A 57,501-nucleotide genomic window follows, 5' to 3' on the forward strand; every position below is an offset into this window, starting at 1 on the left:
TAATTGTTTTTAAGTTTTCTACTAGTTTTACAACAATCTATAAACATCCTCACTTTTGTTCTTAAGCATTGCATAGCATTCATAAGTTTCAGATATTCAAAAGCAATTCCGTGTTCGTTGGGAGACGACTTAGGGTTACTTTAGCCCTATCTACTTTCTTGAATACTACTAGGCAATACTGAAGTTGCCTTGAAAAGTAGTATTAATTTGATAGCTTCAATGACAGCTTATCACATACACACTTCATTTTAATTCTTTTCTAAAGTCTTATGCGATTTGTTTACATGAAAAGTAAGGCTTGAGAGTCCTTTGGGAAACAATACTTGAACTTACCCATTTATATTACTTGATAACGATCTGGTACACTTGCCAAGAGCTTAACAACTTCACATACTTCCACTTTCCCATTTCCCTTTTTTCTATTCTATAAACGTTCTTGTTCTACAAACATTCATGTTCTCCTTCACTCCTTCATATTTTTCTTCACTGTCGTTCAGTCGTGCGTTTGGCCGTTCACTCTTTCACTTGTTCGATGGTTGACGTTCTTCTCATGCACTCGTTATCATGTTGCAATTGTTGAAGCTTTCGCCGAGGTGGTTGGGTGAAGCTATTGTTCGTCATTGGGTGAAGCCCTCACTGTGGTTGGTTCTATAGTGCTTCACTGCTGGGTTTCCAACAACAACAAGGTAAGCCATTATGCTTGTTATTTTGTGAAAAGAATTACTCAATTTGGGGGTTAGGACAAACTTGGCAGTTTTGGTATAGAAAAGGTCTTAAATGATGCTTGGTGAAACTAATGCGTAATTTGAAATTGTTGCAATATTTGGTATAGATTTTGAGTTTAACGTAGATTTGATTAGGGAGATGCTAGAAAAATTTGGCAACGTTTGAAACAGGGCAATATACAGATCACAAATACATCTGAGATGGTTATCTCTCAAATTAACCAAAACTCTAACATACAATTTATCAGATGAAGCAGGATTACTAATTGTATTTAAACTCTCCTTTGTTATCATAATGGAAAACCTGAACTAGTAATATATTATTAAAAAGTTAAAAAAAATGTGTTCAATACATAACATGATTATAAGAAAAAGCACCATAGCTTAGATTCATTTCAACTATGGAAAAGTTTTACATATATAAATAAAAAAAAGTGCCTAGTTTGATCTCACTATGTCACAATAAAGTACTTCTTTGACTCTATCTTTTGATGGAGGGTCAAAACGGGGACCAGGTATATACTTGTTGATATCACTATAACATAGAAACAGGTCTCTGTTAGAAGAAATAATCAAATTTATTCAATAGTTAACGAAGGCTATAACTTAACGAAGGCTATAAAAAATGCATTACCATTAAATCCAGTTACCTGATGTTCTTGAAGAGTGAACTAGGAAAGTTTTCAACCACCAAAGAGTGGTTTTGTAGAAATATCAATTATGCAGAACACAATAATTTAGGGGTTTGTGATAACCTTTAAAAATTTGAAAGATTCAGTAAGTAATATCAAGTTCATTTTTTCAGCTTGAATTTAGGCTACTTGAACATTAATATCTTTGGTCTAACAATTAAAAACCACTTTGTAAAAATAAAGTGTTTAATTCTTGAATGGGGACCCTAAAATTACAGCAACTTTGTAATCTTTTTGGCATGGACAAGAATTTCTATAATTGGTTAACCAAAAAAGAAAAGATATTTTACTGGTAGTTGGTGTTAAATTGGTGATGCAAGTATAGGTAGGAATGATGATATCCTTATCAAGATAGGAGATAGGAGATAGTAATGAGAGAAAGGAAAAAATAAGCCACAATCTGCCAAACTTGAAAATGACTAAGAAACTAGATTCTGATCCCTTTCCTTCCACTACTCACTCAAAACATTAAGCTTTTTAACTCTTTACAAAGAAACAAATGTGACCACTCATACATGGAGGAGAAACAACAAACAATTAATATGCTATTGGAGAAAAGGAGTAGCAAGAAGGGGAAGAAGGGCAAGAAGGAGAAAATTGTATATACTTGCAAACTAAGATCTTAAGCCATTAATATTATAACTTGACTCAAACTATTCATTGTGTAGATATTTGATGACATGTCTCCAATGGAGCAACATGTCATAAAGGATGTTCGGGAGCAGTAGGCTACATTTTTTTTAACTATTTGTAAATGATTAGATGTTTCAATATTACATTTTGAGTTTAGGAACTATTTTATGTGTAACTATGTTAAGTAAGTATGTTAGGTAAATATATTTAGGAACTTTGTTAGGTAAATATTATATTTTAATCTATTAATAGAAACAATATTGATTATTTTACTTGTTATTGATTATTTAAACTATATTCTGGAATAGAATTTTATGCAGGTTTGAATATGGATAGTAGCACATGCTAATCTAATATTTCAAAAAAAGCGTCACTTTTTACACCGGTTCAAGTCACATCAGGTGTAAAACATTTTGTTTTTTCACACCGATTATAACAGCATCAGGTATAAAAGCGAGCTTCTTTTATAACTATTCTTGTTCAAGCAGGTATAAAAGTGATTATATAAAAGGGTTCTGGATTTGGCAGCGATGAGTTGTGCTCCTGTGAAGGATGGCATGAGAGGAAGATGATGGTGTCTGTGGAGGTTGCATTGTGGCATCTTTGTGGTGGCACAGTGGTCGGTCAGTTCGACATGGTGGCTTGGCTAGGTTTCTTCTAAGTGCAGTGGTGGTCGTCATTGATGGAGGAGAAGATGAAGGCAGCGGCGCGACGACGATTTGGACTGGTGCTTGCTCACGGAAGATTGGGTGGTGGCGTGAAGCTTTGTGATGCACGGTGAGCACGCCGGCGATGGTGGCTGGCAGCGGCTTGAAGGTTGACGGTGATGGCTTTATGGTGGCTGACGGCTAGGGTTTGGATTGGGAATTAGGGTTTCTGTTTGTTAGAGATGGTGATGACGTGGCAAGGCTCCTGATGTGACACTTTGTCATTGGGTGAATGGTGAATGCAAGGATCACTGACATGACAGCTTTCCAATGGTCAGATCTGTATGTGGAGGTTTTGGACACGTGGTAAAATCTGATGGAGTCTAGCTTAGGAGGGGTAAAAATAGGAAACTTAGGGGTGCAGGAAAAAGGATCTAGTGTTTGGGCTTGGTGTTCTTGGGCCTGTTCCAGAATTAGGAGTGTATATTGTAAAAACAAGGGTGCATTCAGCCCCTTTTATTCATTTTCCATAATTCTGGGCATTGAATTGCAACTTGGACCGATTAAGCTTATAATTCTAGCTGCACAAATAAACATTAGAATATCCAAGAATAATTTATGCGCTAAAACTCACCTTTTACGTCTCTTTAATTCCCAAATCCAACATTTCCAATCATCACAAATTCACTCAAAATCAACCATTTAATCACAATTATCCCATCAAAATTTTGAATTTTAAAGCATAAATGCGGGCATAAATATGCACTCATCAGCGAGCTTCTTTTATACCTGTTCTGGTTCAAGCAGGTATAAAAGTGATTATAAATATCAAACTTTTATACCTGTTGCAGACATAATCTATGTAAAAAGTTAAATTTTTTATACCGATTCTAGAACCGGTGTAAAAAAACGAAAACTTTCTATACCCCCTACTTTTATACCAACACGAAAACCAGTATAAAAAGCCATTTTTAAGCAGTATAAAAAAGCTTTTCTGACATAGTGTGTTGAGATTGTTGACAACACAATATCTATATCACTCTGATTTTTTATGATGACAATACATTGCTTAATAACACACATATGTTGTTGTTGTGTTACATGTTCTTATGTTGAATGTTTGATATATCTGTTGAACATGTTTATGTGTTGTATTGTTGTGTGAATGCATACATATTGAGCTTGTACTTGTTACATCATTTTTGGATATATTGCACATTTTTTAATGTACGAAAACTACAAGCACTTTTGTGAACTTATAACTGTGTGACAAAGCTGCAGTATAGTCGACTCCATCATAAAATGATTCGACTATACTAAAGTATTTGTACAGATTTTGAGAATCAGTGCTTTGTGAGATTTTGAGAAGAAAAGAATTTCAAATTGATCTTACTTGTCAAAGTCGACTGTGTGCGCCACACACTCGACTGCATTTGTTGTTTGCTTTGAAATTATGTTATGCTCTTGCACAATAATGGCTATATTTTCAAAAGTTAGTTGAGCATTGAATAGTTGGTCAATTGTATTAAATGAGTTTTTATTTTGGTTGACTGAATGCTACTAGTTTGACTGAACTGTTATAATTGTCATAACTCAGTCGACTGAATTAATAGCCTATTCGACTTAGAGAATGTCTGTTAAACAGAAATCTATAAATTAGCTGAACACGAAGTTGTTCAGAGACTTTTGATGATCTAACATTTTCATTTCTGTTTCAAATTGATATCTCTGGTTTTTAGAGCTCCAAGAATTCTCCAAGAAGACGGTGGTGATCTTTCTTGAAAGAGATTCAATGGGAGACTGACTGCACACACATTGCTTGATCACATTCTGCACATTGAAGGTGTTTCTAGTTTGATCAACATTCTGTTTGGCATCCGTGGAGTTGCTATATTGGACCTGTTGTGATTACAGGGGATAGACTCGTGGAGTCTGGTTCACTTTGAGGATTGTTCAAAGTGGCGATTGGAAGATCGCAGGAGAGGGGACATCTTGCTACAAATATTGCTGTGTTTACTACCTATATTTTGGTTAAGGGTTAGAGAGGAGATTTATATTTTTGATGTGGAGGTCTTCTATAAATTCCTTGTTGTAAAAACTACAACCATTATATTGCATTTGCTTTCTGGCTTGGAAGGACAATGGATGTAGGCATTGTTGGCCGAACCAGTATAAAAACCAGCGTTTGATTTTCTCTATCCCTGCACTTTTACTTACAGTCGACTTTACTATTTACACAATCAACTACGTTTTTTTGCTCCATACGAATTTTAATTACTTGCATTTCAAGAAAGTTTGAAAAGTATCATACTTTGTTTTCAAGATTGCGAAAAAGGCTTTGTTTTTTATAAACCACCAATTCACCCTCCCCCCGCCCCCCTCTTGGTGTAAAAAGAAGCGTACCTGTTTTCCGACATAGTGTAATGAGTTGTCTCATTGCTAGGAATTGTAGAGGTTTTAGTTTTTCTTTTAAGAGGTTTATAAACTCCCTAATTAAAAAGTTTCAAGCTTCTCACTTAACTTCATATCTTCCAAAAATTTTCTCCTTTTTGTCCCTTTTTCCTAAAACCTAAGCAGGAGTTGAACCCTTGCTCCCAACTTTCATCAAACCCTTGCTCCAAAATACATCTTCCTATTTCCCCCAATTTTCACTTCAGCTTTATTTAGTGCTTTCTCTCCACTCATAGCAACTCGCATTCTGTTCTGTGTGGTCACCGTCTAGGTTGAGCAAATTGTAGTCGTCGGCCAGGTTCACCAAAGTGTGGCCGCCAGGCCCGGTGCACAAGCCAGCTCGCGACCAGGTTTAATTCTTCAACCTAGTAGTTTTTTTTTAACCCTCTTCTGCCCCAACATCAATGATGTACTAGAAGGTTATTGTTTTGAATTTATAGACATTCCTTTTGATTTGAAATTGTTGTTGATAATTGTGTGGTGTGTGTGCTCTGTTCAATGAATGAAAGGGAAATGTTTAAAGAGTTTTTTTTAGTAGATGAATGAATCATTTTTGGGATTATTCTCTAACTAAATTTATATATAGTTTAAGGTTAATATACGTCTGAATTGGAAATTAACTATTGACGATTTGTTTGGTTGACCAGTGAAATTGTATTCATGTTATATGCAATGGGCAAATAAATATGTCCAGTTATATCAGATTAATAAATATGAACGTACATGTGCAGAAAAATCATCAGCATTCAGTTGTTCAATCATGTCATTTGTTGTATGTAAACACATCTAAATTGGGAAAAGGTGACGACAATTACTACAAAACAAAATGTTATTTAATGGAGCTTATTTTGTGGAGGTTATAAAAATCCTCCACAAAAGTATTATTTCAAATCATTATAATGAGTTGTTTGATTGCTAGTAATTGTAGAGGTTTTAGTTTTTCTTTTAAGAGGTTTATAAACTCCCTAATTAAAAAGTTTCAAGCTTCCCACTTAACTTCATATTTTCCAAAAATTTTCCCCCTTTTTCCCTTTTTCCTAAAACCTAAGTGGGAGTTTAACTTTTTCGCCAAACCCTTGCTCCCAACTTTCATCAGACCCTTGCTCCAAAATATCTCTTCCTGTTTCCCCCCAAATCTCAACCCCCAATTTTCAATTCAATTTCATCCAGTGCTTTCGTTCCATTCATAGCAACTTGCATTCTGCTTTGTGTGGTCGTCAGCTAGGTTGAGCAAAGTGTGGTCACCGACCAAGTTCAACAAAGTGTGGTCGAAAGCCAGGTGCGCAAGCCAGCTCACAGCCAGGTTTAATTCTTCAACCTAGTATTTTTTTAAACCTTCTTCTGCTCCGACATCAATGATGTACTAGAAGGTTCTAGCTTTGAACTTATATACATTCTTTTTTATTTGAAATTGTTGTTGATAATTGTGTTGTGTGTGCTCTGTTCAGTCAATGAAAGGGGAATGTTTAAAGAGTTTTTTCTAGTAGATGAACGAATAATTTTTGGGATTATTCTCTAACTAAATTTATATATAGTTTAGGGTTAACATACATCTGAATTGGAAATTAACTATTGATGATTTGTTTGGTTGGCCAGTGACTTTGTTTTCATGTTATATGCAATGGAAAAATAAATATGTTCAGTGCTATCAAATTAATATGTATGGACGTACCTGTGCAGAAACATAATCAGCATTTAGTTATTCAATCTTGTCCTTTGTTGTATGTATACACATCTAAATTAGGAAAAGTTGACGATAATCACTACAAAAAAAAATGTTATTTAATGGAGGTTATCTTGTGGAGGTTATAAAATTCCTTCACAAATAAAAATTATTTAAAATCATTATATTGAGTTGTCTTATTGCTAGTAATTGTAGAGGTTTTAGTTTTGCTTTTAAGAGACTTATAACCTCCCTAATATCAAGTTTCAAGCTTCCCACTTAACTTCATATTTTCCAAAAATTTTCTCCCTTTTTTCCTAAAACCTAAGTAGGAGTTTAACTTTTTCGCCAAACCTTTCCTCCCAACTTTCATCAGACCCTTGCTCCAAAATATCTCTTCCTATTTCCCCCCAAATCTCAACCCCTAATTTTCACTTCAGTTTCATCAAGTGCTTTCGTTCCATTCATAGAAACTCGCATTTTGTCATGTGTGGTTGTCGGCTAGGTTGAGCAAAGAGTGGTCGTCGGCCAAGTTCAGAAAAATGTGGTCGCTAGGCCAAGTGTGCAAGCCAGCTCGCGCCCTGGTTTAATTCTTCAACCTAGTATTTTTTTTAAACCTTCTTCTACTCCGACATCGATGATGTATTAGAAGGTTTTTGTTAGAAAACGGGTAGACTTCGTTTTAACACCAAGAGGGGTGTGAATTAGTGGATTTTCAAAATCAAAGTCTTTTCGCAATCTTTTACACAAAGTATAAAACTTTACACACTTTATTGAATTGCAAGTAATAGAAATTTGTGTGCAGCGGAAAATCAAAGTTGACTACGTGAATTATAAAGTCGACTGAATGTAAAGAGTAGGGATAGAGAATTCAAATGCAGGTTTTTATACTGGTTCAACCTCAATGCCTACATCTAGTGTCNTTCCAATACCAGGAAGCAAATGAACTATAATGGTCAAGGTTTTTACAACAAGGCTTTTATATAGACCTCCACGTCAAAAATATAAAACACCTCTCTAACCTTCTAACCAAAATATAGGCAAACAACACAACAAGACTTGCAACAAGATATCCCCTATCCTGCAATCTGCAACCCACTTTGAACAATCTTTAAAGTGTGCCAGACTTTACGAGTCCAACCCCTGTAGTCACAACAGGTCCAAAAAACACCACAAAATGCAAACACGAATCTTGATCAACCCAGAAAAACCTCAATTGTGCAGATTTTGATCAAGCAATAAGCGTAGTCTCAATCTCCTTCAGAAACTCTTCAAAGAAAGATCATCATCGTCTTCTTGATGAGTTCTTGGAGCTCTTAATCATAGACAAACAATCTGAAATAGAATATGAAAATGTTAGTTTTCCAAAAGTTCTCTGAATATGTTCAAGTCTCGTCTATTTATAGATTTCTATAAATTAGAAGCTCCTATAGTCGATTATGCTACTAATTCAGTCGACTGTCCTATGATAGTTATAACAGTTAAGTCAAATAGTAGCAGTCCAGTCAAACAAATTAATTCCTCATTCATTACAATTGACTTTCATTCAATGCTCAACTAACTTTTAAAAATATAGTCGTTACTATTCATGAGCATAACAGAATTCCAAATCAAACAACTAATACAGTCGAATGCGTGATGCACACACTCGACAACCACATATCTACCCAGATTGAAATTCTCTTCAGTGTAAAATCTCACATAGCACTGTATTTGAAAATCTGTACAAAGACTTTAGTTACAGTCGATTCAATTAATGATGAAGTCGACTTTAACTATCATCTGTGCCACATAATTTAAGTTCACAAAAGTGCATGTGGTTTTCTTCTTCCAAAACATGTGTAATGCAACCAGATATGATGTAACATATACAAGCTCAGTAAATGTGCATTCACATATCAAGATAAACACAAAAACATGTTCAAGATATCAATCAATAAGCAATAGAACATGTAACACATCAACAATACATGTGTTATTAAAAATGTGTTGTCATCATAAAAAACCAAAGTGATATAAATATTGTGTTGTCAACAATCTCAATAGTTCTTGCTTTGAATTTATAGACATTCCTTTTGATTTGAAATTGTTATTGATAATTGTGTGGGGTGTTCTCTGTTCAGTCAATGAAAGTGAAATGTTTAAAGAGTTTTTTTTAGTAGATGAATGAATAATTTTTGGGATTATTCTCTAACTAAATTTATATATAGTTTAGGGTTAATATACGTCTAAATTGGAAATTAACTATTGATGATTTGTTTGGTTGGCCAGTGACTTTGTTTTCATGTTATTTGCAATGGAAAAATAAATAAGTATGTTAAGTTCTATCAAATTAATAAGTATGAACTACCTGTGCAAAAACATAATCAGTATTTAGTTGTTCAATTTTGTCATTTATTGTATGTATACACATCTAAATTGGGAAAAGCTGACGACAATCACTACAAAAAAAATGTTATTTAATGGAGGTTATTTTGTAGAGGTTATAAAAATCCTCCATAAAGAAACATTATTTAAAATCATTATAATGAGTTTTCTGATTGCTAGTAATTTTAGAGGCTTTAGTTTTTCTTTTAAGAGGCTTATAACCTCCCTAATATCAAGTTTCAAGCATTCCACTTAAACATCATATTTTCCAAAAAATTTCCCCCTTTTTCCCTTTTTCCTAAAACCTAAGGGGGAGTTTAACTTTTTCGCCAAACCATTGCTCCCAACTTTCATCAAACCCTTGCTCCAAAATATCTCCTCCTATTTCCTCCCAAATCTCAACCCCCAATTTTCACTGTAGTTTCGTCCAGTGCTTTCATTCCATTCATAGCAACTTGCATTCTGTTTTGTATGGACGTCGACTAAGTTGAGCAAAGTGTGGTTGTCGGTCTGGTTCAGCAAAGTGTGGTAGCCAGGCCAGGTGCGCAAGCCAGCTCGTGGCCAGGTTTAATTCTTCAACCTAGTATTTTTCTGAACCCTCTTCTACCCCGATATCGATGGTGTACGACAAGGTTTTTGCTTTGAATTTATAGATATTCGTTTTTATTTGAAATTGTTGTTGATAATTGTGTGGTGTGTGCTCTGTTCGGTCAATGAAAGGGAAATGTTTAAAGAGTTCTTTTTAGTTGATGAATGGATCATTTTTGGGATTATTCTCTAACTAAAGTTATATATAGTTTAGGGTTAATATACGTCTCAATTGGAAATTAACTATTGATGATTTGTTTGATTGGCCAATGACTTTGTTTTCATTTTATATGCAATGGGAAAATAAATAAGTATGTTCAGTGCTATCAAATTAATAAGTATGAACATATATGTGTAGAAACATCATCAACATTCAGTTGTTCAATCTTGTCAGCCATTAAGTGTATAATGGTGATTTTAGTTTTGAACAGAGTTGTTGATTGCATTTATAAATGTAGATGTTTTCTTTCTTTTATGGTCCAACACGTCTTTCACCATCATAGACCTCATTTTCTGCTTTCATCACTTATCTTTTTTATTTCTTTATCCATCTACAATGCCATAGTGATTTCACCATTACTGGAGATAATGTGGTTTTAATCCTCATTGGCATTCCATTTGTTTTGATGCTTGTTATATAACTACAAAAAATGAAGCCTGCAATCTATTGCTTGAACTTTTGTTTTTTTTTCATCTATATTTTCAAGCTTCAATCATAAACCCCATTATAAAATATTGCATGTTTTCGTGTAAGAATTTCCACACTACACACCAACCAACGACTTTGAAGTTTCTTCTAAATTTCAGCCTTACATTCCACACTAATACTCTTCTCTTCTCTCCTCTTCATTCTTTTCAAATTCCCAGAACCAAATAATCCTTCCAATCTTCTTCCATTATATTAAGCCTTAACTATGTATTATTACCACAATCTTTTTCTTTGCTACTACTGTTTTATCTTCTAATCCAAAATTTAAGGCCTGAACACCTAAAAGTTGTGGAAATGGCCTGTCCATTAAGTATCCTTTCTGGATTTCTTTTGAACAAGAATAATTTTGTGGCTATCCCCACTTTGAGATTACTTGTATGGGTAAAAATCCAATTCTTAGTAGTCTTAGTTATGATTTTCTGGTGAAAGATATCTCTTATTCTAACTCCTCATTTACTATGGCCAACATTGTAGTTGATGAGGACAATTGTATTGTTCCCTTATCAAATAACAACATTGATCAAACTCCCTTTACCTACAGTTCAAAAAATTGGAATCTCTCTTTCTTTTATAACTGTACCAGAGAACCATTGTTTTTTATTGTATATTGATTTGTTATTTGAAAATTTTTTTGGTTTCACTTGGCTTATGATTCACTAATATAAATTGTTAGGATTCACTAATATAAATTGTTAGGCTTGAATGTTTGTGTTGTTGTACTGTGATATAATGTGGTATATTGTTCATTTAATCCAAGCCATATAATTTTATATTCCTATTAGGTGCTTTAAGTATGGTGGTGATTGTATTAGTTATTGCATGGGTATTGAAACTGGGTTATTGAAAAAATATAATGGAATAGTGAGGAAAAGTTGGTGTTTTAGTGCATATAAAATTAGTTCTCTTATAGGGTTTTAAAAAAAAATTATTGCTAGGCATGAATAAATCTTGGAGCAGTGGCATATTTATGTTGGTCAAAATGATTGAATCCATATTTTTTTTAAAGTCACATAGTTGGTCTTATTAAATTTTATACTTCAATAGTTTTATAGAGGTTAAGAAAATAAGAAACCTACTTAAAAATAGAAAACTAAATTATAATTAGTTATTAATTAGCCATAATACTTTGTTGTACAAATAAACAAACATTAGTCAAATGAATTCACTGTCAGAAAACTTATCCATTTGAAAAGCATCTAAAAAGCAAACACAAATTTGTGTCGTTGTCATTCCTGGGAAGGTTATCGATCCATCACCACTCCTCTCTTTCGACGGAATAACAGTCTCAAAGTGCGAGCTTCTGATTCCTCTCAACAGAGAAGCAATCCCTATTACTGCATCCGACGACGTGCGGGACATGTCCAGCAGCATGCGGCATGCGCATCGCAGCATCCTGCCACTATGAGTCTTATTCTTTTTTCAACTATGTTCCTTATTTTCTTTTTCTTCTTTTCCACTTCCACTATCAAATCGTGCGAGTTTACGATTCTACTTTCGAGTTTCAGAACATTGGATAGGATAGTCATAGAAGATACATATAGTAACTCTAAGTTGGACAATTAGTTTTGGGTGGGAGAACCTAGGGACATATTTAATAGAATTAGTATTTGTTGTCACTTGGAGAATTAGCAATAGGTAATCGTGAATGAACATTCATAGCCAGAATTTGAGATTCTACAGTTAGTGTAGAGATATACTTTTCTAGCTTTGATATTAATGTAAAAAGGTTTGTGGGATGTAACTGGCTTCTGTGAAGAACTAAAAATTTATCAAACAAAGGATGAATATCAAAAAGGTTATGATGCCACCTATAGGTAATAAAGATAAAGATAGGGGTTTCTAGATTGCCAAGACGCCTAACAGTCAGTAACACACTCTGTAATTACCAATAAAAACAATAATGAGATGAAAGCCAAGGACTTGGGGTGTGGCAGGGATTTTAAACCATTGATTTTCTACTGCAAGTGTTGGACTAGCAAAGGGAAATGAAACAGAGAAAAAGACTTTTGCACTGAATGTTCTTTGAATTGTATTAAACTATAAGTATATCTGTGCATTATATACAAAACAATGTAACAAATGTATAGTTGTATTAATAACAGATGTCAAAGTAAAAAACACTAACTTATGTATTTCTTAATACTCCCCCTAAGTCAGATGTTTAAGAGAAACAATTCCTATGCTTGCTTTCAACGTATCAAACCTATAAACCTTCAAAGGCTTGGTAAGCAAATATGCCAACTGCACTTCAGTTTTGTAGTAGGCCAGAGCAATTCTTCCCTTATCCATCATATCCCTTAAGAAGTGAAACTTAACCTCTATATGCTTACTCTTTCCATGACTAACAGGATTTTTGGCCAATTGATTGCTGAAACATTATCAATCTTCAATTGAATTGGCTTCTTCATAGGCACCTTCAACTCTTCCATCAACTCCTTAATCCAAACACCTTAACAAGTAGCAAAAATCTCAACTATATACTCAGCTTTATAGCTTGAGAGTGCCACCACCGGTTGTTTTTTAGAGCACCAAGAAATAGGAGCATCATTCAACATGAAGATATAGCCTGGGGTACTCTTTCTCTCAATTGGATCACCACCATAATCTGAATCCAAGTAACTTGTTATTTCTTTTGCAGCTTTCATCTTTCCAATTAGAAATAATAAACCACAGTCCATTATGCCTTTGATATACCGTAGCACTCTCTTTGCAACCATCATGTGTGTTTTCTTCAGTTTGCTCATAAACCTACTAATCACCCTACACTAAACGCAAGATCAGGTCTGCTATTGCACAAAAATAGTAGAAATCCAATGATCTTTCTGAATTATGTTTCATCTACATCTTCTTCAACCTCATCCTTCATTAGCTTCAAATTTGCTTCCATAGGGCTTCTTGCAGCATTGCATTCCAGCATATTGAACTGTTTCAGCAATTCACCTACATATTTCTTTTGATGTAGCATCAAACCATTAGATGTACGTGTGAACTCAATACCCAGAAAGTAGCTTAAAGTTCCCAAATCTGTCCTTTCAAATTCTGCTTTCATAACCTTCTTGAACTCATCTATGAATCCTAGATTAGAACCAGTGACAAGCAAGTCATCCACATATAGGCAGATGATGATCAGTTCCTTCACAAAATCTCCCTTCACATATACATCATGCTCAGCCACACATCTAATGAACTTTTGCTTGATTAAGTAAGAATCAATCTTCTTATTCCAAGCTCTTGGAGCTTGCTTAAGCCCATATAAGGCTTTATGCAGCCTATACACCTGATGTTCCTTCCCTTTCTCAATGAAGCCAGGAGGCTGTTGCACATAAACCTCTTCCTCCAATGGTCCATGAAGAAAAGTCGATTTAACATCCAGATGGTATAATGACCATTCCCTTGCACTAGCCATAGCAGTTACCAATATGATAGTTTGCATGCGAGCCACTGGTGCAAACACCTCAGAGTAGTCTAGGCCGTGCTATTGGAGAAAGCCCTTTTCCACAAGCCTTGCCTTGTGCTTAGAAATTATCCCATCTGGATTAAATTTCTTCTTAAAGATCCATTTCACACCTATGCTTTGTTTTCCAACTAGGAGGTCTACGAATCTCCAAGTTTTGTTCTTTTATATTGATTTGATTTCTTCCTCCATTACCCTACTCCAAACTGGTTGCTCCATTGCTTCAACTTCATTCAATGGTTCTGCTCCAGCCATTAAGGCTATGTGCACCAGATTTCCTCCCTCATTAATATGTGCATCTGAGTAGACTTCACAATCGAATAATCTCTGAGGAATCACCCTGTCCTTTGCTGCCTTTGCATCACTGTGAGTTGAGATGAGTTATTAAAATTTGCAGCTTCTTCCAATTTCTCTACAGAAGTAGGATAATCAGTGATACCATTCACCTTTGCCTTCCTCAAATTGGATTGCATCTCATTCCAGTTCCAGTTTTCATCCTCGAGCACAATTACATCCCTGCTCAACACCATCTTCTCCTTAATTGGATCATACAACTTGTAGGCACCAGTAGCATGATATCCAACAAATATCATTGCTTCACTCTTATCATGAAGTTTAGTGCGCTTCTAGTCTACTATATGGTTGTAAGCTAGTGAGTCATACACCTTGAAATAGCCAACTGCTGGCTTCACTCCAATCCAGACTTCTAGAGGAACCTTGCCCTCCAATCACTTTGTTGAACATCTGTTGAGAATGTGGACAAATGTGGATACAGCCTCTCCCCAAAATTTACGTGGCAAATTCTTCTCCTTTAAGAGACATTTGGCCATGTTTACAATAATACGGTTTCTCCTCTCTACCAAACCATTATGTTGCGGTGTGTAGGGTGTTGTGACTTCGTGCACTATTCCACATGCCTGATAGTGATTCTTAAAGTCTCCAAAAGTATATTCTCCCCCTCTATCCATTCGTAGGATCTTCAGTTTCTTCCCACTTTCCCTTTCAGCATAGGCCTTGAATTTTATGAAGGTATAAAGTGCATCACTCTTCATCTTGATCACATAAATCCATAGCATCCTGCTGAATTCATCGACAAATGTTATGAAGTACCTATTTCCAGCCAAAGAAGGTACCTAAAATGGTCCACAAATGTAAGAATGCACCACCTCCAAGCAGTCTTTGGCTCTCATTCTAATAAGAGACTTGAGTGGCTTCCTTGTTTGCTTTCTAGCCAAGCACGAATCATAAACACTTTCTGGAATAGTGGTTTTAAGCATTCCAAATACCATCTCCTTCTCACCAAGATGCTTCAGGTATTTGAAATTCAAGTGGCCAAACCTGAGGTGCCAAATCCAACTTTCATCTTCCTTCACAATAGTCATGCATTCCAAGTTTTATATTGCATCCATGTTAACTTGGAATGTTCTATTTCTAGAAATCTTGCACCTCAAGATCAAATCTTTGTTGCCATCATACAATTCCATCATGTCACGGTTTGACATCACAATCGTGAAACCTTTCTCCACCAACTAGCCAAACACTCAGCAAGTTACATTTCCTTTATGGAACAAGCAGCACATTGGTGATTCTGGCTTCTGAACCATATTTCCTCCTGATAATCACATCTTCAATTCCTTCTACCTTCAAGATACTATCATCTGCAACCTTCACCTTACTCTTCTTGGACTCATCAAGATTGACCAGCCATTCTTTGTGATAGGTCATGTGATTCGAGCATCCCGAATCTAAATACCACATCTTGTTTTGAGACTCAGAATTAGTTGCAGACATGGTTACCATTAAGGTGATGGGTCTGGAGTCTGAGTCTTCTTGAGCTAGATAAGCCTCCTTGATCTGGTGCTTCTTCTGCTTCCCTTTATTGGCATAACACTCATACGCATAGTGTCCAAATTTGTGGAAATTGTAACACTCTATGCTCTTCTTATCTTTCTTCTTCTGATACTTCTCCAGACTACCCTTTTCCTCCACTGCATCTGATTCATTATTTTGACCATTGATTGATCTATTGGGCTTCTAATTCCCCTTCTCACCTTTCCATTTCTTCTGCTATTTCTTTGCATCATTCTTGCCATGATGAACCTTCAGTGCTTGTTCATCAATCTTAATAGGATTTCTGTCAAACATCCTCATCTCATGCGCTTCCAGGGAGCTTTGCAATTCTTTTATTTTCATTTTTTCCAGCTCTCTTGACTCTTTTATCGCCACGACTATGTAATCAAATTTCTGAGGTAAAGACCTCATGATCTTTTCAATCACCATTAGATCCGTGACGATTTCTCCACACCCCTTCATTTGATTGGTAATGGCAACCACCTTATCAAAATACTCTCTGACTTTGTCACCCTTCAACATCTGCATCAACTCATACTGTCTTCTTAATGTTTGTAACTTGACCTTCTTGATTTTTTTCTCCTTCAGTATGGTATCTCACAAGAATGCTTCACGTTTCTCTCTTCATCTTTGCATGTTGGATCTTTTCGAAGTGCGCATCATCCACACATTGGTGGATTAGAAACAACGCTTTATTATCCTTCTTTCTTTCCCCAACCTTTCTTTCATCTACAACACCCATTGGCAGTTCTTGAAACTCCCCTTCGACCCCCTCATTCACGTCTTGGTATCTGAATAATACCCTCATCTGAGTACTCCATCTACTCTAATTTTTCTTCGTGAGAATTGGTAGATTAGCTTATGAGATGTCATTGCTAGCCATCCTAAACACCCACAATCTTCTACCAAGAAACATAGTCTTGATCCTTTTCACGCTTTAAATCGAAATATTTAACTCTAGAAACTTTTTATGAATTGTTGAGGAAGTATTGAGACTATACTTGTGTAGATTACCTTCACAAAAATATTTATTATTGAGATGTTAACTTTTATAGGTTACTCATTCATATTATTTAGGTTAAATGATTTCTTTACTACTATATAAATAAAAATGTGTCATATGTTAGGTTGTAATTTTTTTTATTTTTCTAATAAAAAAATTAATTTGTACAAATTTCTTTGTAAAGATTTATATACAAATAAAATTTTGTTTGAACTTGGAGAGAAACAAAATTGTTTAGTTTTTTAAAAAAATAGGACTAAATTAAGACAAAATAAGAATACAGGGACCAAATTGAGACAAGTTAAAAATATAGGGACTAAATTGAGACAAATCTAATGACACGTGGTATAGTGGCACGTGGCACTATCAGTGCCACCTCACATTGTCATTGCCACGTGGCTCAATGTCAACTTGACACGTGGCAATTTTTTTTTAAATAAATAAAAAAATTAAAAATAAAAATAAAAATAATTAAAAATATATTTAAAAATTTCAAAAAATTCACGAGCTGACACGTGTCACCCTTTCTAACGGTGTTAGTACGGAACTAACGACAGTGACCTAATTGCTTCAATTTTTCAAAAGTAGGGACCCAATTGAGAAAAAGAAAAAATGAGGGACCTAATTGAAAAAAATCACCGAAAATAGGGACTATGAGAATGATTAAACCTATAATTTAAGGATTTTTAAACTTGAGTTTAGTATAAATGTGTGAGAATCCAGTAAATTCGATTAGTAAATTTATAAAAATTTACTTTTTTATAAAAACAAAATATAAGTTCATATAAATATTTTTCATATAAATATATTATTTGAAATACATAAGTATTATAAAAATATTATTTATAAAAATATTATAAAATATAAATAAAAATATCACAGTGTTTATGACTATTTTTCTAATCCTTTAATAATGAAATCATCATTTAAGAAATTCAATTAGTTTTCACTAAAAAAATTGGCAGGAATTAGGATTTAAAAAAAGGTTAAATAGATTCATTGGTCCCAATTTTTGCTGGTTTTCTTCAATTAGGTTCCCGTTTTTTAAAAATGATCAATTTAGTCCCTTAAATTAAAAACTTTAACCAATCAAGGACATTCCGTTAACTTTGGTTAATGGCGTTAAAAATGATCTATGCTGGCAACAGTAGCTGTAATGCTACATAGAGGTGGCACTGAAACACTGCATGAAGTGGTTATTATTTTTTTTATTAAGGACTAAAATTAAAAAAGCATGTGGGTTGAGTTTAAGTAAGGGTAAAATGGGGAAAGTACGTTAAGTTTAAGTTTAAAAAAACATGTGCGTTAAGTTTAAGTTTAAGTAAAAGAAGCACGTGGTTTCATTGAAGGTAAAGGTAAAGGAATTAGGGAAATTGGGAAAAGGGTGCTGAGCTGAAACTGAAGCTGATAAAGGGTGGTGGGTCTTCTTCGAAGGGTGTTGGTCCATAACATTTTTGCGAAATCAAGGTTGGGTCTGGTGGGGATCAAGTTTATTGTCGTTTTTCTTCGAAGAGGATGTCAAAGGAGTACTCTTGTTGTTCGTCGACATGCAGAAGGAACAAAACCCCTATTTGCCATTGTGGACAGAGATCTGTGATGAGAACTGCGAACACTATGAAGAATCGAGGCAAGCATTTTTGGGGATGCTCCAAGTATAAGGTATGTTGTATTCAACCTATACGTTCCATTTATGGTATTGTTTCTGAGATTAGGGCAACTTCTTCAAATGTGTTTGCAGAAAGGTGTTGAAGATGCTGGTTGCAACTTCTTCAAATGGTGCACAGATGTTGGAACTGAGGACAGTGGTCGTTACATGAAGAACGAAGGGAAGAAAGAAACTTTGGTCATCAGTGAAGAATTGGAGAGTACTAGGAAAATGATAGTTAAGATACATAAATCAGTGTTGTTTCTTGAAAACTGTATGAAGGGGTTGGTTTGTTTTTTATGTGTCATAGAGATTATTTTAGTTTCAATGTTAGTGAGAATGGGATGATTCGTTGTAATCTGATATGTTTGAATGTAATTTGAATGATGTTGATGAGTGAATGAAATGAGAATGAGATGTTTTTTTTTTAATCTGAATCTAAATCTGTAATATGTATTATGTTGTTGATCCTTATAAGTAGTACAAAATAAGTCAATTTTTGAACACTTTAAACAGCCACTTTGATGAACCACTTTGAACATAGCACTTTCAGTCAATGTTTGAAGACTTTAAACAACCACTTTTAGTATAAATATGTGACATCAATCAGTATATATATAAGTTGAGACTGCAAGTCATATTTTCCCTGCTAGACTGCAAGTCATATTTCTTTGCTAGACTGCAAGTCATATTTTCCCTGCATTTAACAGCCATGCTTCACCAGGTAGAACAAATTTTTCAACATGATCATCACAGCAAAATATCTTATTCTCACCTCTAAATTATTGATACTACCAGGTCGAAAACTATTAAAATTTTCAAATTTTCAAATTAAACTATTAAAATTGGATTATTTTCTAAAAACTAAATACCCTCCCTCAAGAGTATGTTGCAGAATTTGGTTTGGGTTATTTTAGGCATATTTATCTCTCCCAGAGGGTATGTACTGCTTCATTTGTTGGCCTTATAGCAATGATGACAGATCATTATAGTGTACTGGTAAGAATTATTTTAAAATTTTGACTAAATTTTACTAATATTTTACATTGGTTTTCATGATTTTGTAACGTTCTGGTGGTTGGTGTTATGCAAAATTTCCATCTCACTACAAACCTTTTTCATAACTTGTGTGATGAGAAGAAACTGTATTATTTCACGTGTAGTCTTTGTTCAAATTGTTTTAAGCACTGTTTCTTTTTCAATGAGATTTTTTCATTCACTTCTCCGATGATAGGTACATTATGATTGGAATTTTAGTAATCTTCAGTGTCACTTGACTTGGTTATAATTGAAATCCAAGGTCTCTCTTTTCTGTCAATATAAGTACATGCACGTACTTGTGCAGAACATATATCTAGCTATATACATATGCACGTATGATATATGAACTGACTGTTATTCTACCAAAAGTGTTAGTATATACAATAACCAGTATCTTTGATTGTGTCAAAATCCAGTCAGTTGAGTCGTTAACCATGAAAAATGATGCAATGACCAACAATGCAACTCCAAAGGAGAATGAATATGCTGTCACAGTTAGATAACCAAATAAGCTAATTTGGTTTAAGTGGTTATGGCACTCATTTTTCCCAACCCTTTAGCAGCAACAAAATGGTTCACAGCAGATGAATATGGCAATAATATTAAAGATGGCAGAAAGCCAGCAAAATCAGAGGTTCATCCTCTATTACAATAGATTAGTATTGAATACAAAAAGTGCAGAATAGCAAAATCAGAGGTTCATCCTCTATCACAACAGCAAATATTAAAGTGCAGAATACAAAAATAAGGTGGTTCATCCTCTATTACAAAAATAAAGAAATTGGATTTCTGTGCTTGATCCTCATTTCTTGATGGCATGATTGGTTCATTTGGTGGGTTACTTTGTTGTGTTTGGTCAGTGACAATTGATTATTGGGTTGATTTCTTGCAAGACTTCCTATTGTGACCCATTTCTCTACAAATTCCACATCTTTTACATTGACCATCATTCCTCATTCTTGTTTCATCCCTGACCAACTCCCATTCTTCCAACCTGCGTTTCTTCTTTGGTCTGCCTGGCAAAACTCTCTTTTTTGGAGGGAATACATCATTGTATGGTGTAACCTGCCACATGTTTTTTCCATTTATCGGATAGACAATTGAAGAGTATGTCTTTTCATATGTGGCCTTCCTAAACCAACCAAGTATGAAGTCCTCTACATCTAAGTTGAGAAACTTCATAGCAGCCAACGTATGGCAACATGGAATGCCTAAGACAGCCCATTTCCTGCAACTACATTCATGTTTGTCTAGATCAACCACAAGCTTCTCCCCAACTTGAGAGGCATGACGGACTTCAAATAACTTCTCTGCTGACCAGCTGCTAAAGAACAACCACTTTTCAGTATTGACAATTTAAAAGTGAAGTTACATGATGCTCATTTTGAACCATACCTTGAATCCAGAACTTAGTTAACTAGGACTCCTTATTAAGTCTAGTCTTGATTTTAGGACAAACGACCCCACTCAATGATTGACATTTTGCTCTATTAGTTGCCCATCTTTTCATGATGTAAATCTGGATGTCCTCCATCATGCTTATTATTGGCTTGGACCTTGTATGCAACATAACACTGTTGAATGCCTCTGACATGTTGTTTACTAATGTATCACATGTACATGTGGTTGTAAACCTTGATCTCGACCAGTGTCTACATGGTAACAAGTTAGGAAAAATAATTATCAGTTTATGAAATATTAGAAGTATGGCAAGCATTGAAACACAACATAAATTGGAATACAAACCTGGGAGGTATTTTAATCAGATATTTAAAAGCTTCAATGTTCATCTCTTTGATATTTGTCATTTCTTTTTCCCATGTTTGGGGAGTGGTTGTTGTAGCTGCCTTCCACATCAACCTCTTGAGTTGTTTTCTTGGGAATTGTTTTCTGAAATTGGCGTATAGGTGTCTAATGCAAAATTGCTGATCAACTCCTGGAAGCACTTCTTGAAAAGCTTTCAATAGGCCCTGTTATTTCAATAACAAAGTAAAAAGGTGTCTAACACAAAATAATTTAATATGCATTGTTAGAGGTCTTAATTTAATTACCTTTTGTTGATCTGANTGTTATTTCAATAACAAAGTAAAAAGGTGTCTAACACAAAATAATTTAATATGCATTGTTAGAGGTCTTAATTTAATTACCTTTTGTTGATCTGACATGAATGTACATGATGCACATATTGTCGCCCCACCAAGATCTTCAACCAGAAGTTCTCTAAACCATTTCCAAGTGGCCTTGTTCTCCACTTCCACAATGGCATATGAAATAGGTAGCATTTGGTCGTTTGCGTCCCTTCCAACAGCAGTCAACATTTCCCCACCATATTTACCTTTCAAAAATGCACCATCCAGCCCTATAATAGGCCTGCAAAACACAAAACTATCCTTGCAGGCTTTCAGACAAACATAAAACCTCCTGAATATAGGTCCTTGCAGGGTTTCATTTGGTTCAACTTTAACCTCAACTATGGATCCAGGATTACGAGTTAGGATCTCATTTGCATAATCGTAGATCCTTTTATATTGCTCTTTGAAAGACCCATCAACATGGTCTAAAGCAATGGCTTTAGCCCTATAAGCCATGGATTGAGATAAACCTACATTCCACTTTCTATTTATCTTGTGAACAATGTCCACTCCCTTAACTCTGGGATTTTCTCTAACAGTTTTCTCCAACCTCTTACTCAGCCATTTTGAATTAAGTAATTTGACCTTGTGCTCTCTACTACAAGTGTGGTTGTCAACAATAGTCCTTAATTGCCATGTTTTTATTGCATCCATATAACCACAATATGCCAACCAGGGGCACTTTCCTTTAGATCCCATACATTTTGCCCTAACTCTTTTCTTATCATTTTTTACGTATCTTATATTTCTACCATTTTATATTGCATAGGTTTTTATGGCATCCAACAAATCTTCCTTTTGAGCAAAATACATCCCCAAATCCCACTTGTAATCAACCATCGATTTAGGCATAGTAAATGTCACAAACTTTCCATAACTCTCTTCATCATCTTCTGCATCACTTTCTGCTCCACTAACGAGCTCTTCAGATTCCCATTCTTCATCAGACAAGCCTCTGTTATCATCAGAGTTTATGCCATCATCCACATCACTATCAGAAAAGTCAGTGACTGATTCTCCACCATATTCGACATCAATTTCTATATCACCAAAGCAATTTCCATCTCCTAGATCCTCTTGTATTTCACAGTCAACCAAGTCTTCCATATAGTCATCATTAACATGAACATTGCCATCACCATTGCCATCCTCACCACTAGAACTACAACTACGGACAGTAGCAGTATCTCCTTCACACTAGGTTTCAATTTGACCTTCAACAACCCCATCATCCTGACATCTTTCTTCTTCAACAGGTACAGTATCTTGACCATGACCTTGCTGCTCACACTCAGCATCACCTTGTTGTTCACACTCAGCATCACCATCACCTTGCTGCTCACACTCATCATCACCACCTTCCTTTTCACACTCAACATCACCTTGTTCAGCTCTTTGACCACCACCTTCCCTTTCACACTCGCCATCACCTTGTTCAGCTCTTTGACCACTACCTTCCTTTTCACACTCACCATCAACTTCTTCTTCACACTCACCACCACCTTTCTTTTCACACTCACCCTTACCACTATCAGGCATCACATTTTCAGCTTCTACTTCACCTATATCATGAGAAGCATTTTCTAACAAGTATATGATCTCAGGTTGGGAGACTAGGTGAACAACAAATAAATGCACTTGACCATTGAGCCTAGCTAAATTTATCATATGCATGGCTCCTCTATCATCAGTCAAAAGCTCTAACCTATTCTCTAATACAGAACCACCCCCTACACAATACCATAACTCCTTAAAGCCATCATATCCAAGTCCTTTTACCACACTAACAATAAGGAAATAACTCCAAACGTCTGGGTCAAAAGAGAAAGTTGTACTTTCTCCCTCGTACTTAAGTGACCCATTCTTCATAAACTTCCCTCTGTGGTGAAAAACAACATCAAATTTTTCCTCCATTTTCAACACAATAACAATATTTAACCTATAAAATAAGATCCTAAAGTTATTTCAAATTATAAAACATTTTATCCTATATAAATATCCTATATAACTAAACCATATAATGGGTATGACTTATATTCACAAAACCTTCAACAAAACATGCAAAAACACTTCACTTAGACAAAATTAAAACCACATCACATGATGGACCACATTGCAAGACCACTTTAACAGTATATGCATAAAAAAATAGTCGGACAGAACTACAAATATGGGGGACCACATCACTAAATCAAACATGGGGGACCAATATCAAAAGTAACAATACAATTGTACATGCCACATTATCCAAAAAACACGATATACTAACCTCAACACGTGCTTGAAGTGCAACCAAATTCTCCACACCTTTCCATGACAAAACCACCGATAGATGATGATTATCTCCCGAAACGTGCCTTTTTGTCAGCCTAATCTATGATATAAAGCACCGCTCACCGCTCACCGTTGTTCCCCAATTCCCGACCACCATGAACCCTATTTCCCCAATTTCGCAGAACTCCAATTTCCCCAAACCTATATTCTTTTAATCACCTCAGATCAATTTTGCCACTTTATCCATTTTACCCTTACTTAAAGTTTAAATTAATAACCACGTGATTTTAAAATTAGTACGTGTTTTTTAAATTTCCCAATTCGCACGTGTTTTTAAAATTTTAATCCTTAAAAAATTAAAATAGTAGCCACGTCATAAACACATTCTTGCCAGACCATTTTTAACGCCATTAACCAAATTTAATGGAATGTCCTTGATTGGTTAAAGTTTTTAATTTAAGGGACTAAATTGATCATTTTTCAAAAAGGGGACCTAATTGAAGAAAACCAGCAAAAATTGGGACCAATGAATCTATTTAACCTTAAAAAAACACAAAAAAAATATAATTTCTATAATAAACCATAAGAATTTAATTTTTTAATAAATCTTTGGTTAAAACCACTTAGGCGTCCCTGTTTTCGTAAGGTCTTCCCATTTTGGTCCCCTTCTTATAAAACTTCCCAATTGGGTCCTTAAAAGTGCCAATTTCGTTGAAATTAACTCCTGCCGTTAAAATTAAGTAACAGTGTTAAATCTGGGCAGAGTTGGATGGAGGACGTGTCAAAACTTAAACATCAGAGGAAACGCGGCAGAAAACTGAGTGGTACGTGGCTATTAATCCATTCATTAAAAACGTTAATTAGATCTATAATTGGTAAAGCATTTGAAGAATGAAATTGTGAGTTTAAGTTCTGAAGTAGGAGACCCAGCTCGACATTTTTAGGGTTCATCGGTGTTGAAGAGGGAAGTTCTACAGTTCAAGACGTAACCATGTCCTTGGGTCATTCCTATTGCTCTTCAACTTGCAATGCATGCGGAAGAAAGCATTTCCGTTCTACTTCGAGCTCTCAAGGAGATGGAGGTTGGAACAAGAAAGATGCATCGATGATCTGCCATTGTGGAGAGAAGAGTGTGTTGAGGACAGCAAAAACGACGAAGAATCGAGGGAAATTGTTCTGGGGTTGCCCTAGGTATAAGATGGGGAGTAAAAATGGAGGATGCAACTTCTTCAAGTGGTTTACTGATTGGGGAGTTGAAGAAAGTGTTAGTTGTGAGGTGTTGGAAGCAAATGATGAAAGGTTGGTGAAGACTTTTGAAAACCAAGGTGTTAAGCAGAGCTTTGATGTGCAGAAAGTTGTTATGGGTCTTCAAAGTTGGATGAAATATTTGGTTGTGGTTGTTAGTGTTGTCTTTNACCAAGGTGTTAAGCAGAGCTTTGATGTGCAGAAAGTTGTTATGGGTCTTCAAAGTTGGATGAAATATTTGGTTGTGGTTGTTAGTGTTGTCTTTATAATGAACATGATTATAATTGCAATGCTCATGGGAAGGGTTTGATAATGTATATAGATGTAGGTTTTGGTCAGTACAATGTACTTAGTTGGTTTGTTTTGGTATTAGTTGCAGGATTTGGTCATGTTATTGTACTTAGTTGGTCTGAAGATGTACTGCTTAAGATGTAGGTTTTGGGTAATGTTAATGTTTTGTGCACTGAAGATGTACTGCTTCATATGTTTGATGTAGTGCTTGATATGTTTAATGAAAATGATATTTTGGAAAACATCATTTACCAAAGTTGTTTACTGGCACCTGATTAAAGAAGTAACATCAACTGATATATATCAATCTGAATACAGAAGTAAAATAGGCAAGGGAATTTAACAACTGAAACAGAGATTTTGATATAAATAACAAAAGGTAATCTTTCATTGTTCATATAGCCAGCACTGTAAACATCAAAGTTACATATGGTACCACTAAAACATCAGAGTTTTTTAAACATAAAAATCTGGTAAACATCAAAATCTGGCCTATTACATATTCTACCATCAAAATCTGGCCTATTACAAAATATGTTAAACATCAAGTTGTTTGTGTATCTGGTCCATCTGGTTGACCTTGAGGCAATGTGTTGGGTTCTCCCTCTTGCTGCCCTTGGCTTTGTTTTGGGCAATTTCTTTTGTTGTGTCCCACTTCCCTACAGATGGTACATCTCTTGAGTAAGCCCCCTTTAGGCATTTTGGTAGAAATTTTCTTCAACTCCCATTGCTTTAATCTCCTTTTCTTCTTAGGACGACCAGGCAGCTGTCTTTTTGGTGGAGGCAAGACATCTGGACATTGAGTGACCTCCCATAGATGTTTTCCATTAATGGGGTATATAATGGAGGAATACATCTCTTCATAGGTTGACTTTTTAAACCATACAGGTAGATAGTCCTCCGTAATTAGGTTTAGAAACTTCATTGCTGTCAATGCATGCACACATGGAATTCCACTGATGCTCCACTTCCTGCAGGAACATGTATATTTATCTATATCCACCACAAAGTTGTCCCCACTTTGGAACACATGTCTGATCTCAAAAAGTTTGTGTGCAGACCAACTGTCAACATAAACAACCATTAATTATATGATATCTGGGTAAACATAAACAAGTATATTCCAATGTAATAGTTTTGGATACCTGGGAACCCAGTTCTTTGTTTGTAGTGCCTCCTTCTGTAATCTACTTAGAATTTTAGGACAATTTGCTGATTTAAAAGAGGTCACCCTTGACCTATTAGCTGCCCATCTCTTCATCATGTACAATCTGATGTCCTCCAACAGTGTAATAATTGGTTTGGTCCTTGTATTTACCAGAACACTATTAAAAGCTTCTGACATGTTATTTACCAAGGTATCACTTTGAGTCGTGGTTGTGAACCTTGATCTTGACCAAAACCTTCAAGGAAAACAATATTTAACTTAGGTAATATGAAAACAAGTGTTGTGTTAGATAATTTGATAAGTAGTATTAAGTAAGAATGACAAACCTTGGAGGAATGGACATCAGATGTTTAAAAGCATCTTCATTAACCTCTTTCATATGTCTCATCTCAGTCTCCCACTATTGTGGATGGGTTGTTGTAGCTGCCCTCCACATGAGCCTTTTCAAGTTTTTTCCAGGGAATTTTTTCCTGAAGTTGGCATATAAATGTCTTACACAAAATCTTTGTGTAATTCCAGGAATAACATCTTCTACAGCATATCTTAAACCCTATCATTCATATGATTCATTAGATGAAGAAGTTATTTGTGTAAGAGAAAAGACAAGAACTAAAAAGGAAACAACCTTTTGTTGATCTGACATGATAGTTAGTCCAGAGCACACATCTGGACCACCTAAGTCTGCAATCAATAGCTCTAGAAACCATGTCCACGTGTCCTTGTTTTCAACTTCAACAATTGCATACGCCAATGGCAACATTTGGTCATTTGCATCTCGTGCCACAACAGTTAATAGCTCACCATGATGTCTGCCTTTCAAGAAGGCTCCATCAAGACCAATGATTGGCCTGCATGAAAGAAAGCTATTTTTGCATGCTTTAAGGTATGCGTAAAACCTCTGGAATATTACTTTCCCATCATTCCCATCATAAGGCTCAACTTTTACTTTGATTGTAGACCCAGGGTTTCTTGCTAATAACTCATTTGCATAATCAAATATTCTTGTATATTGCTCAGTGAAGGAACCTACCACTTCATCTGATGCATATGTTTTGGCCCTATAAGCCATATTCTTAGATATGGCTATATTCCATTTCCTAGAAATTTTGTCTCTAATGTCAACTCCCTTGACATTAAGATTCTCTCTCACTATTTTTTCTAGTTTTCTACTCAGTCATTTGGCATTGAAAAGTTGAACCTTGTGTTCCCTACTACATGTATGACTGTCAACCATAGTCCTCAGTTGCCATGAATTAACTGCACCCATGAAACCAAAATATGCCACCCATGGGCATTCTCCTTTTGAACCCAAGCATCTAACCCTTATTCGTTTTTTATCATTCTTGACAAGTTTCAAATTTTTCCCATTCTCCATTGCATAACTTTTGATGGCATCAAGGATGTCTTCTTTATTCATAAAGTAAGTTCCCACTTCCCAGTTAAAATCAACCATATTTTTTGGTTGAGTAAATGTGGCAAAGTTCCCATACCCTTCGTGTTCACTGTCTTCATCACTATTGTGAGGAGAAATTAATTCCTCAGATTGCCAATCATCATTGAACCAACTGGAATCATCAATATCGTCTTCATCCATATCAGAATCAGAACCAGGTAGAAAAGGTTCAACCTCAACCTCCAAATCACTACACCTTTCACTTACATCATACTGGCCTATTACATTTATGTCTACTAATCCATCCTCATTATCCATCTCACCATCACTTTCTTGTGTTGAACTCCAATCACCAACTTCTACATCATCCATCTCACCATCCTTTTCAGCCTCAACTTCAACTTCACCTGCTTCTGCCCTATCAACTTCAATACTAGGAGTCTGAAGTTCAACTTCAGCTGCCTCTGTCCTCTGAACATCATTTTCATTTTCCTCACCAACAATTTCCTCACCCTCTATCCTCTCTTGCAGCAAAACATTTATACCCTCACCAACAACTTCCTCACCCTGGCCGACAACAACTTCTATCCTCTCACCATCAACAGGTACCCCCTCATCCAACTCTTCACCCTCACCACCCTTTTCTATACCCTCAGCAAATGGTGCAACTTCCTCACCTCCTACATCAACGTTATACTCAATCATGTGAATGACTTNAGCCTCAGACACATTGTGCACTACATACAAATGAACTCGTCCATTTAAGTGAGCTAAGGTGACCATTTGCATGNCANCAACGTCATNAGTCAATGCTTGTAGCCTATCATCTAAGACAGGACCACAACCAACAGAATACCATAACTCTTTAAAACCATCGTACCCTAGACTTTTGACTACACTCACTACCACAAAATAACTCCATACGTCAGGATCAAAACAAAGTGTCTCAATTTCCCCTTCATACTTTAAGCAGCCCTCATTCACAAACTTTCCCTCATGGTGAATAACTACTTGTATGTGGTCCATCACTCACAACACCGTAAACAAAATTCTACACCTACCAAAAGAAAATAAAAGGACAAAACACACCACTTATTAAAGTGATACTGACAAAAGAAACTTAAGTATAACTATTGGGGGACATGGGGGACCACAACCGCAAAAAGAATACACCACATTTTCAGACAACTCACACCCTACATTAAAAAAGGCATCCCCACATAACAACGTAAACAATCACAATCCAATATAAAATTCATAGCTAAATAAGGTATTGTTTCATCAGATTTAAGACAAACCTTCCAAAATTCGAGACAAACCAGTTGACGGACACGTAGAACCAAGTCGCGATTGAAGTCAAAATAGGGAATGGCCAAGCTCCAAAGACCGAATCAAGTCTGGATCGTCTCCACTGACGATTGGTAATGAACTTTCGATGATACCTCTCAGATTCCTCTCACAATTTTAAAGAAATTTAATCCCAATTGCTTTTCGATTTACCAGAACCCTAATTCCCTTTTTTAATTAAGTAACCCTAATCCCTTTTTTAATTTCAATTTATCAATTAATCACGCCACGTATCACTCAGTTTTCTGCCACGTTTTTAATGGTTGACACGTCTTCCATCCAACTCTGCCCAGATTTAACAACGTTACTCAATTTTAACGGCAGGAGTTAATTTCAACGAAATTGACACTTTTAAAGATCTAATTGGGAAGTTTCATAAGAACGGGACCAAAATGGAAAGACTTTACAAAAACAGGAACGCCTAAGTGGTTTTAACCTAAATCTTTAACATACTAAAATGAAAAATTTAATAAAACAATATAAATTTTAATTTCAATAAAAATCATTTAGATAAAAATAATAACATAAGTATATTTTGTTTATGAAATTAAACAATAAAAAATTCAATTTCTAATAAAATCATACAGGGTCAAGGGTTGTAATTTTAGAATGAGAACTTCACCCATCATCACTTACGGCTCGAAGAAGGCCAGACCAGAAGCTGTGACGGCGGCGAGGGCGGCGGCGAGGGCGGCGGCGAGTGCAACAATGATTGCAAACTAGGCGAACGGCGACGGGGACGAAACGCGATCACCCACGGCGAGCGAACGAGCGATGACCACGATCGGCAAGCGGACCAAACGCGATCACGAACGGCAACCACGAACGGCAACCACGAACGACGATCGGACAGAGCGAAGCATAGTGGTAGAGTGAAACAAAACAAAAATGAAGAACACTAATCAGGTTATTAAACCCTACACAAAACGACTCCTCCTTTCTACGTTTCTGCCTTTTTTCGAACTCTAAATCGCTGTGAAATCGCGATTCTGAACGATTCCACCGAGTCCATGTACGATTATACTGAGTTCAGTCCAAAAACGAGTTTGGTTCCGAGTTAGCTCGGAAACCATAACTGGGAACGTAAACTCGGACGAGTTAACGAGTTTATTCGCGAGTTTGAGAACCATTGGCGACACTACTTCTTGGTTGTTATATTGAGTAGCTTAAAAATCTTTTGAAAGAGTTGGAGTCCGAATGTTTGATGCCACATCTTCCACTGGTATGTCTTATTGGTATGTCTTATGCATATATGGCCTGCTTGCTTTTACATTTCCATTCAGTTACTTATGTATGGAATAGTTTGTTTACTTGTCTTGGTGGAACTTTGGGTGGGTTGTACCACTTTTTAAATGTTTCTATGACTTCATTTTATGATTTTGTTAAGGATAAGGAAGCTAAAATCATCGACTGAAAGTTTTACACTTCTTTGGTGAATATGGTTTGAGATTTCCTAGGGTACCTATTTACCCTTTTGATCTATTTGTTGGACAGGATGATTTTATTTATGCCTATTGGTGGTATTTTATTTTTGCATCTATAAAAATTTATGAGCATATCAAATTGGTGGTACACTCATGAAGTTTTATGGAGGCATCTTCATCTCCAATATGGTATTTGTTGTTATTTCAGTTTCTAAACTAGATTTTCAGGATGGAGGATTTGTCATACTTCCTACCAATTCTTTGTTTTTCTTCTCTCTAATAATACTCCTTAGTTTTGAAAGAATAAACACTTGTCATGGATTGTATATTTGTTTCCATGTCTACTTCAATTGTTTTACCTTCTGTAAACGCTACAAATTCTAGTAATCAGTCTGTACCTGTTACTAATAGATATGTCCATGGCAAAGTTGACTAAAGATTCCTAAAAGTTTTGTGCTAATACTCTTTGTTCTTCTTTCAATCATACTGGCAGTCAACGTTACTCCCATAAGCTTTCTCATTGACCATGCTTACTTTCATGCAGGAAGTTCTAAAGGTCACAATTTCCATTAGCAGTCTCCATGTTGGGTTGAAAACAGAACAAGTTCTATTTGAGTAGTAAAAAACAGCATTGTTCGGTTTCTGCATTAAATACAACATCTATATTTCTCTTACCATTTTGCATTCCCAACTTCAATCATGGGAAAAGAGAAACTAAGCTTCAAAGAAGTCCATCATTCTCATAGCCCCAAAACAACTCTCTGGTGGTTCTTTCTTGTAGCTACCTGCATTAAAGTTCTACTTTTCCCATCCTACCGTAGTACAGATTTTGAGGTGCATCGCAACTGGCTGGCTTTGACCCACTCTCTCCCTCTTTCCCAGTGGTACTTTGATGAGACAAGTCCATGGACCCTTGATTACCCACCATTCTTTGCCTATTTTGAACGCTTTCTATCTATTTTTGCTCACCTCATCGATCCCCAAATTGTGCACCTTCAGGAGGGCCTGAATTATAGCTCAAACAAGGTGGTTTATTTCCAAAGAGTTACTGCAATACTTTCTGATTTGTCTCTTCTTTACGGGGTTTACAGACTTACTCGAAATTTGGATTCAAAAAAGCAGAAGTTGGTCTGGTCATTGATTATTTGGTCACCAGTGCTTTTTATAGTGGACCATGTGCATTTTCAGTACAATGGATTTCTCATTGGGATTTTGTTGATATCACTTTCATATTTGGAGGAAGGAAGGGATTTGTTAGGTGGGTGTATCTTTGCTGTTCTCTTGTGCTTTAAACATTTATTTGCAGTGGCAGCACCAGTCTATTTTATTTATTTGTTGAGACACTATGTTTGGGGTGGAATGATAAGAGGCTTCAGTCGACTTTTGATTATGGGAGGAGTGGTTACAGCAGTGTTTGCATCTGCTTTTGGACCATTTTTCTACCTTGGGCAGGTAAATATAACGTTTATATATTGAAATTATATATTGTCATGCTGTTTACCATATGTTTAACTAATTTGAAATTGATTACTATTTGTTCAACAAGTTTAAGAATTTATGTGTTTGTTAATTTTTCAGAAATATGGAATGGTAAATTGATATTTTTTTTTTTGCTTTCAACTTATTAAATGGAGCAAAAATTGGATGCTTGGTATATCCATGAAAATTATATTTAAAGGATAGCTTTTTGTTTTTATGTATATATTTAGGTTTTGGTGTGATGCATACCTTCCAACTCAGATGTAGAGTTTTGATCAGGTTGTACAAAGAGCATTTATTTATTTATTTTTCATTTTTATAATCTTTTCATGCTACCAATTATGCGACTCTATATCAATAGAATAGTCCAATTACGGATGTCCAACTTTGCATGTCCAAGTGGGTGGGAACAAGTTTAGTTGCCTTCTGTTAAATTCTTGTATTACTTCATTTTCCTGTGTAAAAGTGAGAATGTTTCATTTGCACCCTTTGCATTTTGATGTACTTATCGTTTGTCCAAATTATAAATTGTAGATAGAACAAGTCATTCGGCGATTGTTTCCATTTGGCAGGGGGCTTTGCCATGCATACTGGGCCCCAAATTTTTGGGTATTCTATATTATGTCAGATAAAGGGCTTGCTTTCATATTAAGAAAACTTGGGTTCAATATCCAGATGCCAGCAGCTTCATTCACTGCTGGTCTTGTAGGGGATTCCTCACCATTTTCTGTACTACCTCAGGTAAGACTCGCGAGTTTTTAATTCTTTGAATAAGCTTGTTTGCTATTAGATAAAAAGAAAACAACAACAAAGAACATATAGGGATTTTATGACCTTGGTTAAGCTGATCACATGCTTATATGGCTATACCAAAACAAATTATTGAAATGCCTTATTTCCTGTATGCATTTCATTAGTACAAAGGGAGGGAGGATAATGTCTTATCATTTCTTTAAACCTGTGTAATCATGCAATGTGACCTAACCACTGATAAATTAGAAATTCACTTTGAAACTTTGTTGGACATCTCACATCAACTATAGATATAACCATATTATAACGAGTGACTGCAAACCTGATTCTGTAAACCAGTTCTATAGGGTTGACTAGGTCTAAATCCACTTTTTAAGATGGTGTTAGAGCCTATCCTGATGAAGTGTGTTGGGATATCGTGTCACCCGACTCATGATTATTTATTCCCATGCTTGATATGTTTTGGGTTAAGTGAGGCTTAAATTCACTTTCTGAGAATCTTGTTGAAAATACATTATAGATTCACTGCTTGGTCCTTATCCATTATCTAAGAATAAAAATATAGAATTTGAATAGATTGTTCATAAGGAAAATTGGCAACCACAAGTTGATAACCTAAAATCAGCACCTGTTTGGCATCAGGAAATGATATCTGTGAAAATTTATAATTGACGAGATAATGCATAATATTAGCTTTACATTTGAGTCCTTCTAGTTTAGCTAATTCAATTTCGCAGGCTCTGTTGTTCAATTGAATCTGCAACTTAGCCTGGTAATTGGTCATTTGAAATTATGATATAACTTTATACTGCTTTACTTATTATTCAAAAATTTCGTCAAAACATTCATTTTTTCTATTTGTTATAATGCAGATCAAACCATATGTGACCTTTATAATGGTTCTTCTTGCCTTATCTCCTTGCCTTTTCAAGGCTTGGAAGAATCCACAGCCACAGATGATTAGTAGATGGATAGCCTATGCTTATACCTGTGGTTTTCTTTTCGGATGGCACGTGCATGAGAAGGCATCTCTCCATTTTGTAATTCCACTTGCCATTGTTGCACCTCAAACTCCGGAGGATGCAAGGCATTACTTTTTGCTGTCAATAGGTATGCCTTTAATGCTCATTTGTTTGTTCACCTGCATCCAATGTTTTTATTTTTTTTCTTTTCTTCTTTTTTTAGATGATAGGAGAAATTGGAAATGAAATATAAGTACAATGAAATAAAATTTATGAAAAGTTTGCGCATGGTGTGGTATCACATGTACGATTTATATAACTAGTGGAAAGCACAAGTGATGCTTGTGTTCCATTGAAGACAATACTACTAATTGTTTTCACAATAGTTGGGCAATAATAATCTTGCAAATATTGCCGTTTTCTATTCTATTGGCATAGGTTTCTGTCAGTAATGCTCCATCTATTGTTATCTGTGCCCTAAGCATGTATAGATTTGTCAGATTCTAGATTGAAATATCATGTTCCTCCTTCTAATTAATCAAAAGAAAAAAGAAAAAGGAAAACATTTTTAGAATCAGAAAATGAAACTAAGAACCTTCAAAATTCGAATAAATAAGAACATAGTCATATTAACTCGTTGCTAGAGAATTGGTTCTATTATGTCCCCTATCGTCACTGAATCTCGTACAAATTACCATCCAAAACTCTGGTATCTGCCTGCTGAAGACAGCAATGTTTGTATGAAACAGTGATTTGTTGCAGGTTGTAGACCTGTATAGGGTCTGGATAGGATCGTTTGATTGGGAGAGAATGGGAGTGAGCTCAGAGGGATATGCAAACTTTGATGTGTTTGGATGGGGAAACATGAGGGATGAATGCAAAATGTTATGGGCCCCACAGCAGCATCTTTCCTCTCCATGTTGATGTGAATTGAAAATGGGATGAAATCGTGCAAAGCAAGCCAAGTGAGAAAAGAAAACCCCAAATAAGAGAGACTGGACAGCAGTTCAGACTGGGGCTGCGTACTTTGTCAAGAGGTTCTTGCCTGTGAACAGATATTGTGTCATAGGACTCATAAATTGTTACAGGACATGTTAAAGTAAATGATAAAATAAAAATATCTTTAACTATTACCACATATTTCTTGTTTTAATTTTTCCATATAACCAAACAACAGAACATAAATATTATTTCGTTTCTTCGTTAATTTCATCAATCCAAATAACACAAATTTCCTCTTAATGTTCTCTTCTATTTTCTTCCTTAATCTCAACCCCTATCTTAACAAAGTCGTGGTAGTTTGAATTTAAACCTTTGGAGGATTTCAGGAATTTCTTAACTTAGCTTTCAGTATAAACTTGAAGGCTGAAAATAATTGGAAAATTTCATTTCAAATCAGTTTAATTCTCTTCCAACTGATCCTAGATCTCAAATTGTAGTCAGACTGTGTCTCTATTTAGCTGGGATAGGGTCTACTTGGATAACTTATCAGTAATACTTCTAAGAAAAGAAAAGAGGGAAAAAGAAAATAACTTCTCCATAAGCTAGTTTATAAAAGTTGTCTCATCAGTCTCTTCAAAATCAAATTTTTAATTTATGCACAAATTAATTTTAGCTTATGGAGAAAGTTTATTTTATTTTTTTCTTCTTATTTTGTTCTTTAAGTGCTTGTGGAAACAGCTTGCTTATCCAAACAGGTTCATACTGTCATATCATCTCTTGGACTGATAGTTTACTAACTGTTATGTAGACCCTCCCAAGGTTTATTCAACAGTGGGTGCCAAAAGACCAAGCCTCTAGGGTAGACTTCGTTCTTACACTGGATGAGAACCAGAACCCTGACTTTCTGTGAGCTGAGCCATTTGATAGTTTTCTGCTTTAAGTTCTACTCTATTTCTAGAAATGCACATTTGTGAACATGTTGGGCTAGGTATGTGATAGGTTTAGTGGCCAGGTTTATGTGAGAAGAAATAGAGGAGGCAGGTAGTTATAACTTCCTAGTAGGTAGTTATAACCTCCTGCAGTTGTGTTGTGTAATTATCTTTTATATTTTGTTTCTTTAAGATGATGGTAGGCAGTTTTTAGTTGGTTGTAAAAGGGAAATTATGGAGAGACCGGTCCTCTCGAAAGACTTGGAATATTGAATGTTGAAGTTCTTTTGTTTTTATCACTTGGGTATAACTGTTGTTGATAGGATATGAAGAATTTATGAAAGGAAGAAAAAAGGGAATAAAGAGGGGGAGAGGCGTTAGGCAGTTATAACTGTAATCATAGCTTGGGCAGGAAATAAAGCTCCTATAAAAGAGCTGATGTATTTGAGTAATAGGCACCTTTGAATTGTATACGTGTATAGACAGGATTATTCCTATCTTGTGGAGAGAGAACTTGGCTCTCTTGGTTGTTGGCTGTGTAGTTATAAAAAAATATACATTTCATACTCTTTTCTATTTGTTTAGTGTGTGATAGTGTGAATTAGATAGGTTTCCAATTCAGAAACCTATCAATTTGGTCCGACCTGCCAGATCGGTGAGAGACAGGAGTCAGATGGAGGGAAAATTAAATGCACTAGAAGGAAGAATGGAGGGAAGGATGAATGTGTTGGAGGGTTGAATGGAGGCTATGGAAATGATAGTGGATGGATTGAAGGTGGAGACGATGGGATTACAACAAGAAATTAGAAAATTCATGCAAATGTTTGGCAAATGAGAGCGAAACAAAGAAAGCCATCAGGAGGGGAGTCAAGATTCGGTGAACGGAAACATAGGAGGACAAAGAGAAGGCGACGACGAAGAATTAGGTTTCGATATGAGTGGCGCACAACCGAACTAGGTGAAGAGGATTGAGTTACCAACCTTAGAAGGTGTCGATGGGTTTCTCACGTGGAAAAATGTTTCGAGATTCAGAATGTGATGGAGAGGGAGAAACTCCTGTTGGAGTAAGTCTGCATGGAAGGCAGCGCAAGTTATTGGTTCCGCTTTTGGAAGGAAAAAACTCAAGTGCTGATATGGGAAGGATCGAGGGAAGCTTTGATAAGAAGATTTGGAGGTCGTGACAGAGGAATAGTGTTTGAGAGGTTAGTGGCGGTCAAGCAGAAAAGCACCATCAAGGAGTATATTCAAGAGTTTGAAATGTTAGTGGCGCAAACGAAAAGTGTGACGGAGGACCAGATTCATCCACATAATCCAAGGGAGTTGTTAACAGCGATGGAGGTTGCGCGAGATGTGGAGGAGGCGAGTCGAGGCGCTGGAATGTATAGGGGTAGTTCTTACAAGTTAGACCTTCCTGCTCACTCCAGAATCCATCCAGTCTTCCATGTGTCTCTCCTCAAGCGGGCAGTCCAACCAAAAACTCCTATTCAGGCCCTCCCATCTGCACTAACGGAGGAATTAATCCTTGATGTTTCTCCCCAAACTCTTTTGGATACCCGATTCAATGAGGATGGTGACTTGGAGGTTTTAGTCCAGTGGCAGCATCTCCCTTCTTTTGAAAATAGTTCGGAAGCAACAGCTACCATCAGCAAGGAGTTTCCTGCTTTTCACCTTGAGAACAAGGTGAAACTTCATGGAAGGGAGTATTGATAGGTTTAGTGGCCAAGTTTATGTGAAAAAAAATGGAGGTAGGTAGCTATAACTTCCTAGTAGGTAGTTATAACTTCCTGTAGTTGTGTTGTGTAATTATCTTTTATATCTTGTTTGTTAGATGATGGTAGGCAGTTTTTAGTTGGTTGTAAAAGAGAAATTATGGAGACCCGTCGGAAGACCTGGAACATTGTATGTATAAGTTCTTCTGTTTTTATCACTTGGGTATAACAGTTGTGGTTTCTAATTAAGTTCTTCTGATGTAATATACTTTTACATCTATTTAGTGAATTTTGGATACTTATCAGTATGCACCATGAAGTTGTCTATAGCAACTATTCTTGTTATGTTCAATTTCAAACTGTCACAAAAATCTTCGTACATCCTATGAAAGATCCTAATTCTTGGCCTTGTTTCTGTGTGTTCTTATTTGTTAATTCTTAACCTTCTACTATTTGAGCAGCCTCTATTCGTATAGCTAGTTACTGCTGTCAGTTTGGTTGGTTTAGTTATGATAGTTTGGGTGTGTCCAGTGTTACAAGGTTGTGTTCACCCTCTCCTCTTATCTGCTTATATAAAGAATGCAGGATTCTTTCTTTGCAAATAATAGTAATAATAGTTCAGAATCGGTTTCTCTCTGTTTCTTTCCTACTTATACTAAATATTTGTTTATACTTCTGAGATTTGTATTTTCGTGACCCAACTACATCTAAGATAATCAAGCAACTCTTCCAACCTTGCACAACATGAAACAAGCAGAATAAAAAAGATAAAAGTAAATCTATATAAACAGTTATACTGTCTAGTTCCTTTAACGAGGCAATATATGTTTGCCAAAATCATTGCTTATAACGAAATAAACTTGCAAGTTGCATATTTTTTTTCAGTGCTTTTTCGTATTTTTGCTTTCAAATTTCACACGTTACTTGTACGTGCAGTATCTTGCTATTCAAATTTTCCGCTACTATTCGAGGCACAAGAGTATCCGATCAAAGTTTTGTTGCTGCTTCTACACTCCATTTTGATGTGGTCAGGCTTTTCAGCACAATTTTATGTTGGGGCTGAAACAGCGAGAGCGCCAAGTACTATTTCAAAGAAAAAGGCTGATGAATTTGGATCTGAAGATAGTTGGGGTGAAACCGTGAAGAAGAAGAATGGTTTTGTTATTGGGTGGACTGAGAGGATTTATCTGATAGGTCTTGTAGTTGTGGAGATATGGGGCCAAATTTTACACCCTCTAATTTTGGGTGATAAGTTTGCATTTGCACCACTCATGTTGATCTCCATATACTGTGCTTTTGGGATCATGTACTCTTGGATTTGGCAGTTGATATCCATAGTTAAATACCTTTAAATTTAGGACTGTCTGCACTGGATACTACTGAATTTTATTAGCGATGTTTTAAGAATCCACATCTGGTTTAATTTTTTAATTAAATGAAGTCACTGTTTGACACGAGTATTACTTAAGGAATTACTATTTGATCTTGCCTCAGCCGTCTCAACAGGCACACCAATAGTGATCCTATTAGCAAAATGTATATTATACAGTCTTAGAGTGAATTTTATACTGTATATCTTTTTTTGAAAAAGACAGTCGGACAACGATCGAGGAATAAACGTTGAGATGTCTGAAAAGTGTGTAATTACTTCTTTCCAAATATTGAAAAGGATTAAATATTTTTTTAGTCCCTATATTTTGGGGTGATTTTAGTTTTAGTTCCTTTTCCAAATTAAGGTATAATTTAGTTTTTCAATTTTAGAAAAACTCTGGTTTTAGTTTTTTTTACAAAATATTTTTAACTTTATTTGTTGTTTTAAACGCGTTTCTCAGTTAGCATTGAAGCAAAAATGTGTCAAACAGTGTAAACAATCCAAATACTATAATGAAATGTGCTTGAAACAGCAAATAAAGTTAAAAAAATTTGGTAAAAAGGACTAAAACCAAAGTTTTCTAAAATTGAAGGATTAAATTGTATTTTAGTTTGAAAGATAGATTAAAACCAAAATCGTCCGAAAGAATAAGTACTAAAAACATATTTAACCCTATTGAAAATTAAGTAACAACTCGAAATAGAAAAAAAAAAACGAAAGAATAATAGTAATAATAATATTGCATCAAGGGCATCAAATGTCATACCACAGAGATTGTCGCGTGAGAAATTGTATCTGCTTTGTGTGTTTAAAATTCCAAAATGCTTTATAAATGACCTTACTTTACCATTCTCCTTATAAAGTGTGTGCTGCTTGGTTTTTCTTTTTATTAGTTTTAAGGATTGATGTCAAGTTAAATTTGTCTGAATTAAATTTACAACAACAAATTCAATACAAAGGAACCGCTTCAATGATGAAACATTAATTGAACCTATGCATACTGATTCATCAGAGGTTGTAAACATCCTCGTAATTTGCAATTCTGTGTTTCTGTTTGGCTTTTGATCGGTAATGTGGCAAGGTAATGTTATATATGTGAAATCTTAGAAAATGGTATTTTTAGAAGTGATGATAGTATAAAAATAGTGAGACTCGATTATTTTAATATTAAACGATTTTATTATAAATAGTTTTGTTATAAACGAGTTTTGTTATTTTAAAATATAATATCTCTCTTAAAACCACTTTCTAGAGTTTTCTACTTTCTTTTTAAGAGTTATTGATCTCAAGTCACCAATTTGACAATCAGGAGGTATCTAGATGATCAAGAAGTCAAGGTCTACCACTCTATTCGATTAATTTGGCGTTTAGAGCAAGTAAGTTTTCCTTCCTTTTCTTGATCCTTGATCATGCAAAGAGGAACTGTTTTGCATGTATCAAGTGATCTCCTTCCTTGATTATTGATCTGTTTGTGGTTCTAAGGTTGGCCTCCAATCACTGATCGGTGATTTGTAGGTTTTCTAGAAGTTCCTTGTGTCGCAAGAAATATATGAAGCATTTAGAGGATTTAGAGCTGTTGAGTCGAGGTAAAGGAAGCTAGTTGATCACTTTCAAATTGTATGCATGCTATGAAAATGTATGGTATGAGAATATCAAACTGTTTGAAATATGAATGTAATTGGTGTTCTTGATAAATTGGGATTTTTATGAATTTGATGAATGGTATGATAATGAGTAGTGGAAATAAAGGTAGAACTTGTTTTATGCATGTTTGTGATGTTGTAATTTGATGTTGGTAAAGTGAATTGGGATAATTGGGTTGTTGAAGAAAAAGGGTAATATAAGTTGAAGATGAATTTGTCAAAATTGGGGTTTAGTGTGAAGAATTAAGTAAGGATAGATGAACTAAATTACTGCATTAGAGGTTAGTTATGAGATGGTTGGGGACAGGTTTGATACTTTGGAAGTGGTAGAATTCCATGTTGTAGGTAGGTAATGGGATGCAGGAGAGTTCTACTTGTGTTAGAACTCAAATTGAAGGAAGTGAGGTAGTGAAAACTTGAATTCTGAGTTGTGTGCAAATGGTCAGTTTGGGTAGTCTTGGTAAGTCATTTAGGACTTACTAGAATCCCTAGGTTGCTTGGAATTGTGCCACAAATGGTAGAATTCAATTTGGGTCTCTAAGTTGAGTTTTTATGAGTTTTTAGGTGAGATTTTGAGTTTTCTTGTTTAGATTTGGGTTATGAATGTTTAGACAAACTTGGTTGAGTATAAGTAAGTATATAATAACACAATCTAGGAGGTTTAGAAGTTAGGAAAAATACTTGAAATTGGTAAATTTGGTGTAGGTTACGTAATTCTGCAGTTTTGGTGTTGCATAATTATGCAGACTCGCTGAGCGAGTGGGTTCGCTCAGCGAGTGGTGGTAAAGGTGGGTTGTCTATCTGGGGACTTTCGCATAGCGAATGGTATGCATTGAGCAAATTGTTGAGGTTTGAGAGCATTGTCAGTTTTATTTGCTTAGTGAATGGTATGTGCTAAGCGAATGATTGAGGTCTAGGAGCACTATTAGTTTTATTCACTTAGCGAATGGTATGCACTAAGCGAATGATTGAGGTCTGGGAGCACTGTCAGTTTTATTCGCTTAGTGAATGGTATGCCCTTAGCAACTCTGGTCCAGGTTTTAGTTTACTCTTTTATTATGTGTTCTTGTTTGATTTGAATGATGTGGTGATTTATCTTGGATTATGTATGAGATGTGATGATGATGATTTGAAACAATGTGCGAGGTATGGATTTCAAGTACCATCTGATAAAGGAATTCCAAGGAGGAATATCCTAAGTTGGTTGGGTGGTGTTATGTATTGATGTAGGGGCTCATGGATTGGGGAATGATACTGACACTCTCAATAACCCTGTTTCATGTAGAGATAGGTGATTATATCGTGAAGAGTAACAGGATGTCCTAGTCTATGGTCACTGGTTAGGGCCATAGATGTTTGATGGATTAACCTTGGTGTATAGTATTATTGGTGGTGGTTGAAGATATAATTATGGTTATTATTTCTGAGCTAGGTTGCTCCACCATACACGGGTGCAGGTTTCCCATGAGTCTGATGTCAATGCATCTATCCAGATAGTAAAAAAGATTTCAAGTGGATTGGATAAAGTGCTATGTTGTTTGATTTATAACTTACTTGTATATTTTCATTGTTTTAAATGGTATGTAAAATCTTTTGATACACTAGCTTACCCTTGCTTTTCTATGATTTACCTTTGTCTAAGCTAGGTTGCTCCACATACACGGATGTAGGTTTCCCATGAGTTTGATGTCAATGCATCTATCCGGATAATAAAAAGGGTTTCAAATAAATTGGATAAAGTCTTGTGTTGTTTGATTTATAACCTGCTTGTATATTTTCATTATTTTAAATGGTATGTAGAATCTTTTGATACACTAGCTTACCCTTGCTTTTATGTGATTTGCTTTTGTCTAAGCTATGTTGCTCCACATACACGGGTGTATGTTTCCCATGAGTCTGATATCAATGCATCTATCCGAATAGTAAAAAAGGTTTCAAATAAATTGGATAAAGTGTTGTATTGTTTGATTTATAATCTACTTGTATATTTTCATTGTTTTAAATGGTATGTAAAATCTTTTGATACATTAGCTTACTCTTGGTTTTTGTGATTTGCCTTTGTCTGTTGCTTTTGATGATCACCTTAATGGTGTAAGCTTAGAGATACAATCTTTCAGTTAATTCTGCAAAAGGTTGGAAGCGAAACTTGCAGTTTAGATTGTATTTTTAATTCTTTAGGTGAAGAATTTTATTCATAGTAAATTTGTAGTTCTTGTTATATCATTGTCCATGTAATGTTCATTTTTTAAGTTGTTTTATATTATTAAATTGGAATATTATAATATTCTCCTATAGATTTGATTTAATATATTTTATAAAGACAATATTACATAGGAGTATCATTTTCTATTTTAAACAAAAAGATCACTAAGAAAAAGTTACAGAAACAGAAACATTTAAAACTATTCATCAGACAAGTCCTGCGCATATGGTTATAGTTGGGTTATGCAACGTATGCAAAGTAGTTTAAGGAGTGCTTGTGCTTAACCAATTGTTAAGGAAACATGTGGAGACTTACTCTCATAAATCTTTAGAGACATTAAAAAATTGGTGAGCAGAGATGTTAGCCAACAATTTGCATAAAAGTAATTGAGGAGAATGGTGGGTTTGATAATAAAAGCTATTCAATAATCATTTTACTAACAAAGGTATTGATTAAAATTGGCTAATAAAACCTTTGGCCGAAACTAGAAAAATTCTACAGGAAAAGAAAAAAGTGGTTGAGAAAGTTAAATACCATTACTATGCCAACCTGAAAACATGGCCAGATACATGGACAATGCACTATAAACCTAAATTTCCTCGTGTCCTTGTGAAAACCGAAATGAACCACCGTCCTTCAAGGACTGGCCAAATGGTCCAATTGCACAAAAGCAGTATTCAAAACACAGCAACTCAAACTGCTTCATCTCATCACATCACACAAAGTTCGTATTGACACTAATTGATAAATCTAGGGTGTACCAAGTTGCTGAATTATTGTTAACTTCAAGATCTTTGTTGCAACTGACCTAACGTTGGATGGAGTTATGAGCAATTTTTGACCAGAACAAGAACGATGTAATTCAAAGAGAAGATAAAACCACTTAAGAATTAGGAGTAAAACCAAACAAGCATGGTGGAGGCATTGTCTTATACAAATAATACAAGTCAAGTTCAATGCCAGCCTGTTGTACATGTCAAACATAATGTCATGCATAAATTCCAATTTCTATATTTTTGGGATTATTAGAAAAACCTGATAAAATAAGTTAAAGTATTAACTATAACATTTGGACTGTACAGGAAATTTTTGTCACTAACATTGTATCTTCATTCCTCAGTTTCAGGCCCCACTTTGATCTCCAAAAGCCTCTCAACTGGTTGTCTGCAGATTGGACATCTATTTGTTTGAAACCTCAAAACCTTTGCACATCCGCTACACATACACTACAAGGAAACAAATCCAAAACCAATCAACACTCACAATTCAGAAAAGTAATAATCAGTTAGCTAAGAATGATAACTTATCAGTGATACAGTAACATGTTAGTATAAATTATTGAGAAAATAATCATTTATGAGTGTAATGAATGGTGCAACTGTGAAGGTGCATGTTGGTGACCAATTTGGAAACAACCTCTTTTACATATGCAAGGATAAGACTACATACAGTACCCTTCTCCATACCTTTGCATAGGAAGAAGTCTTTGGACACCAAGGTGCACAAGTTTTTAATCATTCATTTTTAAGTACTTGTTTCATGAAGCTGACAAAACTAAGCAATTGTTATTCAAAAAATAAATTGAACTTAAAAACACACCATGTGGCGACACGGAAGGACGGTTGTGTCACGAGGCTCTGACAAACATATAACACACTCTTTTCCTGGGTCATTACCATCCAAGTCACTCTCCACTGAATTACCAATACCATATATCTCCTGCAGTTCATACCTCATTTCATTTACCCATAAAATCTGTTTAACAACCTTCACCTGAAACTCTCCTTTCTCCTTCTCAAACACTGCTTGAGTTATCTGAGAGTTTGTGTTACCATATGATGGAGTTTCATTTGATTTTGATTCATCAGGGTCACCAGTGGATGCATCTGCTTTAATTGCAATAGGATAGATATCGTCGTCCCCCACATTCAATAACTCAGACTCCTCAAATATTGAAAAATCAATACCAGTTCCAGCTGGTTGTTTAAACCTCTGGCCTAGACCTTGCTGGAATTTTACAGTCACGGGTGGAAGAACATTTTCCTTCATTGGGGTTAGGATGCAACTTTCCCCTTCTTTTGCAAAGAAAAGTATCGTGATGCTGTTATGGAGGTAAAAGGAAACAAACCATTTAGATCAAACAAATAAAAGAACCATCCCACAAATATTCACATTCACAGTCTTTAACCAACACACACACAATTTTAATCTTAAAGAGCACTAACTATTGAATGCATGATTGCACTGGATGTGCATTAACTCAAGCCAAGGTAGTTGAAGGTGAGGGACATCTTCGGTTTTAATGCCTTAGAGGCAAGAAACACCAAAAGCACACGTCTAACTAAACAAAGACATTAATATCAGAAAAAGAAAACAGTAAAATATTTGACCATTTTGCATTGTTTCTCCATATGAATAAGCTTCTTAAGCGTAACACTTCTTAAAAGTGAAAGATTACCATTTTAGATATACAAAACCTTAAGCTGTTTGCTGCTAAGAGTTCAAAAGTCCAAAAAACAGTTATTCTTTTAACATTCTCACTATATTACCACGCTTAGCATCATATAAGTCTTTCAAAGACTATTTTAATGACATTTAAAACAGCACTCCTAAAGTGCAAAGGAAGCATTGACCATTTCTAATGCCTTGCAAACACTGAGTCAATCACCTTTCATGTATTGGTATTGCTTGCAAAGATGATATATAGAACGGGGAAGCAACAAGAACTTACAATACTGAGTAATTTATTGCCTTCAAAAGTGCTAAAAATTTAATTTTGTTATGCAGCTTTGGAAAATTGAAATTGCACAAGTAACATGCATTGAACCAACCATTCAGATCCTAGGTTATAGAAAAGTAGGTATAATATCCATATATCTTGCCGTAGAAATATTTGTCACTTTTGTAAATTGCTTCTAACTTTGACCATGAAGTAGACGGAATTAGCACCAGAGTCCAGTTTCAAATATTCTATTTCCCAAAATATAAGTGTAAATCAGAGTAGATAAAATAGATTAAATTCTACTTAAAAAAGACCTTGACTTTCCTACATGAGAGGGTCATTCACACAAGGAGAATGACTAGTGATGATACAGAAAATAACTTAACATTTTATTCTACAAAATTCAATGTCATTTCACTTTATCTTAACCAATCCCCCACATAAGAAAATAAAAAATGCACCATAACATCCAACAAATTAATTGAAATGACAACCTCAGTTTGCCCTTTCACTCCACATTAACCAACAGAAAACCTCAAACAGTGAAACTATTATAGAGTTACCACTTTCTTCTCTAATATGCTCCCCTTCCATTCTTAGCAATCAGTTATTGTAAATAAAACTATAGTTAAGCTGACACAATTAAAAGCCACTCCAGAAATGGTGACATTAAAGTAATAACACCTTTTAGCACAAGCGCATCAGGAAACTAAAAATGATCTACAAGCTGCTGCTACTGACTGATGTGTACTGAGCTAACTACTTCATATACCATTAATGTGTACAGAGAAACTTCACTTTGGATTGCTAAAAGGTAGCAACACCCTAAATAAAATAGAATAAGCCATTTCTTTACCCTTCTAAAAAAGGAATTGGATAAAAAAGGCACTCTAGAAAATCCAAATAGGCATTCCTAAATAATGCAAACTTGGTGGCAAATATCTAGTGTGTGACCAGATCAACATCCAGAACATATCAAACGGGGGAAAAATCATGCTGATTATCAAATGATAAATGAACATAATCTGACAAGCAGTATCTTTAGCAGCAATTCACTTTTCTTTCAATCAGGCTCCCCAGATTTTTAAGGAAATTAACCATATCAAAGATGCTCATCAGTTATTCAAAAAACAGACACAGCGCAATAATCGTAGCTATTCTGCCACTGGTAAAGCCAATGAGCCATCTAAACTCCAAACTATCAACTAATTTCGCATATAAATCTGCTTATAACTATACTTCTCATCTGCATAATATTATTTATCCGCAGCTTTGCACTCCCTTAAGTCATGCACCCCTGTGACACCGTCATAAGCTAGTTAGAGTAGCATGTTTTGCCCCTTTACTTATCAGAATCCAAATAAGCAAATTGAGCAAAGCAATTAAACCCAGAACACAGCAACAAGCTTATTAAAAACCCCATCAAAAAAAAAAAAAATGACCACAGGATCACAACAACCACCACCTTAAAAACCTTGCATCTGACATATAATCACCATTCACATGCACACGCCAATTAAATAACCACAAAAACACAATCACCTCTTTACAACACAAGCATTAAATAAAAGGAAAAACGGCGTTACCTTCCCGAAACAGTGGCATCAAACGTAAACGTCACGAGGAAACGGCCAGGATTCTCTTCATCAGGTTCAATCCTAAGAGTCTCCTTCTTGATGTTGACATCGTTTTTTATAGTAACAGCCTTCTGGTGCTCAACATACGGCGTCGGCGTCGGAGCCGGCGCAGCCGGGTACCTCCCCCACATCGGGTCCACCGACGGACGGTGGTGGTGGTCGTAAGGAGCCGGCAAAGGCGCCGGCATGGTGGTCGGCGGCGGGTAGTACCCGGGGTAGTTGTGATACGGCGTGGCGGCGGGAGGATACGCGAATCGGTTCGCCGTGACTTCCGGCGGAGGAATCACCGGCGGGTGAGGAGGCGGCGGGTGAATCCTTCTCCCGCTTCCGCCACCGCCGTGTCTCCGACGGCTGTTGGAGCCGCTGCTTCCTATGTTACCCATGAAGTAAAGAAAGTTACCAAATTAACCCAGAAAAGGATTTGTTCAAAATTTTGTATTATATTTTCTGGGGCGCTGATATTTTTGTGAGAAGGCGAGAAAAATCGAATCTTGGAGGGTTTGGCGAGAAGAAAAGTGGGGTTGTTATTTTAGTTGCGGTGGTTCAAAGAGTACTGGGAGACAGTGACAGAGAAAACCGGTGATGAATGGGTAGTAGTGATTATTATAGAATGCAATGAAAAGAAATAGAAAAGACATATAATAATAATAATAGAGAATAGAAGAAAATGGAAAGAAAGAGAGCGTAATGGGATTGCGTAAAGCTCCACTGAGCAAGAGGAACACCATTGATGACGGGATGGGATGTGAAGGTTTTGTTGCTAAAGTGACCCACTTTTTTTTTTTCTCCTTTTGTTTGGTTTGTCATTTTTCAAATATAATAATATATAATGGTTTGTGAGTTTTCACAATTTTCTTTATAGATTTGGCAATTGGTTATTTCGGCTTTAACAGAAATCATGTTCAGAATTCCAGAATCTCATTGCCATCTTAAACACGCCATTAGTTTACAACCTAACAGATCATCATAGTTGACATGAAAATTTTCGATTTTCTGACAAAACATAATCAACTAGTTTCTATTATTTCATCTTTTTATTTATTTATTTATTTTCAAATAATCTTTTCTACAATGCCGTGTATATTTACTGTTAAAGTTTGGATAAATAGAAAATATTAATTTACAAGTATATTATGCGTAGATTCGGTGAAGAATGGTTGAAGATATGAAGTGGGTTCACGAGAAAGTGGAAAAGAAGTTTGAATGGTGTAGAATGATTTGCTATCCCAGCATGTCCAATCAACGGACCTAACGCGCTGAGTTTTGGACATAACATTACATTACGTAAGAAATAATTAACAACAGAACAGAGAATACATCTGTTTGCTACCTATTTTTGTGTTTTTTTTTAATTTATCTGTTTTTTGTTAGACAAAGTGCCTCAGAGAATAACTCTGTCTTTATTTGAGATTTTCCTCCTTCAAAACAACTCTTTGTTCCAACTTTGAAATGCCATCATATACATTGGTGCGTGTAAAAATGTAATATTGGACACTAGCACTTCACAACACGAGAATCTCAAGAAAACTTTTTAAGATTTTATACATCATTTTCAGAAATATACAAAATTTTGAGAATATTAATACATAAAATGTATTAATATTGAAAAGTATTTTTATTTATATATTAATTTGTATATATAAAAAATAAATTTGGAAAACTGGGTCATCCTCACACGTAAAGAAGCTTGCCATTGAATGTGGACCTGTGTTATTTATATTAGTTATAACCTTTTTTTTAATAATAAAATAGTGCAAAACCGTTTCAATTCAAGTGAGACTGAGAATTAAGTCTAAGTATAAAATTTAGATAAAATAAAAATGAGAAAATTAAATAATATTATGATAATTTTTTTGTCATAAAATTTTAAATTAAAAAATATTAATCTTATATATAAATTAAATTCATGTTTTATTGATATATTTTTTTTAATAGAACGCATCTGGAAAACCTATTAAGGAATATTGTTAATTGGTTAGTTCAACTTAGTTTTCAATGAATAAAAAAAGTTGTTAGGAAATCCCAATTACTATTCTGAATTTAACTTTTAATATAATATCATAATCTATTCTGATAAGATTTATTGAATTATATCTTTAACTAACAAGATTTATTGAATTTGATATCACGTAACTAAGAAATGAGTTTGAAATATTTAATATGATGCATTGTCTGATTTGTGGTTGAAGTTGAAGTTGTTCTTGTAAACTATTATAAATATATTGATGATAATTTCGAATATAAGACCAAACTTGTTTATTTTATTGACATGATGTAGATAGCTCTATTCAGTTTTGTTTCCCCAAAATTGGTACATCCTGCACACGCGTCTCTACCAGAGAAAAAAAAAATGATTATAATTAAGGTGGTGGCGTAGAATAAGAATCAAAGTTTGATACAATGATTTATTAAAAGATAATGATTATTTTTTACAACATTTTAATATTATTAGTTCATGTAAGCATTTATGATCATTACTATTATTATTGTAAGAATAATTTTAAACAAAGTATCATTATTCTTTCATATATTATTAGAATTTTATACAAATCTTAATGGTAAATTATTCTGATTTATAATTTAATTAAAGATCTATAAATATGTTTAATTATTTTAATTTTACAAGCACACACAAAAACGTTGCAGTGCTTTACCATTGGAATAATATTTGAAAGTGGTTTGAGTTATTGGAGAAAGATTGTGTAAATCAGATTGTGGTGTTGTTTATTGTGAAAAAGTGGGAGTGGCAGACACGTGTCTTCCACTAAAAGGAAGAACAGCCATAAGATATATATTATAAGAAACAAGCAGTTTGTTTTGTGCTCCATAGACTTAAAGGACCAAATCATTTCTACATTTCTTCAATATTGCTTTTTTCTTTTCTTTTTCTTTTCATGGAGTCTCCATCCAACGTACCATATTTTTACTTGTATAATATTTTTTTTAAAAGAAATTCTCTAAATGGACTCATTATAAGATTATTTTTTTAAATGGACTTATTTATATTAGTAACCGAATTTTCAATTGATTTTGAACCCATTTATCATAGCAATATAATTTTCAATTAATTAGTGTTGGAAACATTATTGATATTTGACTCACTTTATTTTAACATTTATGGGAAAATGTGGGAAAAATGAATAAAAAATAAAATAAAATTCATATTTGATGATAATAATTTTAAATACATAAAAATTTAAAATAATTAATTAAAAAGTTTGAGATTAAATTTTAATTATTTGACAAAAGAAATTACATATAAATAAATTTTACTTTTATAATATAACTTGAAATTAATTAGGATGATAGAACGAGTTTGGTTTAATTGGCTAGAGTACAGTCTACCAAATTTGACGAGTCTAGTTGGAACTTAGTTCATTTAAGTTTCTTCTACTTAGTTTGTTAATTTTTGTAGATTAGAAAAGACGAAACGAGCTGATCAGACAACCCAATTTTTTAAACATAAATTAAAATAAAAAATTTATTTTAATGATTCATTTTTTTGTATAATATTATTTAAAGAATGCAAAAATACAATAATGTTATAACTTAAATTATTAATACTTACAAAAATAAGTTATAATTATTAAATATAATGTAATAATTTAACATATAAAGATAAAAATTATTTTAATTTATTTCATTAAATATATTAATTAATAATTAATTAATTAAAACTTAAAAAATATTCACAATATATTTTTAATATGCATAGTTACATATAACAAATAATAAAAACAATTGAAAAAAAAAATGGCGAGGCATTAGGCTGGCTCGTCTTTCGAAGGGACGAGCTAAAATTTTCACCCTATTTTCGTGAGTAACTAACCTGGCCCAATTTATCTTAGGAAGATCAATAATAAAACATGTTGGGGGCGTTGTGCTCTCCACCTCCTCATTTTCTCCCTCTACCTCCCCAACTTTCAGTTTCTTTCTTTTTAATACAAAATTATCCTTTTTCTTTACTTTTTTATCCTTTTTCCTTTTTTTTTTTTACTTTTAATGTTATTTAGGAGGGTAACCACTGAATCCTAATTTTTACTCTCCTCAGAGCCGCACCTCCCCCTTAGTTTTATTATGCTGATAGCCCACCTCTCCCAAATTTTAAGTTCCGCCTCTTCTTCTTCCACGTTCGTGACTTTTTTTTTCTCTTGTTGACTTCTCTTTCAAATTCTCTAAACTCTAACTTTGCTTTCCATAGTGGTGTGTGGTGCGGTGGTGTTGGGGTTTCGGTGGTAGTGGTGGGCATTGGTGGTGCGTGGTGCAGTGGTGTTTCTGCACAACACGTGTGTTCCCATGAACAATGTCTCTGAAGCTGCATATGGAGCTGCAAGAAGACCCTACCTTTGAGTGCCCTTTTGAAGGGTCATGAACCCTCGACCCTTCCATCTACTTGCAGGTTAAGAGGTTTTTGATTTGATCCCATGAAGAAGCTGCTTTCTGTTTCTGTTTCTGCTGTTGTTGTGGTTTTCGTTTATGGCGTTTTGGGGTGGTGGAGTGCTCAAGCAAGAAAGTTAAGAGAGCCATGAAAGAGAGTCTTGTGAAGTAAAATGGTAATTCTCTCTCTGTGTTTCATACAATGAAAAAAGGTTATCTTTTGAAGTTATGATTTTTTCTTTTTTTTGTGTATAAATGAGAGACAGTATTCGGAATGTAATAAATAAGTATATGTGTTCCTTCCTCTTCCTTCATTCATATATTCTTTCTCCACTTTAAAGATTTTAACAGAGGGTCGTGGGCTGCTTGTCATTCAACTAAAAATTTATAAATTTATGGTATGGGATGGGAGATTTGAATTTCTCAGTTAGAAGTTGGATTTGATTTTATTTGTGAAAGTGTAATTGGATGTCTCTGAATGAATAAAAAAAATTGAAAGATATGAAATGGTAATTAATATTTAATAAATTGTTATGAGAAAAGGAACTTTGACAAGATGGGGTGAATGGAAAGGTGGCGCATTGATTCGTCTGCCATTAATGGAATATAAACAATCCATTGCATATTTCTAGGTGCCGGTTGCAATTTGCATTTTAAAATGTTGACATTCGTTTTATCTGAAACGGAAACTGACATCCGTTTTTATCTGAAACGGCTATTGATATCCGTTAATGGATATTTATATTTGTTTAAAGATTTTTACATATTGAAATTTTTCACTCCTTCAACAATTCTTTTGAGGAACATGTTACTCACCATAAAAGAACAATGAATGTAAAAGAGAATGAAATATCTTGTATTCTAAAACTGAGTAAAAATTATAAAACTTTAACTCTAAAAATAGATAGGGTAAATTGAAAGGAAGGGGGAGGTGGACGAAGAAAACGGGGAGGTGTAGGGAGTAACGCCCAACATGTTGTTACTCTTAAAGTTAACGTAGGTGAGGGTAATGGAGAGGATTTGAGAAGATTTAAAGATAAATTTTTTTGTTGTTTATTTGAATAGATTTGGAGATAAGTGAGAGTGAATTTGGAAGTAAATTTTTTTAATCTGTCACATAAATTAAATTCCTATACTAATTCTCACCAACTTTACTTCAAAAGTCACTCTCGTTTACCTTCAAATTCACTTAAATAAACAACAACAAAAAAATTACCTCTCAAATCTACTCATTTATTATTTCTCAAATCCACTCAAGTGAACAAGACCTTAGTTATTATTTATTTGTTAAAAAATAAAAAATGAATATTTTTATAATATAAAATATAATTTTAATTTTAGACTTTTGAATTAAAAAATAAACATAATAGTTTAAATTAAATAAATATTATTTTGGATGGTGTAAAAAGTGAGATAAATATGTTTGTTAATTTAAAACTTTTTGTTGTATGTGCATGATGATGATGATGATAAAAATTTTAATGATAAAGAAATTAAAATTCAAACATATTCAATTATATGTTGGAAATGTAAGATTATTTGTAATGATGATTAAAAAATATATTATATGGTATAAATTTGATGATAAAAGTTGAGATGGATTTATAATAACTCTTAAGTTTAAAATAAAACTTTTAAAATGTGAAATTAGCAAATGGTTTATAATTTGAATGAAATAACTTTTAAAAGCAAAAATTATTTTATATATTTCCTAAAGTATTAATAAATTTAAGTAATAATATTTTTAAAAAAATTATAGAGAGAAGACATATATTTGTGTATTTATATGATAACTAAAAGTAAAATGAGAGATAATATATATAAAAATAATAGAATATAATTACTATTCAAATGAAAATTATACCATTTGGTTATAGATTAGGGATGACAACATGTCAAATAGAGATAATGTTTACCAGTAATTTCGTTCAAAAATGAAAACTCTACTTGTAATTTGTCCGTTATCCAGATATTCGTTTCAAAAATATTTGTAGATATTTTAAAACCTATAGGTATCCACGAGTATCCACAAATATTAAAAAAGTTATATTTTATAATTTTTAAAATAAAATTTAAATAAAATTAAATAAATAAATAAATATATATATATATATATAATTTAATATAAATAAAATAAAATATAAACAAAATTTTAATTTCAATTAAATTTAATCTAAAAAATATAAATTAATTTTATTTTAGATTAAATTTAATTAAATAGAATATAAATTAATTTTTTATTTTATTTTTGTGGATAATGATTATCCGGAAGTTGGATAGTATAATAATCACACCCAACCCGTTTAAAAAAGAGTATTAAAATATATATTATTTGTAACTTGTAAATAATAAATATCTGCAGATACCAACTATCTATAATGAATTATATCCATTAATATTTGTAGGTCAATGTAAGTATTATTTTGTAATTCTTAAAGTATATCATCATCGGTAAAGTTTTTATTTGGACAAAATTTTAAATATTAGAGTATATTTAGGTGAAGAAGTCGAGTACTTTTTTTTAATTATTGATTATTTATGCAATGTCAACATCATTTTGTATTTGTATTGAATTATGTACAAGATTTTTATTAACCACTTTAATTCAACGTCGATAAGTGATTTTCATAACTTGTTTTTGATCTTTATATTATAGTAATTCACATATATTGTCAAATAGTTTATTGAAATGCCAAAAGATGGTTTTTTTTTTTCTTTTATGGTTCCAACATTTGAAAAGCGTTTATGATTGTATGTTTGTCAAATTTGAAGTTGTGTATTAAATTTTTAATGAGATGCAATATCTTAACAATACTTCTTTAGAATATATTTGTCAAATATAAAATTCGTTTATTTGTGTTATTTAAATAAAAATCAAAATGAAAAATAATAATACAGATATATAAATAAAAGAATATTGATCAAACCAAACGATTTTTATATAATAAATAATAACAACACATGATAACATTTGAAATGAAAAAAAATTAGAAAGAATTTAGGTCGAAGTATACAAAACTTTGTTCTTAGAAAACACTTTCTCATTACATACGACAAGACAAAATATATATGGTTTTCTCTCAAGATATATGTCAATCAATAACATGTCAAATCAATCAAAATATTTTAAAGTATAATATAATTATAAAAAATGTTATTTAGTAGAAATTATTTTGTAAAAGTTATAAAAAATCTCTCACGTGATTTAAGATGGTTCGGTTAGATTTAGACAGTCTAACAGAATCATCCTAAATCACGTGAGAGATTTTTTATAACTTTTACAAAATAATCTCTACTAAATAACATTTTTTATAATTATATTATACTTTAAAACATTTTGATTGATTTGACATGTTATTGATTGACATAATAATAGAGGTTTTAATTTTTTTATAAAGAGTTTTATAATCTCTTCATATTATAATACATTTTTTCCTTTTCTTCCCATATATTTTACCTTTCTTCTCTCTCAAAAGTTTATACTTTATTTTTTTTCTTAAAATTCCAAAACCATCTAACTTAAGTAGGACTCCCAAATTTTACAAAATTTCAACCCTTCATTGTCCCTCCCAAATTTCTCATTCCTTCCTCCCTCTCAAAATTTCGCACTCCTTCATCACTCTCGAAACTTCTTAATATCATTCTCTTTCTTCCTTTCTTCCTTCTTCCATTTCCTCTTCCCATTCCCTTCTTTCATTTCTCTTTCTGATTAACGTTCCTATTCCAATTCAGTAGAATAGCCTGTGACGACAAAGCTACAACGAAAATTGTGTGGACCAGTGAAGTGAATAGCAGATGATGAAGCTCCAATAACATCACGGTCCACCACAGCCAAATAGGAATTATCTTGGGTGCCATCTTCCTAAAACATAATTTACCTTGTTTGCTTCAAAATTGGAAGCCCTAAAACACATTTGGTCTTGACTTTGAGATAGTTGTTTGATGTTTATATACTCAGGTTCATAGTTTAACTTTGGCAATATGTATCCTCTAGTTTTTGCTATATGTTGAGGTTTTTAGGTTGGCTCATATGGAATACGATTTCAGAATTAATTTTGTTTAATTTAATCCTAAAATGTAACATAACCCTTCATACCATGGTAGAATTATCATTACTATAAGAACATATTTGACACATAAGTGAATGTCTGAACTCATACTTACAACTTTTTTTTTCCGCATAATCATTCATGGTGGAATTAATATATTCTTGTCATACATGAAAAGTGAAATAGTTTAAGCAAAATAGTCTTATAAAGCTGAAAAAGAACATAAAACCTATTTTTGTAGGTGTTGTCTACAAGATCAATGTCTACGCGTATGTCTACCTAAATAGTAGAGCTATCAAAATGGGTCACAACCTGCGGACCAACCTGACCTACCACCGGGTTAGGTTTGAAAAAATTGTATTTTTTTTATGCGAGTCAGATTTCAACTCGGCTCATTTAAACCCGACTCATGCGGGTTGAACCCTTGATGGACTGGGTTGACCCACCAACCCACCTACCTTAAAATTTAATTTTAATGTTATTATAAAAAAATATTTATTATTTTTTTGCTTGAAAAAATTATTTAAATTTCCTATTTTCAAAATTAATTAAACACCTATGTTGGGAGTGAAATTTGTTTATATTTGAATTATAGAAAGTTTGTAATTTTTTTATTTAGAAAAAATTGTAATTAAGTGAGCCAATAAACCAACCCGTTTACCCACCAACCCGTGGTGAGTCGGGTCAGGTTCTAATTTTTCTAGCTCGCTAATAAATGAACCGGGTTGGGTTGACTCACTAAGTAATTAACCCATGGTGGACCGAGTCAGGTTGGGCCAAATAACCCATTTTGACAGCTCTACTAAATAGGCATAGTGCATATAGAAGTGAATATTTAATATTCAAACAATTATTTCATAGTATTAATTAGATGTTTAGGTTTTGTTTAAGAAAAAATGATATACATATATTAGGAAAAGTGATACTTAATTCCTAAACTATAAACTCACAAAACACAAGATGATATACACGAGAATGAAACATAAATGCAAAATCATGGGTGTGTGCATTATATTAATGAGTTATTAATTATGTCCAACAATATACTATAATATAACTATTGTCTTCTTCCCCTAAGTAGGTTCTAAAGCCTTAAGACTAAAATTATTTTTGTGAACTAATGAGTTTGTCTTTTTCTCATGTAAGGTTCTAAAGCCTTAAGACTAAAATTATTTTTGTGAACTAATGAGTTTGTCTTTTTCTCATGTAGATATTGTATTTATAAGTAGAAAAAAAAAGTAAATATTAATAAATCTAACTAAACTAAAATAATAAATAGTAATAAATGTTATTAAAACAAAATAAATGTAATAAGGTTAAAAAACTTGGTCACCCACAAATGACATTTCCCTATAAAATTAATAGTCCATTAAATTATGAGTAATAATGGGATAATTTATTTGTTTTTTAAATTATACTAAATATTTCGAACAATCTCCACGTAATTTAAGAATTAAAATTAAATATATCATTTTCAAAACAAAATATTATATTTGAGTCTTATATATAGTGTCTATAAATTTTCATAAGAGAAAATATAAGGACTTAGTTGTCTATTATAAGGTTTTAATAAATAAAAACATGTAATATCGATATTCATTTTAGGTTCTAGTAAGTGGTTGCACGTTACGACTTTGTTGTTGGTATCAAAGGGGGTAATTTTCGAAGAGTATTGCGTAGCGGATTTAAAATTCAGAGAGCGGAAAGCATATTCGATCACAATTAAAATTAATTTGGTCCTTTTAGCAAAAATATTTTTTTTTCAGAAAATTAATCAAACAGTTGATATACGTTAAATAAAATGAGTGTAGGGAGTAGAAAAATCACACGAGTATTTTTATACTGGTTTGATTCAACAGAATCTACGTCCAGTCGTTTATAAAGAGTGATTAACAGTTCCACTAAAAAACAGTTTTACAAATTACAAGATAAAGAACAGAATATAGAACGAAAAGAACCACTCTACCAACTTGAAGAGAAC

At 34.1% G+C, this 57,501-nt stretch overlaps 5 protein-coding genes across 7 annotated transcripts; 2 read left to right on the forward strand and 3 right to left on the reverse strand.

Annotated features, from left to right (window-relative positions):
* Positions 1-15,489: 15,489 nt before the first annotated feature.
* Positions 15,490-16,308, reverse strand: LOC106755474. The gene is made up of 2 exons (XM_014637637.1): positions 16,020-16,308; positions 15,490-15,923 (listed from the first exon to the last, which is right to left on the reverse strand). Exons 1-2 carry the CDS (start codon positions 16,306-16,308, stop codon positions 15,490-15,492), a joined length of 723 nt encoding a protein of 240 aa, XP_014493123.1.
* A 1,399-nt stretch (positions 16,309-17,707) lies between these two features.
* On the forward strand, positions 17,708-19,211 carry LOC111241251. The gene is made up of 2 exons (XM_022778316.1): positions 17,708-18,442; positions 18,522-19,211. The coding sequence occupies exons 1-2, from the start codon at positions 18,299-18,301 to the stop codon at positions 18,774-18,776; spliced, it is 399 nt and encodes a 132-aa protein (XP_022634037.1). The 5' UTR covers positions 17,708-18,298; the 3' UTR covers positions 18,777-19,211.
* A 1,128-nt stretch (positions 19,212-20,339) lies between these two features.
* Positions 20,340-22,300, reverse strand: LOC106755475. Its single transcript, XM_022778317.1, has 4 exons — positions 21,617-22,300; positions 21,216-21,439; positions 21,104-21,121; positions 20,340-20,790 (listed from the first exon to the last, which is right to left on the reverse strand). The coding sequence occupies exons 1-4, from the start codon at positions 22,298-22,300 to the stop codon at positions 20,340-20,342; spliced, it is 1,377 nt and encodes a 458-aa protein (XP_022634038.1).
* A 7,613-nt stretch (positions 22,301-29,913) lies between these two features.
* LOC106755478 (probable dolichyl pyrophosphate Glc1Man9GlcNAc2 alpha-1,3-glucosyltransferase) lies at positions 29,914-39,006 on the forward strand. Of its 3 annotated transcripts, none has more exons than XM_014637643.2 (5): positions 29,914-30,554; positions 31,288-32,195; positions 32,757-32,963; positions 33,848-34,085; positions 38,454-39,006. In XM_014637643.2, the coding sequence occupies exons 2-5, from the start codon at positions 31,443-31,445 to the stop codon at positions 38,867-38,869; spliced, it is 1,614 nt and encodes a 537-aa protein (XP_014493129.1). In that variant the 5' UTR covers positions 29,914-30,554; positions 31,288-31,442; the 3' UTR covers positions 38,870-39,006. The 3 variants fall into 3 exon arrangements, with proteins under 3 accessions (XP_014493129.1, XP_014493128.1, XP_014493130.1); XM_014637642.2 differs by having other exon boundaries at positions 29,914-30,541; XM_014637644.2 differs by having other exon boundaries at positions 29,914-30,225.
* A 4,587-nt stretch (positions 39,007-43,593) lies between these two features.
* On the reverse strand, positions 43,594-47,842 carry LOC106755477 (probable E3 ubiquitin-protein ligase LOG2). Its single transcript, XM_014637641.2, has 3 exons — positions 47,044-47,842; positions 44,335-44,836; positions 43,594-43,961 (listed from the first exon to the last, which is right to left on the reverse strand). The coding sequence occupies exons 1-3, from the start codon at positions 47,475-47,477 to the stop codon at positions 43,845-43,847; spliced, it is 1,053 nt and encodes a 350-aa protein (XP_014493127.1). The 5' UTR covers positions 47,478-47,842; the 3' UTR covers positions 43,594-43,844.
* Positions 47,843-57,501: the final 9,659 nt, after the last annotated feature.

The sequence above is a fragment of the Vigna radiata genome, unplaced genomic scaffold, assembly GCF_000741045.1.
Source record: "Vigna radiata var. radiata cultivar VC1973A unplaced genomic scaffold, Vradiata_ver6 scaffold_415, whole genome shotgun sequence".
Taxonomy (NCBI): Eukaryota; Viridiplantae; Streptophyta; class Magnoliopsida; order Fabales; family Fabaceae; genus Vigna; species Vigna radiata.

What these genes read in the sequence shown, in the direction of transcription:
- LOC106755475 (XM_022778317.1), bottom strand. Translation starts at nt 22,300, where the DNA reads ATGGGATCTAAAGGAAAGTGCCCCTGGTTGGCATATTGTGGTTATATG. An exon ending in TCATGTCAGATCAACAAAAG is followed by an intron (nt 21,440 to 21,616) that starts GTAATTAAATTA and finishes TTGAAATAACAG; the next exon opens with GGCCTATTGAAAGCTTTTCA.
- LOC106755474 (XM_014637637.1), bottom strand. Translation starts at nt 16,308, where the DNA reads ATGCAGATGTTGAAGGGTGACAAAGTCAGAGAGTATTTTGATAAGGTG. An exon ending in AGCACTGAAGGTTCATCATG is followed by an intron (nt 15,924 to 16,019) that starts GCAAGAATGATG and finishes ATAATGAATCAG; the next exon opens with ATGCAGTGGAGGAAAAGGGT.
- LOC111241251 (XM_022778316.1), top strand. Translation starts at nt 18,299, where the DNA reads ATGTCAAAGGAGTACTCTTGTTGTTCGTCGACATGCAGAAGGAACAAA. An exon ending in GGGGATGCTCCAAGTATAAG is followed by an intron (nt 18,443 to 18,521) that starts GTATGTTGTATT and finishes ATGTGTTTGCAG; the next exon opens with AAAGGTGTTGAAGATGCTGG.
- LOC106755478 (XM_014637643.2), top strand. Translation starts at nt 31,443, where the DNA reads ATGGGAAAAGAGAAACTAAGCTTCAAAGAAGTCCATCATTCTCATAGC. An exon ending in CATTTTTCTACCTTGGGCAG is followed by an intron (nt 32,196 to 32,756) that starts GTAAATATAACG and finishes TATAAATTGTAG; the next exon opens with ATAGAACAAGTCATTCGGCG. An exon ending in TTACTTTTTGCTGTCAATAG is followed by an intron (nt 34,086 to 38,453) that starts GTATGCCTTTAA and finishes TTGTACGTGCAG; the next exon opens with TATCTTGCTATTCAAATTTT.
- LOC106755477 (XM_014637641.2), bottom strand. Translation starts at nt 47,477, where the DNA reads ATGGGTAACATAGGAAGCAGCGGCTCCAACAGCCGTCGGAGACACGGC. An exon ending in GATGCCACTGTTTCGGGAAG is followed by an intron (nt 44,837 to 47,043) that starts GTAACGCCGTTT and finishes CCTCCATAACAG; the next exon opens with CATCACGATACTTTTCTTTG. An exon ending in TCCTTCCGTGTCGCCACATG is followed by an intron (nt 43,962 to 44,334) that starts GTGTGTTTTTAA and finishes GTTTCCTTGTAG; the next exon opens with TGTATGTGTAGCGGATGTGC.